The sequence below is a fragment of the Triturus cristatus genome, chromosome 6 (genome assembly GCF_964204655.1).
Source record: "Triturus cristatus chromosome 6, aTriCri1.1, whole genome shotgun sequence".
NCBI lineage: Eukaryota > Metazoa > Chordata > Amphibia > Caudata > Salamandridae > Triturus > Triturus cristatus.
Window position 1 is genome coordinate 809,503,614 of NC_140589.1, and position 72,089 is coordinate 809,575,702.

At 44.1% G+C, this 72,089-nt stretch overlaps 1 protein-coding gene and 1 pseudogene across 2 annotated transcripts; one reads left to right on the forward strand and one right to left on the reverse strand.

Annotated features, from left to right (window-relative positions):
- Positions 1–3,499: 3,499 nt before the first annotated feature.
- Positions 3,500–59,677, reverse strand: SPMIP3 (sperm microtubule inner protein 3). Of its 2 annotated transcripts, XM_085609267.1 has the most exons (5): positions 59,579–59,677; positions 50,578–50,647; positions 30,341–30,433; positions 28,495–28,661; positions 3,506–3,732 (listed from the first exon to the last, which is right to left on the reverse strand). In XM_085609267.1, the coding sequence occupies exons 2-5, from the start codon at positions 50,637–50,639 to the stop codon at positions 3,677–3,679; spliced, it is 378 nt and encodes a 125-aa protein (XP_085465393.1). In that variant the 5' UTR covers positions 50,640–50,647; positions 59,579–59,677; the 3' UTR covers positions 3,506–3,676. The 2 variants fall into 2 exon arrangements, with proteins under 2 accessions (XP_085465392.1, XP_085465393.1); XM_085609266.1 differs by lacking the exon at positions 59,579–59,677 and having other exon boundaries at positions 3,500–3,732.
- Positions 59,678–67,924: 8,247 nt separating this feature from the next.
- On the forward strand, positions 67,925–69,180 carry LOC146817909 (uncharacterized; annotated as a pseudogene).
- Positions 69,181–72,089: the final 2,909 nt, after the last annotated feature.

Genomic DNA, 72,089 nt, shown 5'->3' on the forward strand with positions numbered 1-72,089 from the left:
TGGCCAGGTTGATCCTTTGAACGTTTGGATTGCACTCCTTTAAAGTTTTTAACTTTCAAAATTTTTCTCTTGTTAGCTATATCTTCTGGGTGTAGGGTGGGGGAAACCGGTGCCTTATTGCCCCACTCTCCTTCTATTAGATTTTTTTCTGGTGAGGTACTACTTAGGCCCGATTTATTCTTTCTACCTAAGATTTTTTCTATGTTTCATGTGTCTCAGCTTTTGGTATACCTATTGTCTTTCTCGATCTTACTGTGGAAGTAGAGGTCCTCTGGCCGTCTCTAGATTTGCATACAGCTTTAGCTATTTATTTGGATATAACTTCTTTTAGGCAGGTGGATTTTCTTTTTTGTCACTTTTGGTTTAGCAAATAAGGGTCATTGTCGATCTACAGCTCCCCTGAGCCAGTGGGTCAAATGAATTATTGCTGACTTACCAGAAAGCAGAAGTGGATCTTCTTTTTCAGGTTCAGGTCATTCTACGATAAGCATTTCTACGTTTTGAGCAGCTTTCGAAACTGCCACTATTAAGGACATATGTGCAGCTACCACCTGGGCTTCACCTAATACCTTTATTTCTCATTACAGGCTATTTATGGGAAAACAATAAATAACTCTTTTGGTTTTGTTTTACAGTTTTGATGTGGTATATATTAAAAAAAAAATAGAAAGGGATTAGAAAACTCCTATTGTTGCTTGGGTACTTTCTCAAGAAGCGATGACTAGGAATGGATGGACGGGTGAGGAGGCAATGCATCAATTACTTACTGGTAATCTTGATCACTCAGAGCTCTAGTCCTCCTCGTCCCAGGTCAATTTTTCCTCTGTGCCTCCCTGAATAACCATTTTCTGATGTATACATTTTGACTTGGTATTCAGGAGGGTGTATGGGTTAGTCCATCGTTTATCTTAATCGGTGGAGGAGGGGCCAAACCGGTTCCCTGCTCGGTCTGTCTGGTTGATTGACTTTTAGGTATTTTTATAAATATTGGTGAATCCAGTACATGCAGGAGACAGAGCCTTAAGAGGTAAGGACTGGGATGATAAGGACTCAAACTCGTGAAGTTTACTAGTATGTTACTGAAGCAGGTGCCCAGCCTCAAGCAGCGCTCTAGTGACAAATGTACAGCCTGAGTGGTTTTCGGCACAGAACTGCACCTCACATGCATCACTACTGGTGAGCACCATCCCAGCAGCATTCAACACACAGGTGCCATTGCAGGGGCGAGATGGAGGAAACAGACACTGCAGTGGATGGGAGGTGGGGTCCATGGCATATGTAAGGCACACATTGACAAAAGGACTAATGGCAGAGGGGTGGAGGAAGGGTGTCCTTGGAGTGAAGGGGGAGCAGCAGGAGGGAGAAAACAGTCACTGCAGGAGAAGAGAGGAATGAGCTCCACCAGTGTGCAAATGCACCTGGCCCAGGGCAGACAGCGCGGAGGGGCCTTCTTTGTATAAACGAAAATAATAGCAACAGTTGCATTATACTATGAATTAACAGCAATGTGTGTATGAACTACTTCTTTAAGCAGTTCTCCTCCTCGAAATGCCATGGTCTGAAACCAATGCTGATGAACAAGTCTCAAAGCCAATGTGTAAGCCAAGCTGAACCACAGTAGCCAATGGCTAAAAGGGGCCATCCAAAAGCCCCTTTCTGTATGTATAGTATGCCTATGTGTGTGAGTTGTTTTGTTTTGTGTTGTATGGTATGTAATGGTGTATGAAGACATAAGCACTTGCCAGACAACTAACAATGTCTGCAGGCAAGACCTAAAAAAGAAAAGAAAATCAGTATATTTTGGTTTTCCAGGATGTTGAGGGACAACAAGAGGTTTGCCATACAGTAGGAAGAAAGCTTAGGAAGCCAACCCAGAGGATTGATTATAAAGTAACCTTAGTGCTATTTAGATAGCCAAAAGCTAATATTTTCACTCAGAATTTATAAATGGAAATAGGTCAGTGTGAATTTTGTTACAGGTGCCCTCAAGACAGTACACTTAAATATCACATAAATAAAACTAAAATGGCCTGTAGATTTACAATTTTTAGAACGGTGTCACAAAGGTGTTCCAGCTATACAAATACTCACACATGCTTCAAGCAGTAGTTTTGGCTTCGGGACTTTCATGGAGGGACTTTTGTTTCTCAACCCTCAGATTTGTAGCGTTTGAAAAGGTCAACCATCAAGAGCATTCTGCTGTCATGACATATGGAGAAAGGAATGGTGACAGGGTAGGACTGAGAGCACAAACCAGCCCTGGCAATGCAGGTGTTCAAGGGGGGGGGGGGTGCTAGTGATAAGCACTGCTGGTGCTTTTGGCACAGGGGGCAGATATTGAAGCAGTGCTGCATAACTGCCCGGCCACCAGTAACAAAAACGGCCCCCACCCTTCTGGTCCACCGGTAAAACACCCAGTGCCTGCTACGACCAGTCCCGCCCTGAATGGTGAACTCTGAGCTTTAGTTTATGTATTATGTTTTGCCTCAGAAGAATGTTGAGCTTGCAATGAAGCTGGCATGTCGAGATGATTGCAAACAATATGAAACACACTTTGCTTTTTAGCAGCGCCTCATTCAGAAGAATATTGATTACTAGATTTCTAAAGCCCCTATATACTATAGGGCTTATTTACAAGCCCATTGCGCCACCCGTTCGTCACTTTTCCCATGTTAAAAATGATACAAAAGTGGCACAAGGGGCTACTAAATAAGCCCCTATATGTCTGGCCTATAATGTAGCCTTAAAGCCCGCCTGCTGCCAAGGGCTATACTTGTTGTTAAATGCCCTAAACTCGAGTTATAGGTATAACGAGGGAGAGGGCCTTTAACAACCGGTATAGCCCGGTATAGCCCGAGGCAGAGGAGCTGTAAGGCTCTTTAAATATTCCACCCACTGAGGGTAGAATGTTCTAAATTAAACAGGGAGAAATAGAAAGACAAACATTGGAAGGTAGTAGCAGAAAGCTTATAGCAGCCATTATTAGCTGAACCACTTTATTGTCTTCTAAGAAATTCTCAACATTTCAATATTCGATAAGAGGTGTTAATTAATACCCCACTCAATATATCCCATTTGATTGACCTCAGGAGGATGAAAGTCTAAGTCTACTTGCTTAGAATAGAACCTGCAATCTTCAGATTGCATCATTGCAGGCATTTGCATAAACGTTTGCCTATGTTATATGGGGATTCAGTATCGAAAGTCCTCAAGGTAAGAGCAACTACTTTAAAAATAGTTTTACGATTTTGTCATGAATTGACTTGTATTGGAAAATGTAACATTCATCTATTTCAATCAATGACTAATACTATAAGTACTTCATTTAAATAATAGTTGAAACTAGGCGCAAGCAGGATGTTAGCATCTTATGTTTATTAGAGGATAAAGGATTTACGGGATGCTGAAAGGGTGACTTAAGATTGGATGGAGGCGGCGATTCACCCATCACAAATATTCCTGCTCGTGAAATTCTCAATACATTAGTACCAGGCGATCGTTGCATTTATGAAGGTGTCTGATTGCTTTGCGTCTAGTAGAATCAGGCTTTTGAAGAAAAGCACGGAGGCCTGTCTTTTTTGTAATTTTTATTTCGTGGGTGTTTCAAGAACATCATGGGAGACCCAGGGACCAACGAGATGTGCATCCCTGCTTGTTCTCATCTTGCCCTGGCTGGTTACTTCTTGAGAGGTCCTTTGTGTGTCAGAGACGTGTACTTAACATAATCGTTTTCTGGAAGAAAAAAAGATGCATGTGTCATTAAAATAAGTTTTTGTTATATCTTTTAATCCTAGTTTAAACCCAGTTTATAATACGCGTGACGTGTGGATTTATTTTCACAAATGCTCACTGTATTCTTCTCTAAGTAATCACTCCTACGGACCCACACCTGCATGTATAGGCTCCGTGACGTCACATGTGAGCCAAACCATAACAGCCTCAAACTGCGGGGAGCGAGGGGAAGTCAAAGTATATATCCTCCAGCCCAAACAATAGCCAACATTGAATCTTGATTCCACCTCATGCATCTCTCTCTTCACTCATATATTCTCCCTGCCCTTATCGTAGGTTCATTTTCATCCCTGCTTTCTCCCCAGTCTACAGTTTTTCCTTCTTTCTTTTCCTCCGTTTTTCCGCCTGTGCTGCATTTAACGCTCTCGATCTTGGTTAAAGTCTGATGATTAAAAAGAAGTCTTGGGGCCCAATAATAGATAGGGCGCACTTTCTCTTAAAACAGGTGCAAACAGAGAAAGTGCGCCCTCTTCTATTGAATGCGCTGCCCCTAGGGCAGCTGCGAACATGCGCTGCCCTGGGGGCTGCGCATTCAAGTGAAAAATGGAGCGTCTTTGAAGCAGCCTCTCCATGTCTCACTGTGCAGGCGGCAACCGGCCTCCACTTTTCAGGGGGATCAGAGAGCCCTTTGCAGTTGGGTGCAGTGAGTGACTGCACCCACCTGCAAAGGGGTGTCTGGGAGGTCCATAGGACTCCCTTTGCCCCCCTCCAGAGAGCTGCTATCAGGGTGTGCACTGACAGTTTCTTTACCTCTGCGCTCGCGTCTATAATGCGGCGCGGGCGCAGAGGCAAAGGGATTCCCTCATTTGCAATCGGGCCACGCCCCTACGGAAATGAGGGAACACCCTTGGGTGATTGCACTGGCGCTATATGTGCACCAGAACATCTGTATTACAGAAAGGTCCGCATAAGCATCTGCGGCCCTTTGTGTAATTCCAAAGTGCCCCGGGGCGCACATGCCTGTTGTGCCCCCAGTGCACTCCCCATAATATGGCTCCTGGTCCCAAAAAAAGAATGCCGAAGGACCCAAACTGCAACCACCCGCTCAGATTAGGCATTGGTTGTTGGATAAGTGGTCTTAGGGGACCTCGCTGGCAAAGGAAGGCAGGTGAGTGTGGACACTTTCGGATACACAAGCTGTGTTAGTAAAAGACGAGCAATATGTGAAAGTTACAGCAAGACATCCTACAAAAAGCTTCTGGTTGCCTGTGATAACAGAGCTTGTTCAGCCATTTTTCAGAGAGGGTAAAAGTGTTTTCCAGCAATCTGACTGTTCTGTCAGGAGACAAGTGCCACTACACTTTTATCAGAATACTATATGAATACTTAGTTTTAAATATTCTGTTATCAGAATTTAGTAGCCATAATATCCACTACTACAATACTGTGTCATAAGTATATATTTGCTATACTTAACTCCACATGTAAGTACCTTGAAGATATATACATTTTCAAGACATGTACATGTGGACTTAAGAATAGTACTTACGACTAGTCACTTACCTTCACTAATGATTGTAGTTGATATTCTGGCTACAGTAGATTGGCAGCACTATATTTTTGTGCTTGATATTCTCACATGAAGCCCTTTTATCATCATGTGAACCAGTGCTTAATATGTTAAAAAATAACTGCCTGGGCCCTCATAAGGAGACCACTGCAGTTTACACCATACATTGCCACTGTACTTACACAACTACTAACCATCATCCTGCTACTAGTGTGACCTTTCAGACACTTCGAGGCTGCCAAAGCTTTAAGAATGGCTTGGGCGGCAGGTATTAGTTGTTTTAATTTGTATTGAATTAACAAACAACTGTTTCTCTGCTCATCTTTAAATTACACAAAGAGCGCCACCATGTAGCTGCTGTCATAAGTGCAGGTTCTTGAAATTAAGTTCAGATGCTGGCAAGTAAGTGCCGGTTCCAGCACAGGAAACCACCGGCTCAAATGAAACACTGATGTGAATCTATAATTTGCCTCTTGGCACGAGAGCTTCAGAAATTTCCTACTGAAAAAGGGTACATCTCTTAAGATGATTTGGACCTACTTTGATCTTTCTTTACTTTTATACAATTTTATTGAGAATGATCTATATTGATTTGTTTCTGAATTTATAATTAAACCTACTAAACTCTGATCAGAGAGTTGAGTGGATTAATGTGTAGCCACATTGGTTGCACTGTATTGAAATGATAACAAGTGATTTGATTCCTTTCACCGCTCACTCTACTAGAAAGACCTATCCCCTCTGGAGGAAAAATTGTGTAAATGGGCCTAGACTTAAACAATTGGTAGCATTATCGGATGGTTAGTTAGTGAAGTGAAGGGAATTAGAACTTGACCTAAAGAATCTGGATCCCAACATTAGTGCCCTTAGTCCAGAATCCAAGATCGAAGAATGGAGAACAGACGGAGTTCCAGTGACGTGCGTTGAAACAGCGGCAAAGGAGGAGTGAGTATTAGTAGGGATGTGTGTGTGAAATGAATGCTTAGCTTGCGGTATAGCATTGATTGTGTGATGCCTGACAGGGTAAACAACCTTTACAATGCAGTCATTACATCGCACTACCTTTACATAGCAGTCATTACATCGCAACACCTTTACATCGCATGTCATTACAATGCAGCCATTACATCGCATGTCACTACAATGCATGTCATTACGTCGCATGTCACTACAACGCAGGCATTACATTGCAAGTCATTACAATGCATACCATTATAATGCATAGTACCCTTACACTATCCAACACTTACCCTACTGTTGCACTCACTGGAGTTAGAATAGTAATTTTTTACCCCTACACTATCCAACACTTACCTTACTGTTGCACTCACTGGAGTCAGAATAGTAATTATTACCCCTATACTATCCAACACTTACCTTAAATTCAATGTAATGGTATGCATTGTAATGGTATGCAATGTAAAGGTTTTATGCGATGTACTGGAATGCGTTGTAAAGGTAGTTTCTGAAAATGCGATGTATTGGCATGCGATGTAAAAGAATGAATTGTAAAGGATGTTGCGATGTAAAAACTGTGTTGTAAAGGCATGCTTTGTAAATGTATGCGTTATAATGTCTTACATTCGCCTGACAGAGATGTTGTGAGAGTCGTGTGAATGCATTTGTTGATATTGAAGTTGTTATCGGTTCCGAGATGACATAAGATACCGGGAACATAATAAAGGTGCAGAAGACACTGTGTTTTAATTGTCTGCTAAGGTTTTGTGTTTTTTTTTGTGAGAGCTCGTTGATGGCCCAATTGAGACAGTGAACTTTCGTATTCAAGATAGAGTTGTAATTAGTGTAGTAGACCTTTTTGCGCAGAAGGGAAATTATACTGATGTGGGTGATTTCCTGCTGGTTGAGGTTTCAATTGAGGATGTGTGTTCTTTGGCTGAGTAATTCTATACATTCTTTTGGTAAAGAAGACAATTGTTAGTTGTTTTAGTATGAGCAGAAGTGAACAAGAGAGAGTGTGGGAAAAATTGAGAAGGATGAACCATTGAAAGGACTGAGAGTGACATCAAGGTATGCCACGCTGGTATAGGTCGGTTGGTGTGACACCATGCTAAGATTGGTTGAAATAGTTCCTTGGACACTGTACAGTAATTGGTGATTGTTTTGTTGCATAACCTAACTATTGTTTAATTTGTATTTGAATTAAAATTGTTTAAATATGAGATTGAAAAGATGAGATGTTTTAAAGCAATGATATATGGTACGAGGAGTTGTGGGGGTGCCTGCAGAATTGGCGAGGAAGCACTACCGGAGGACACGCCAGCACATTATATGGCGACAAAAGTAGTGCTACATACTATTATTTGGTACAAGATCACAGAGAAAGAAGGCGTGCTGATGTTTCCCCACCATGGTACTTTCAATTTGAGAATTATTGATCATTTGAGGGGGATATTGTTGCAATTAAACCATTACCTAGAGCCACACAATTTGAAGCGCTTAATGCATGGGAATATGCAGCGCATGTAGAACAGAGAGACAAATACCAAGGGAGGATGACAAAAGCAATGCGTACATATGCGGATGCAAGATGGGATGACCAACAAAAGAGATGGAGACTGGATGTGAGTGAGGGAACAAGACTATATCCTGCTATTCTAAGCGAGGGAAAATAAGCTGAGAGAAAGAGAAGGGAAAATATAGGGGGAAATGCAGACAGTGATAGCAATAAAAGTCATAGCTTATTGAATGGATGGTTACAATCGGACACAAATGGAAAGTGGGGAAAATGCGAATATTACTGATAGTTCTGGAAATGCTTCAGCACCAGCTACTCCTAGTCCTGGTGTTGTAGGGGTCATATTGCCTGGGGGGACACAGACTATAACCTCGGGAAACGGTAACATTAATTTGGCTTGGCAGCTAACTATTGGCCTAATTGTTCCTATATACGATCCTAGCTCACTTGGAAATGGAGGTCAGGGAATGCCTGCTTCTACGGAAGTAAAAGTAGTAGAGAGTCAGAGAATGCAATTTGTACCATTAGTTCCGATAAATGAGAGTACACCTTGCGCAGCAAGTGCTGATCCGTTGGCTTTGCAGAATGGATGTGAACCCATAAGGTCTTTTCGGCACCTGTATGGGAAACACTCCCAAATGCATGCCTCTGTAGAATACTTCTCCAGAGAAGGAAGCTTCTGGGGGTCAACATGTATTCGATGTCTAAGACTTAGAGAAGTGGTTGAAAGAGCATAATGAAAAATCAATAGGAAGCCAAGGTACTGAAACTAGTCATGGAACTATTAAGTCAGCTGTAAAAGTGGATTTGGTGGATGTGCTCAAATTGAAGATTGAATTGGATGCAGTGAAAAGTGGAAGCTTAGAACTCTATCGAATAGACTCTTATCAACCAGGTGAATTGTTGTTAATGAGTAAAGATGTTACTAGAAGAGCGAGACAAGCACATGAGAAATTATCTGAATTGGCTAATAGATATGATGTTGATATGGAAGGAACTAAGGCAATGCAGAAAATCCACAGACTTGCATTTAGTGATCAGGATATAGAGGATCTCAGAATACCAGGACTGAAAACACAAATTCGAGACCTCATACTTTGCATTCGAATTTGGATTACATTGGATATATGGGAAGAGAGATGGGGTAAGAGGAAAGCGTCGAAGAGAATACTGGGAGAATCTCCTCCTGCAAGAGAAAAGAGAGTGGGTGTCCAAGCTTTCACTTTATGAGATGTGCCAAGTGGAAGGTATGTACTTGTACCTTGGAGTAGAGGTGATCTTGCGGTATTTACAAATGATTTCCAAAGATTGAAGGAGAAACCTGAAGAGTGGCACAAACAGGTTAATCAACTTGGTAAAATTTCAAAGGTGCTGTGGGTTGATTTGAACATATTGTTTGAAATCGTGGCCTCTAGTGATTTATGGTCAGCATGCAAGATAGCTATAGATTGGCCTGAAGCTGAGCCTGAAAGAGATCCAGTGACACATGGTCCGGCACCTATAGTAATGAAGAAATACGAGCAGGTGATTTCTTGGTTGAAGGCAAAAGTACCATAACAGGATATCGATTGAGTAAAAATTGACAGGACGACCCAGGAAACTAAAGAGATGATTCATCCTTTCTATGAAAGATTTCTGCAGGCTTTTAAGCTCTATAGTGGAAGGGATACTTTAGAGCCCAAGATCATAGGGCAATTTGTGTCTAGATTTGTGACTGGATTGAGATCTGAGATTGGCATGATGATTCAGCAGCATCTCATCTCTTGGCAGAACAGGTCTGTCGACAACATTCTGCGATATGCAAAGTACTTCTGTGATGAAATTGAATGAAGCACAGAAGGTTGAAAGAGAAGTTGATGGTAGCACAGATGAAGGCAGCTCAGTGGAGTCAAGTACAGCCTTAAGTAGGGAGTACTAACTCTATACAGGGAGTTCTGCTCTCTGGAACTCCGTTACAACAACGTGGAGGCTTTCAGGGACAAGGAAAGGGAAGAGGTGTTCCTATTGATCCTAAGACTGAAATGTATTTATTTATTTAAGGGTTTTATATAGCGCTAACCAGACCCAAAGGTATCAGAGCGCTTTACAGCATGATCACTCGTAAGATACATTAACATATTAGTATGGACAATGACTCATGACACATCGCATAGTATCGTTGTAGAGAGAACAATGTCACTCAAGAGGTATGTTATCACAGTAATATGTACAAAGGCTTATGGCGCTTCGCATGCTGTCGTCATAGAAAGCACAATGACTCGTGGCGAGATTAGACCGGGGAAGGGGGGATATAGGAGATAGTCACGGGGAGAGGGAGGTAGAGGTCTTGATGTTAAAGTGTCAGTGTGCTGCTGTTGGAAGGTTTCGGCGTTTCAGTTGTAGCTATCCATTCAGGAGAGATCGGTTGAGGAGGAGGTCTTTGAGCTGCCTTTTGAATTTTAAGTAGGAGGGGTTCGTCCTGATATGGACTGGTATGGAGTTCCAGATTTTGGGCGCATATCCTGTGAAGGATCGAGATGCGGTTTTTGTTTGTGTGTTTTAGGAGGGATAAGGAGTAGTTGGTACTCCTAAGGCTTCTTGTCTGATCGGCCTTCTGGAGTTTGGCGTCCAGGTAGGCGGGTTTCCCTGTGTGCAGCGCTTTGTGCATGAGGCAGGCAGTTCTGAAGTTGGTGCGCATTTTGATTGGGAGCCATTTTAGTTCTTTGAGTGCAGGCGAGATGTGTTCACATTTCTTTACTTCGGTGACCATTCTTGCTGCTGCGGTCAGAGTTGATCTGAGGGGAGCTAGGTGAGATTTTGCTGATCCTGTGAGGGTTGCAATCCTGTAGTCCAGTCTGGAAAGCACCAGGGATTGAGTGGCTTGTTTGAGGTCGGTCGGAGGGATGAAGGGTTTTATTTTGTTGAGTATTTCAAGGTTGAGGAAGGCGCTCTTTGCGGTGTTCTAAATGTGTTTGATCATGTCTAATTTGGGGTCCAAAAGGGGGTGGTGATGGACGGAGCATCAGAACCAATCAAACACTCATACCCAGTCAACAGATCTGGGTTTGATCCATCACCGTTCTTTAGCCCACTCTGCCACCCCAGTTCAGACATGGCCATATGCAAATCAGTCTGACCCTGTGCCTCATGGGAACAGTCCAGCCCGAACTGCCAAGCCATGCCTTCCCTGGACCGGAAACAAGCTTCCTAGGACCGGTTTCTGGCATTTCAGCCGTGTTCAGCCAGGCTTGCTTGAATCCAGTGGCAAAGTGAGCAAGGGACTCACGTCTGAGCATACCCTGCCAACTTATGGCGAACAAAGCGGTACAAAAGGGGGTGGTGATGGACAGAGCATCAGAACCAATCAAACACTCACACCCAGTCAACAGATCTGGGTTTGATCCATCACCGTTCTTTAGCCCACTCTGCCACCCCAGTTCAGACATGGCCATATGCAAATCAGTCTGACCCTGTGCCTCATGGGAACAGTCCAGCCCGAACTGCCAAGCCATGCCTTCCCTGGACCGGAAACAAGCTTCCTAGGACCGGTTTCTGGCATTTCAGCCGTCTTCAGCCAGGCTTGCTTGAATCCAGTGGCAAAGTGAGCAAGGGACTCACGTCTGAGCATACCCTGCCAATTTATGGCGAACAAAGCGGTACAAAAGGGGGTGGTGATGGACGGAGCATCGGAACCAATCAAACACTCACACCCAGTCAACAGATCTGGGTTTGATCCATCACCGTTCTTTAGCCCACTCTGCCACCCCAGTTCAGACATGGCCATATGCAAATCAGTCTGACCCTGTGCCTCTTGGGAACAGTCCAGCCCGAACTGCCAAGCCATGCCTTCCCTGGACCGGAAACAAGCTTCCTAGGACTGGTTTCTGGCATTTCAGCCGTGTTCAGCCAGGCTTGCTTGAATCCAGTGGCAAAGTGAGCAAGGGACTCACGTCTGAGCATACCCTGCCAACTTATGGCGAACAAAGCGGTACAAAAGGGGTGGTGATGGACGGAGCATCAGAACCAATCAAACACTCACACCCAGTCAACAGATCTGGGTTTGATCCATCACTGTTCTTTAGCCCACTTTGCCACCCCAGTTCAGACATGGCCATATGCAAATCAGTCTGACCCTGTGCCTCATGGGAACAGTCCAGCCCGAACTCCGAAGCCATGCCTTCCCTGGACCGGAAACAAGCTAATTTGGGGTCCAGCGTGATTCCCAGCAATTTTGCAGAATCGTCTAGGGTGAGGTTGTGGTTGAGAGCATCAATAGCTTTAAGCCAATCTGTGATTTGGGGGTTCTTCTCTTTGTTGGAGATGAGGAGAATTTCCGTCTTGTTTTGATTTAGTTTTAAGTGGTTGCATAATAGCAAGTGTTGGACTTCTATAAGAGTGCTGTTCAGTCTCCAAAAGTCTTCAATGGAAGAGGTTTCCAGATAGATCTGGGTATCGTCTGCATAGAGGTGGAAGGGAATGTTTTTTTTTTTTAGTATGGTGGTAAGGGGTTCCATATAGATGTTGGAAAGTTGCCGGGAGAGTACTGATCCTTGGGGGGCACCCCTGCTAACGGGGAGTAAGTCCAACGAGAAGTTTTTGATTTTTATACTTTGGGTGCGGTTCTGTAGCTAAGAGGTGAACCATTGTAAGACCGCCTCTTCTGCTCCAGCCCTTTCTTGAAGTGCCTTAATGAGTAGTTTGTGGTCAACCGTGTCGAAGGCTGCCGATAGGTCCAGGAGTATGAGTAGGCAGCATTGTCCTGTGTCAAGAGATTTGTGCATATCTTCTATTACATTTAGGATCGCTGTCTCTGTACTGCAACCTTTTCTGAAACCCGATTGATGAGGATCTAGAAGGTTGGTGCTGTTCAGGTGTTGAGTAAGTTGGTGGAGAACACACCTCTCCAGGATTTTCGCTAGGAGAGGGAGGTTGGAGACAGGTCTGAAGTTGTTCCGATCGTTAGTGTCAGAGCCCGGTTTTTTCAGTAGAGGAGTAACTTGGCCGATTTTGAGACAATCAGGCATGACACCAGTGCTCAAGGAGCTGTTTATAATCCTGGTCCAGTGCGGGCCTAGGGAGAGTTTGAGCTTTTTGGCCAGTTGGGCAGGTATGGGATCCAAGGTGTGTGCTGACGGTTTAGTGGTGGAAATCATTTTGATGACCTCTGCTTCAGAGATGGGATTGAAAGATTTCCAGAAGTTTGGGGGGTGCTTGGGTGTGATCTCTTCTGTCCCTGGGGGCGATTTACTGTCGGGGACTGCTTTGTACATCCATGGAGAGTTATATCTTGGTGATTTTGTCATTGAAGAAATTGGCAAAGTTATCACACAGGTCTTTGGAGGCCACAACTTGTGTCGAAGGGGGCTTGGAAGTTTGTTGCCTAATGAGATTGAAGATTTCTTTAGGTCTGTTTTTAGCGTTGCCCAGGGCATTGCAGAAGAAGGAAGTTTTCTCATTCTTTATGTGTTTTTGTATTTCTCTTGTGCTGATTTGAGTCTAGCTCTTAGGAATGTGGATGGGTTGTCTCGCCAGAGTCTTTCTGCTGCTCTTAGTTCTCTTATTTCGGAGTTTAAGTCTGTGTTGAACCATGATCTAGATGGTATGTTCCTGACCCTTTTTAGTTTCAGGGGGGCTATTTGGTCCATAATGGAAGTCATAGTGGTGTTGTAGTGGGAGGTGGGTTTTGTTGTTTGAGAGCTCACCAGAGTGGATGGGGAGGAGGGAGCTTACCCTTTCCTCCAGGTCTGCCAGGGGAATCTGACTTAGGTTTCTCGCCCAGCGGGGGGGGGGGGGGGAGGGGGGGTGTTCTGCGTTCGGGGCTGGCATTGTATCGTTTGGTTCAAGTGGAACAGAATGATATGGTGATCAGACCAGTCAACAGGCAAGGTGTGGACGATGGAGACTATATCTGCTTGAGCAATAATGGCATCGAGGATTGAACCTCTGTTGTGGGTTTTCTCTGTGCAGTGTTGGGTGAGGTTATTGTTGCTTAGGAGATCATTTAAGGTTTTGATTAGCGTGTTATTTTCCTCATTCCAGCGTAGATTGAGGTCGCCTAGAATTATGTTGTTGGAGTCGCGGAGTGAGCATTAAGTTATCAGGTCGGAGAGGTGTTCTCCGAAAGAGGAAGTGTTTCCTGGCAGATGGTAGAGGAGATGGCAGAGTAATGTTCTGTTGTCACTCAAGTTAATGGTGGCAGTAAGACATTTGAAAGAGTTATATTTGGGGGCATCAGTTTCCGTCACAGAGATGTTGCTCTTATGTATGATAGCTATACCCCCTCCTCGCTGGTTTTTGATATTGCAACTTTGAAAAACACTAACCCATATCACAATTGTCATAGGGTGGCGCATTAGAAGCGAGAATGACATTAAAATCCCACTAATCAGGAACAGAATGGGGGCATGGTTCAGTTTCAGGGAAATTTTGTACAGCCTCACAATCTGCCCATACCAAGATCTAAAATATTTCTTGTTCCCAAGGTCCTGTGATACAGGTACCGCAACCTCCGATGCCACAGCAAGCTGGAGGTAACCGTAGGTTTCATCCGCATAAGGACATGAATACAAATCAGAATAAGTCTCAGAATTTCCCAATGTTGGAGACTTCCAATGATTACAATACAGATCCATCCCTATTGCAATGCCTGAGGGGGGAGGAAGCCTGTACGCTTGGCGCAGTCTTAGAGGTAGACCAGAGTGGATCATATGTTGATGATAATGTAGATGGTCACAATGACACTTTCTTGATTGACACTGCAACTACCCGCTCTACCGTGGGAACAGAATAGGTTTCATTCCTACCCGACTTGGGAAAAACAATCCAAGCCGTAGGAGTTGCAAACAAACAAGCTTAAGTAACTGACATCCCCAAATGGAAGCAATAACTAGATCTTATGAAAAAACATGCTAGACTTCTTTTCTGACATGTTCAGATTTATTTTGTTGTACCATGTCCAATCAGACGATGTGAAGCCTTCGTACTTCTGCAAAACGAGTGCTATAAGTGTAACAAATTAATTTGAAGATTAATTACTCATGGAATTTTGTTCTCCAAATCCGTAGAGGGGGTACATTGAGTTTTGATCACAATTACATCTGCTTGCATTCCTCAGGAGCCCGAATGTATGTTCAAATATACAGTGAGGAGGCACTGAAGCAGTATAAGACAATGCTTAATTTGAGCTTGTGGTTGCCAGTGGGGGCACCCGCACGTATTTTTGGGGACTGGCGCTTATTTTTTCTCCAAACAGATGTTTACTAAGTGCATAGAGTTAAAACACACAGAACGGAAAGACGGAGGAAGAAAAAAGGCGGCAAAACTGTCACAAACGGAAAGCAGGAACCTTGAAGTGCAAGGGAAAAGGGCAGGGAGTGTTTGAAAATGGATTAAAGACTACCAGGGGAAACATCCTAAACAACGATCGTTTAAATTACGACTTACCTGAACAACAAAGTCCCAACAACGACAAATCCTGATCAACGAAGTCCTGAACAACGAAGTCCTAAACCAGGACTTGGCCGCCCCACACCTCCCCCGGACATTAATCTCCGCCCTCTCCCCCCACTGCTCACGTCACCCTTACATTCGAGCTTTGGACGACATCACGGGTCTTAAGTGAAACACATGTTTTTCAACCACGTCATTTCCAAGGATATGGGGATATTATGACACACTTCAAAATAAACTATAATTTAACCGGAGTGCCATAAGGACACGAGAGAGAAAGGACAAATAAGAAAATAAATGGACAATGTGTACATAAAGATTATGTATTTTTTATCTCGGCGATGTGACTTTAAGGGACATTCCATGACCCCGGAACGCCGTGATGGCGCACGTTAATGGGATACAATTGGTGATGGCGTGAAACCCTACACGGATAGACGCCGGCCATGTCAGCTGCAACAGGCGACTAACACGGTAAGTGCAGAGCCTATTACCCATTTTTTTCGCTATATTCTTCTCAACACTCCCTCTCCACTTTTCAAGGAAAATAGACGGTTATTGATTATGACCGTATGGACTATTCAAACATAATGTATTCCATCATAGTTTTATGGGGAATCTATATGAGGCACTATTCGGGTTCCGGGCTCCATAGGGGCAGGTGCGTTTTCGCAACACACTAGTGATGCTTTAATGCATCTTGCGAGAGCACTTGAGGAAATTTGGAACACTGGTTCCACCTTGTGGACATTTCTATAAAAGAAAATATACTATTGTTTATAAACACCTAACATTTAACCCCTTCAGCGCGGCGCGGATTACCGCGCTGTGCTGAAGGTTCCATGCGCGGGCGGGGCCATGACAGAGCGGTTCCGTCATACGCACAGCGCAACCGATGCGCATGACGGAACTGCTCCGTCATGCGCATCGAAGGGGTTAAGTACAATATTATTACAATACATAATGGGGAATTCCTTGTTTGCACGGATATCTCAAACGCCATGCATTTTACTATGGTTATATGGGGAATCCATGTGAGACACCATTCGGGTTCCAGACTCCGGACGGGTAGGAACTCTTTTACATCACAAAAGTGTGTTTAATTGTACATTTCAAGTAAACTTTATCAGACTAGGCACTGTGGTTCCGCTTAAATTGACACCTCTATCTAATAATTTATTATAGCATTCAAACATAGTATAAAAAATAAACGTCATGTTTACAGTGCAAACTGGGAATACCGTAAATGCACTATCGTGGTTTAGGAAGTCATTGTTAAAAAAGTAGTGGTTTAGCATTGCTAGTTGTTTAGCTTTCGTGGTTGAGGAAGTCGTGGTTTAGAAAGTAGTTGTTTAGTCATACATCCGACTACCAGTCTTGGTATATGGCGGGCCAGCGTTTATTTGCACCGGTTGCCAACATCTGAGCAGACCTTCGAACACCGGCACTCTTTGTTTCACAAATTAAGCACTGGATAAGATAAATATCCTGTGGCAGTATGGTCTGATTAGATCGCCTGATTGTCACAAGCGACAAGTTTGATTCGCCTTCTGTGAGCGTTATTGCTATAGATGTTTGAACTAACCCTTTTAGTTTCCTTATATTTCTAGTGCCTCCCAGAAGTAGCTATATCTCAACGCTTCTCATCAAAATCGGTGGGGGGCCTAGAAATACCCCAAATATTCCATAATGGGATGATTTAATTGTCTTGCTCCAGTCTACTAATGTTTGGAGAAAGCGTGTATTTTCCGGTGTTTTTGCCATAGCTTCTGCAAGCAGAGAGAATATCCAGGCGTGTTTATGTGTTTGTGTGCAATGTGTCCACATGCTCATTGGGTGTGCTGGGGCATTAAAAGATAGGTCGCTTCAAATTATGTCACACTGGCAGAGTGCGCTGCGATTGTAGAATACAGAACATAGGCTCAGATGAACAACACCGTTTTTCGTCCATGAGCCATGCAATTCACAAAATCACGGGGTTTGCAACCACAAAATGGTGTTTTGCCATGTATTAGGTAGGCACTTTTTGTGACTCTTACAGGCTTTCCAAATTAAAAATGGGTTTATTGACTCATTTTGAATTACAAGTGGAAGGGGGCATGAAAGGGGTACCCCCCAACCCTATTTGCGATTTGCAGTGAGATGTATCAATGGTTTGCAACACTATTTTCAATCACAAAGTATTGAAATGCTATTGGCTCTACAAAAGAGGTGGTAACGGGGACAGCTTCCATTTTGGGAACTGTGTTGACTGGCCTTGGTGAGGGTGCAGGCAGAGATTGAGGAGACATTTGGGAACCTTTAGGAAGCACAAGGGGATTAAAAAGAACTTTTTCTTTTTTGAAATGTGAACACAGAGATGGTGGTTTGCTGTTTGTTGCAGGCCACCATCCTAAATTAAAGACGGGTTGTAGAAATTCAGCCCGCACTTTGCAACCACGTCTTGGGACTTGTCGGTTTCTACATCTGCTCCTATACCTTAAAGCTCTCATCTAAACGCATAACGTTTTACATAGCAGAGGACCAGGATAAATATACAAGGGAAAGTACCGTGAACATCCCAGAAAAATCAAGAATACTTTTGACAAACAGACTATTTTGAGAAAAACCCGCCACTTACCCTGGGACAACTCCCGATGCTCAAAAAAAATAAAATTATACGCGTTTTTTGTGTTTTTAAATGTATTCTTCTTTTCGCGCAGTTAATTACTTCAGATTTGGAATTCATCCATTCCAGTGAAACGTTCTAGTCATCATCCCTTCTGTGATCATTCATGCGCTGCGCTAAGTGTCACAACACATTTCAGTCATTTCATCACGGTGTTGTTACAAACAATAACCTCATGTAACTGATTTATGGAGTCTTTTCCGGGCACCGCTATTCCTCAAAGGCACAATTCCCCATCTAAAACAAAATAACAAAATAACTGGAATAAAAGGTCACCTTTATGCAGGGTTGGATTGGGATTAAAAATCCGTCCGGGCACGCTAAATAAAAAGTGGCTCACATTTGCATATTGCTTTTTCCGCAAAACACTGCTTTGGCAAAGTTTTATAAAAAGAAGGGGGTGGGGGGGGGGGGACTATGACAGAGGCATGTTTTCTTAACCTTACTTAAATAAAAAAAATGCACAGATTAGTTCATACTGGTGAAACGGATGTATGACGTTACAACGCAAACAATTACAATGCATGCTTTTACAACAAGATTTTTAAATCGCAACTACCATTACATTTTACAACGTATGGCATTACAACGCATTTTTAGAAACTACCATTACAACGCATTCCATTACAACGCATACCATTATAACACATAACATTACAAGGCATAATACTTTTAGGGTAACAGTAGGGTAAGTGTTGGATAGTGTAGGGGTCAAATTTACTATTCTCACTCCATTACTTACCTTATAATGCTTTGTAATGGCATGCGTTGTAATGGCATGCGTTGTAATGGTATGTGTTGTGATGGCATGCGTTGTAGTGACATGCGTTGTAAGGTCTGCGTTGTAATGGCATGCGATGTAAATGCAGTCACGTTGTAACAACTGCGTTGTAAAGGCAGTGCATTGTAATGACCGTGTTGTAATGGATGTTTCTCGCTGAAACACACCTGAAAACAAGTGAGGCCACTTCTGCTCAGGCCCCCTGCCCCAGCTCACTCTACATACATTAATGGGCGGGCCCAGTGAGAGAAAGGGTAGGCGACACCTCTGCCCGTTAATAAAAGGGAGGTAATGGACGTCCTTCTGCCTCCAGAAAGGCCACTCAGGCACCCACTGGGCCTCTGGCGGCCCCCGAACAACACGGAGACCGCCCAGCTCGCTCCCCCAGGCTGCCCAAAAAAGCAGCCCACAGCTGGAACTCTGATGCTGGCCCCTCGGCCATTGCCCAAGTGCCCGCCTTACCAATGCGACCCTGCCATTATGGGGTCAGAACCATGAAGATACGTTCTCATCACTCAAGAGACCCCTAAACTCAATGCTGCCCGGCCAGTGGCGTAAGGCAAAATAACGACCACCACTTTTTTATTTATCTATATCTTTACCAAGATGTACAGTATAGCCAAAGTACCGTTTGAATAAATATGTTGAATGTTGAGTTTATATATTGAGTTTCTGCTCCTCCAAGCATCCTGAAGTTTTATGGAAAGAGGGCAGCCATGCCACAAACAGGCAGCTCGCTCTGGCATGCACATGCGGCTGCTCGAAAATAAGATCCCACGCAATATCCAAGTGCAGGGTCACCTGGACAAAGGCGGTAATGTATCTAACAACCATTGGCAAAGGCACTAGGTTTTTCCTTTGATATCAGGAGTTGATGAATTGGTTTTGCCAATGTTTATATTTTTGGGGGTGAGGGGAAAGTTTTATATAGCGTGAACTAGACCCTAACGTATCAGAGCACTTAAAATGAGTACCAGTTGTGTTACAGACTGACACATTCATTTTTTGTTAAGCACTGGGAGATTAAGTGATTTGCCCAGAATCACAGGGTGTGATGGTCTCCAGCTTCAAGGTCGATCGTCCAAGTAGTTAGGCCACGTCCTCTCCACAATTGATGGCTGCCACGGATACGCACTCACTGTAACATTTTTTTCCTATACCATATGAAAATCCTTACAAGATGGCTACTGGGAATGATTGTGCATTTTAATGAGGGACTATCAACTTCTTGAAGGGAGGTTTGTGGCATTTCCGCTTGGATCATTTATGCTTGGCTCATTAATGATTCTTAGGAGACTTCTGCCCACCATATCTGATGCAATTGGAAAGTGCTGTGACCACCTTAGTTCTATTGGCTGTGTTGCTGAGACGTTTGCAGCAGGTGACTCAGGTATAGGGAACAGTGTCATTGAGTTGGATAATGAGGTCTCATCTCAATCACCGGCACATTTGCTCATGGGGGGGGGGGGTACTTCCTTGCTCACAGTAGGTTCTATGACAATAACTGAGAGGAGTTTTTTTAACAAGAAGAAGAACGTTTGAAAGGTGTAGGACCCTTGACACATTTCTAACAGTATTAATGTAAGAATGATGGCTGTGTGTAGTACTCAATTTGTTATAGTAAATATAAGTATAGTAGCACATGGTTTTTCTTAGAAGCCTATCACTGGGGTTGCTAAATACAGAGCTTTCTGAATACCAAGGCTGGGTAGTCCTGATTCCACCTGATTTCTTTTTCTTCCACCACCTACACTGCCAGTAGCTTTGTTTCTCGGCTGCAGGTTCTTTTTCATCCCTGCTTCTTTCCCTCTTTCTCAGCTATCCTATATTTCACTTCCTCGTTTCTCAATTTTCTGCCTTTCTTTCTCTTGCTCTGGGTCGAAGTCTGATGATGAAGATGTCTCTGTCCCTAAAAATGCATGCTGAGGTCTGCCACCTGCAACCATTTCCAGAAATTTGGCACTGGTAAGTTCCTGAGGTATGTCACAGTTCTAGGCTGCATGGCACGGTAGTGTGTTTATAGGGAACAGTGGCTAATCCACTAGTAATGTTCAAATGAAAATATGAGGGATGGAAAGGCCCATTCCTTTTGCTTCCAGCCATTTTGTTTCTCAAGCTGCTTGAGTGGTGGTGAAGGGGCACCTCTTATGTGTGGCTGGTAAATGGAATTGACGGGGCGTCTGCTAACTGAATGTGTCACCTTAGATCATAAAATAGTTCTCCAGATCCTAAGTTTAAACTGTTGGCACTGGTAGGATGCTGCCGAACCATTTGTCCTCATTTCTGGCCAACCACTCCCACCAAACAAAATAATCCTTCTTGTCTGAAATTACATATATCCTTCTGTCAGCGAACCTCTTCAATCTACTCGCTACAATACTGGTCAGCATCATCAATGCTGAACAGCATTCTAGTAATACGGCAGGGATCTGCCTGAATATATAGGTGTGGTCGGGGTCCCATCAGAAAGTACAGACTGCCTTATACACATTTAGAAGTGTATGCATTGAACTGTCTGGGGACAATGGCTTCCTCACTAATACACTTTGAAGCCCCTCAGGCAGGTGGCACTCCTACTGTAGCTCTGGTCGTGGCTAAATTATACATGAGGGGGCTTATGCCCTAGTCCACATCTTTAACATATTTTATTGTCAAGGAGTCGATGCAGAGAAAATCTCTCTTGTTTCCTTCATAATAGCCCAAAGAAAGGGTGACTCCTCCTGTTATGTGCCCGGGCTAGGCCCATGTAGCTGCTCATTTCGTACATTGTCCTATTTTTCACATTAAATATTTATGCCGTGACCTTTTTCACTTATTTGTGTGCACAACAATATTGGATTAGTTTCCTGGAAACTACTTTGTTTACACATCTAGTTTCGCACAACATTATCACAATGCCTCGAACAACAAGGCCCTTCTACGCACTATGTACAAATGTTGTTTCTATCTTCGTCTACAGGGCAACAAGGCTATCTACATATTTATAACATTGCTAATCTATACGCACATCACAAGGCTGCTTTCTATTATAAATAAAGAGCATCCCATATGATCAGCAGAGGAGGCACTTCAGCTGACACCAAGGGTCCCTGCATGCTGAGACTTCACCACACAGTGGTCTGACATCTCGTGAGGGGTGTCCGGTTCGTGACCAAGACGGGGTCCTTCATTCTCTCCCGCCAGGTAATGGGGTTGGATCGTCCCTTGGGGGGATTCTTGACTTCACACCTACACACACTCTAGGTACACTCAGAGTAGGGTTTGCATAGTAGGAGCACACCTGATTACTGGCTTGTCTATATGCTTGCATATACACACACTGTTTTAGCACCATGGTAGAACTGAATCTACTATTTACACTTTTGGTGCTTGTAATCACTTTCATCTTCTTCTGTTTACTAATTATCGCAGCACATATATTTTACCCAAGAATAACATTGGTTCATTAAATATATTGAAAAGGTACCACTGTGTATTCTCTGTATATTTCTCTGAGCACAAGTAAGCATGAGTGACTGAGCAAAAGGTTCTGATCTGCTTTCATGATCCCTGAGGGGACAGGGATGTCATGTTCAGTGGTTGCCAGAAACCATTCGCTCCCTGGTAGAGTTCGGGGAACTTGTGGTGGCACTGTGAGCTAGCTGGTCTCTAGGCCAACATATCCTGCGGGGGTCCTCAGAATCTGTCTAGTCACCTCACCCAAAGTTTATGTTGTCCAACAAACGTGCAGGTCTTATGGATTAGTGGGAACTGCACAACACTCTCATCATGGTCACCGTGTACTTCACGTACATGTTAAAGGTGTCAGATGTCTCTTTAAGAGGGTCCTATTTAAAATAAAAGAGCCGCAAAGGCACAACAACCCTCCTTGACAATTTGGATAGTGTTTGATTGAAGTTGAAGAGAGGTCACCGTTTTTGAGTTCCAAGGGATGGTTTGGACTTTTGAGGTGCCAATTCTGTAATTGGGCCAATGTGCAGGATTCAAACAAAGGTAATTGCATTTGTCAGTTCTACAATAGAGCAAAAATGTAGTATAAGTAATGATCAAGATGATGTTTGCCATGGCATGGTCAAGGTGTGGAAGATGGTGGTGTGACTTAAGAAGCTTTGCCGGGCTGCCACTCTTCTCCTGCACCTACTGTTAAAACCAGGTCCTAGCCGGCATTGATTGTGATTCTGGTGGGCATGTGGGGGAAGGCTGCTCCCTGGCCTGGACCAAGGCAGTGAGAGCCTGTGGCAGCAGGAGATGCAGCAGCCAATTGGTGAGGCCTGCTGCAGCGCCTATGAGGCTGAGAGGAGCAGTGGGGACCGCACGGTGTTCCTGGGTGGGACCGGGCTGCCACAGCAGGCACCTGAGGCCTTCTACCTCCCCGAAGAAGAGGTGGAAGTCGCAGATGAAAAACTGCAGGTAGGGCACTGCCCTGTCCCATGTGCCAGCAGGGAGACTTCCTTCCCTTGGCCAGTCCTCACCCCACGAGGAGCCTAGACGCCAAGGACCTTACCCACATGGAGAACTTCACTGCTGCAGTCCGGACTTCTCGAGGCCGGGTGGCTTCTTGTGCTGCTTCGGTGAGACCAGCAGGCAAGAGCGCTGCCCGCCTGGGGTCAGCACTACAGTGGGGGTCCTACCCTCAAACTGTACCATGCAGGACACCGCGGTGGAGGAATAGCGACAGACAAGAGGTGAGGTGAGACATTGTGCTGCCGACCATGCAATTGGAAAGCTCTGATCGATTAGGCTGACGCTGCTTGCTGCGCCCTGCCTGAATGTGAAGGAGTGGATGATGGAGGGGGCCAGGCAGAAAGTAGGGGACAAATCGGTTAACCTAATGGTGGCCACTGCACTCAGCGCAGACCAAGTCACACAGATCCTGGCAGCAGTGAACTCCTCCAGCAAGTCTCTGGACACCAAGATAGACGAGGTTGCATTGGAGTTGGAAATGCATTGGGAGGCTCAAAAGAAGCTGTGAAAACGATCTTCAAAAACAAGTGTACAAACTATCAGACCATATCAGAATCCTTAATGGCAGGGCTGAGGACACTGTAGACAAGGTCCGCTGCAGCAATATCTGCGTGGTGGGCTCGCCTTATCGCGTGTTGCATCAGGATATGCTCACTTACTTGGAAGGGAGTTTGAAGAAGACAGTGACGTTCCACGGTCAGCCCACCTTCTTCTCGTTGGAGAGGGTGCACTGGATAGCGACGAGGGCACCGCTGCTGGGGGCTACGCCTCGTCCAGGGATGACCAAGCTGCTACACTTTCAGGACAGAGACATTATCCTGCGTGTGGCTTGGCAGGCTGGACACTATGAGGTAGACAACAGCAAGGCCTTATTTTCCCGGAGTGCACTTTGGCTGTGCAGAGTCACAAGGCTTTGTTTATGAGCATGAAGGGAAGACTCCATGAAATGGGCCTGAATTACACCCTGATGTTCCCGGTCAGTGTTTGAGTCACACACGAGGGGAGGTTCCTTCTTTTCATGGACCTAACAGAAGCATGGAACTGGGAGAAGACGCCCATGTCTTCTTCGCAGCCGGGAACCTCCCAAGAATGGCCATAGTGCTCCAGGGGCTTGTGCAGATGGTGAATGTTAGAAATTGGATTACTATTTGACTGGGGTATGCGCCCTGGTCAAGTAGCAAACTCAATCCTAGTCACTGTAAGGGAGAGGCAAACCCTAAATGAACCTGTGCTCACCCTCTGGTAGCTTGGCACAGAGCAGTCAGGCTTAATTTAGAGGCAATGTGTAAAGTATTTGTGCAACACTTCAAACAGTAAAACAGTGAAAATACCACATAAAAAGACCCCACACCAGGGTAGGAAAATAGAGCACAATGTAATATATAAAACAAGATGAAAATGACAAAAATCCAATCAGTAGAACCGGAGTTATGAATTTTTAAAGAATAAACTACAAAATAGCACCTAGAAATAGAAAGTGCCAACCGTGGCTATCTGGTGACACTAGACCGGGTCAAAGTCAAAAGTTCAGGCTGACTGCGATGGAGCGCAGGTCAGATACAGATACAGATTAGTCCCGGTGAAGTTTTACCTCTTCAAATTTTGTGCCTAGAGTTCCGTTCGTGGGGAAGAAATTTGCCGGGCGCAAGGAGAACATTGCTGGCGATGGTTGGCAGGGCATGAAGAGAAGGCCAGGCATTGTGGACGGTCGGGCTGGAGCCTCCCGTTGATGATTCATGTGGGCGGACGATGCTTGCTGTGCAAAGAGAGGAACTTGTGGTGACTTGCACTTATTTCCGGTGCGAGCAGCACAGTTCTGGTGTGAACGGGCCAGTTTGCTGTCACAAAGAGCCCAAAGCCAAGGTCCATAGTGACGCCCTTGGGGTTAGGAACTCGCTGAAGACATGTCTAGGAACTGTGGGGATCCTGTTGTGTCCCTGAGGCTCGGAGCAGGAGGCCAGCAGACTAGCCATTTGAGTTACTCTGGGCTCCTGGGTTCAAGATGTGTTCCAGGTCCAGTTCTCCCTCTCCAGGCATGAGAGCAGAAGGCATCAGGTCAGCATAGCAAGGCAGCTGCTCCTTCATAGTGTCAGTCCAGTGGAGTGGCAGTCCTTTCAGCAGCACAGCAGCCCTTCTTCCGGGCAGAGTATCCACAGGTCCAGAAGTGTACTAAAGTGGTGGTGTCTGAGTTCCAGTACTTATACCCAGCGATGCTTTTGAAGTGGGAGAGACTTTAAAGACATGCCTTTGAAGTCCCCAGGTGCCCTCCTTTCCTGCTCTGGCTCCAGACTAACTACAGGGGGGTATGCAGTCCTTTGTGTATGGACAGGACACAACCGATTCAGGTGCAATTGAAGCTATGCCTAGCTCCTTCCTCCCATTCTGCCAGAGATGGACCCTTGAGACTCCCTAGTTCCCATTGTGTGTGGCTGTCTAGGAGGGTGTCTCCTTGAATTCCAATGTGGTGCAGTCTGTTAATAAGGGTGTGGTGGGATACAGTGTCGAATGCTACTGAGAGGTCGAGGAAGATCAGGGTCACCGTTTCTCCTCAGTCAAGGAGGGCTTTGATTTCATCGGTAATGGCGATCAGAGCAGTTTGAGTGCTGTGGTTGGTGCGGAATCCTGACTGGGAGATGTCCAGTAGATTGTTGTTCTCCAGGTGTTATGTGAGTTGGTGGTTGATGACTTTTTCAAGGACTTTGGTGGAAAGGGGAGCCGAGAGATGGGACAGTAGTTCTTGAGTTTCCAGGGGTTAGCAGACGGTTTCTTGAGAAAGGGTTTGACTTCTGCTTGTTTCCATTCTTTGGGAAAAGTGGCCGTGTTGATGGACGCATTGAAGATGGTGGTGAGTTGGTTGCTGGTCGACTTGCTCCCTAGCTTGAAAATGTGGTGGGGACAGGGTGGTCCTGAATTGCCAAGTTCATGATTTCAGTGGTGTTTTTTGTGGTTAGCATGTTCCAGGTGTTCAGTATGTAGTCGAGGTACACATCTGTGGGAGCAATGAGGCTGAGGATGTTGGTGGCGGTGGGTTGGGTTCTGAAATTTTTGTAGATGGTGGAGATCTTGTCGTGGAAGAAATCCGCCAGGGTGTCGCAGAGTTCCTGAGAAGGGGTGATGATGTTTTCGGTGGTTGAGGGGTTTGAGAACGCTCTGACGATGTTGAATAGTTCTTTACTATGGGTCGAACTGGCTTCAATGTGGTTGGTGAGGGCACTCCTTTTCATCTTTTTCAAGAGTTGGTTGTATTGGTTGGGGGACGATTTGAAAGAGGCTAGTTTTGTGGTCTCCTTGCTGGTTGGCCACTTCCTTTTCAAGACGCTTGCACTTGCTTTCAGTAGTTTTCAGTTTTGAGGTATACCAGCTGGCCAGTTTGGGGATCTCTTGGGCTTTGTGATCTTGCTGTGGGCGACACTGTCAGCGTAATCAATGATCCAGGTGGAGAGGTTCTTGACAGCCTGTACTAGATTGGTTGAGGTGCCTGGGGGATCGGTTTGAGTGATGGACGCCACAAGATATACATCAACTTGGTCAACTCTTGGCTGCCGACAAATGTTGAAATTTGAGGGGCTTACATAGAGAATATAGAGCACCAATGTAAAGATTTTTTCAATATCTCAGGTTACGGCTTTGGATACTCTTCAAAAGGGAGTCTTTCATTAGCATATTTCCGGGGAAAAATAGTTCCTATGACCTGAACCGCAAACAGCGGGTGGTGAATAGATATTGCACATTAGAGCCATCAGAAGAGTAGACTATTGATGATGATGATGGTACAGAACTAGAAACAGGCAGGCATAATTCTTACTTGAGAAGAACTTCACTTACAATGTATAAAACTGTATACTTTACTGAGTGGGCGAATGTAAGATGGTCTCTTAATTAGTCAACATTTCATCTGTATTATACCCCAGTGAATACGATGCCTGAAGGCCAACCCCTCCTGTAACAAGATGCCAAATGTCAATAGACAGGTGAAAACACAGGATGTTGATTATCCTAGTCTGACTGATTCTTTGGGCAAAATAACAGATATTTTGCAATGGGCAAGGGGAGAAAGGGTCGTTATTAAAGCTAAAACTGTGCTACTTAGATTCCTTCTAATTCCACGCTAGTCTGGAAATGGCAGGACTATCTCTTATTCTTTAGCGTGTTTGCTCTAATAAGTAAAAGATAGAAGCAGAGTTATTCACCTCTTTTTTTAAAAAAAAATATACAACAATCGTGGAACACAGTTGAATTGGAGAGAAGCTAATATAGAAGAATGAGCTTAGGGGCAAGGATGGAACAAATATGGTGCGAATACCTAGCTCACATTTTGAGTTGACGAATCAGAATGGACAGAGGAGGGATAGAATTAGAAAATTAGCGATTGTCGGAAACAGAATTGTTCAAAAACTAGTCAGATCATGTGACAATAGCAGAATCCTACTAGATACAGTTCATAAAACAGAGGTCGACACTGAACATTAATTAACAAGCATTTTATTTTTATGTCTTTGTATTTGATTTTTTTTCTCTTTAAAAGTTGACATTTTCTCTTTCTTTTTTTTTGGCAAGCTGTAATCAATATAAATGTACTTGTATGAATCAGAACTTTAGGCCCGATTACGATATCGTATGGATCAACACTGACAGGCCGTTGGTGGCAGTCTGCCCGACATCCAGGGCCGTGGCCCGACTGCCGGATATCGAGGCCGGCGGTCAGATGGCTGTGGGTGGTGTAAAGACCGCCACTTCCGACAGGATCATAGATCCTGTTGGGGTGGCGGTCGGACAGGTAATCCCTGAATGGCAGCAGTGCCTGTGCAGGCACCAACATCAGGAATACAATGTACCTTTCCTTCTGTCTTTTCATGGGGATCCGACTGCCTTGAAAAGGCAGACGTAAAGCAACTTTGGGGTCACCTAGCAGGGCCCCCACACCCCAGGCCTCCGCTACATCCATGGTGTCTGGGGATCCGACTGCCTTGAAAAGGCAGACGTAAAGCAACTTTGGGGTCACCTAGCAGGGCCCCCATACCCCAGGCCTCCGCTACATCCATGGTGTCTGGCACACGGTGCAGGGATGTTTCTAAACATGCCTTCTTGAATTAAGTCTTATGCTGCAGCCCTTTTTCGGGCCACAGCGCAAGCCTCGATGCAAAAAGGCATGTTTCTGAACTGTCCATATTGCAGTCGGATCATAATTCGGTGGTTGGGACCGCTGTCTACTTGTCGGGCGGTCCCAATCCCAAAACGATGGCGGTCGGACACTCATCCGACCTCCATCGTAATCATCACCTTAGTACTGGAATTGTTACTTAATTAACCATTTATTTGTTATTACATTATGCAATGCTTATAAAAGTGAGCACCAAAATCAACAGTACACCTACCAAAATCATAACATGGAAGAGAAAATGCTTCTTTGTAGGTGGTCTGCATGTATGGATTTGCCCTTTTGTTGTATGCTGGACTATTGACGGACCTCTGAAGTGTCAAAAGATCAAAGTCATGCCGGTAATTGATTTTTGGCTGTTGATATTCAAGTGATGGTTGAAACCTGAAACCGAATATAAGGCACAAGTGATGATGTAAGTAGGTACTGAAAACCATTCACTATAATAGTACATTTTTACCAAACTAAAACTGAAAATCTGAATTCGCCAAGAAATCACATGAGATGTTCTTCCCCAGATACATGGACAAATACCCTATTGTGATTTGAAAGAAGTCAGATTTCACGTTTCTGCTATTTTTAAACATAACATTCCAGAATGAGTATTCTAGGCACTGAGCTGATCCACAAAGCTAAAGATTTACTTATTAAACTATGAAAACTCAGTCTGTTCCAGGTGAACAGTGAAAATATATGGTTCAATTTTAACTTGGTCTTTTGATCACTTGTTATCCTACACTTTCAGCAGAGGCATCCAACAGGAGATCGTTCCACCAATTGTATTTCTACTAGCAAAAATAATTCTTTGCCTTGCTTGCACTGGTTGGATGGGCCGTGATCCTGTTTTTCAAAAAAGTTGTATTTTGGAAGAGTATGAAGTGTAGCTTCATCAGTGTCTGATGTTCTAGAGATAGGGAGAACCTCTCATAGCCTCCAGGTGCCTCTGAGAAGTCTCAATGAGATTGATACCCTGGAGAGAATTAAAACAATGAAGAGAGATTTTAGGCACACAGAAACTGGGAAGTCTACGGGAAAGAGGTGGTTAGGAATCAACTGTAATGTATAAATGTGTGGAGCAGAATGTCGGAGATGTTATTAGCACTAAACAAAGAGGGGTCTAAAGAGGATCATAGGCACAGTAACCATTCATCGTATCAGGGCGCATGAGTATTACCTTGAAATTCTTGGTTATAGGCAGAGAGGGGTACACAACCACTGTGTACATGAGAGGCGAGATGTCAACTGGAGGATTTTGTCCTCCTCAGCTTTCATGGCCAGAACGATATTGACAGATGGAAATGGTTGGCTGCAGATAAATTATAGTGCAGTAAAGGATTACCATGAAATGCAGGATTCTATATGTATGTATTGGTAGGGCAGAAGGTGCTGTATGAATGATAGCTCTAGAGGTGCACCAGCTATATTGTACTCGGCTTGATCATGTGCTGTCATGGATGGTACATGCATACATGAAAGGGAAATTTAGACTTTCAACCTTTGGAAGGTGCGTGTGACTCATGACTGGCTCATTTACTGTCACACAATTAAATTGAAGTCAGTAGAGACTCCTGCAATGAAACATGTGCATGTGTCACCTGGTGTGGGTCAGAATATCAAGTATAAAAATTAAGGAGCGGTCCATGCAGGTAAGAGCGGTGAGGCTGGGTTGGGGGGGGGGGGGGAATTCAACAGATGACCTCGAGGGAAAACAAAATAAATAATTACATTTCCCTTGTTGTCGTCTGTCGAAATCCTCCCCACCCGAGCCCCACCACCACGACTGTAAAAATGTTGTGCCCAAAAAATAATTTACCCAGAATATCACTTTTAAAAACATATATGAAATTAAGAATATAAAGGTAAGTATGGACTTACTATAAAACAATATATCATCAAGGGACAAATCTGTGGAATTAAGAATAGTAAATCTATACTAATCTATACATATTTACCTTTACAATAAGGGACCTATATTTTTGTAGCTCTTTAAAACTCTATTTTCTGACCTGTAACCTCAGCTTAAAGCCTGACAGTAAAAACAAAAACAAAGCACCACAGTTTACCGAATCTCTCCTTCCAATTGTTGGGCCACATGTACACGCCCAAGCTCCCCGGGATAGGTTCCCCGGGCATCTGTCCCTTGACGATGAGCCGCGCTGAAAAACACATCACAACATATATGTTTAAGCAACCATTTTTACAATGTATTTATATGACGGTATACTTGCTCTCAACTCGTCATATTATTGTTTAATCCTCACATGCTGCTGATTAACCACCACTAAGCACTTTGATAGATAGCTACACAGAACAAGCATTGGCATAGCCAATAGGTCTCGCTTTTGGGACCTTATAATTGTTTAGTTATGCAACTATTACATGGTTAAACACTTATAAGGTCCCAAACGCGAGACCTATTGGCTATGCCAATGCTTGTCATCACTTGGAATAGGGTAGTCAACTATTTCTCGTAGAAGGCTGGGTCCAAGCTAGATAGGTAGGAGAGCCACAAAACACTTTTTACCTAAAGTCAAACACAATAGAACTTGTTTACACAATCAGTAATCTACCTGGAAAGAAGGCATGGGCCCGGACTTCCGGGACTTACATTTGACCAGTTGAGCTGGATTGTCAATACGTTTTTCGGATGTTCGTTAAATGTACAAAATGTTGACATAATTCGGGCATAATGGTTATTGTTGATCTGATGTCTCCTTGGTTATACGGTTTTGTCGGTTTGGTGACTCGTTATCCTATTTTCTATCTGGCAAGAGTTATTTCATGATACATAATTACAGGAGTATGTGCCACAATCCGAGGGGCTACTGGTGGCGCCAGAATAGTGTGGGTTTTGTGCTGGGGTCTCCTGCATATCTTGGAAGAGTGAGGCGCAGCAGTCAAACCCCGAGAGGACCAGGGCTTGTCTCTCCGGATGGAGACAGTCTGGTCTTGAGCTCACTCAACTACTTTTCAGAGTTACACGAGTTCCTGTCACTTCCATCTCGTGATCTACAGATCAGGAGTGAGAGTCAAAGATGGCAAGAGGTGATGATCATTGTAGGTTAGCAGATAATCACGATCCCGAAAATGTATCTGAATAAATAACATGTAATGTAAGAGTCAGAGGCTATAAGGTGTTATGCTGTTTAGAATCTGCCTTTGTCCTAGCAACAAGGACATTTGCGGAAATATGGCTCCCCCGTGTGGCCATGTGTTTTATTGGCACACGAAAGCTGCCTACAATTTCATTTACATAAATGATGCAAATTTCCCACAGGCCTAGAAGAAAGTTGATGTAAAATGTCACTGTGCCTCTAACCTCTGAGTACTGACACGTGACGGCAGTGCTCGGTTCAGATCACAGACCCAAAGTAGGATGCAGCTGGGGCCCTTTGGCCCCATGACGCATGCGTACAATGGTGTCGCATGTTCTGAACAGTACATCCAGCCTTTCTGCTTCCACGGAATGCGCACGTGCAAGGGCCAAACATCTGCATTCCGAATTTGCACGTCTAATAAGGCTGACTTCATCGGCATGGAGACTGTTTTCTTAGTCACCATTCCATTCTTTGGTTCCTGTTCAGCTCTGAGGCTTTGCACCCAGAGCGCGGCCAGTGGCTTTCCAAAATGTCAACCTCTCCATGAGATGCTTTGCATATCCATCACTATGAAAGAATCTAGCAGCGCTACCTGCTTCTGATGTGATGAAGGGAATGCTAATATTATAAACTGCTTTTCTATAAAGTTTTCACTAGCACATATTTATTGTCTTATACTGTCGTAAATAGCAGGAGTTATTGTTACTAAGATCAACGGGACAGATTTTATTGACCTCAAATGGATGAAAGGCTGGGCCAGCAATGCTGGGATTGCAATGCTGTGATTTAAATCGCTGCTACTTACCTACTTCAGGAGGATTATCTAATCTGATTATTTTCGTAATTTACATTGCAGGAGCCTTCAGCTTAATGCCAAATGCAGCCCCAGAGATCGCAGTCTTCAGGCCAAAAGCATCTATGAAAGTACTGCAATCACATAACAAGCAGGAAGTGGGATAAGGGAGGGGGTAGGGGAAAGAGGCCCTCAGGCTGGCATATGGTGAGCACTTTCGCAGCCGCTTTGATGTTCTCAGTGGCCGCGCGGCTCACTGGGAACATCAAAGCGGCCGCGAAATGATCACGCAGGCTGCCAAATGGTGCGCGCGCCCGGCGCACAGGCACTGTATTTGGAGGCCTGAAAAGCACTAGTTTGCACTTTCAAATCCCCCATTTACAAAAGCTCTCGCGAGAGCAGCGCTAAAGCGCTGGCTCAGGCGAGACCTAAAAATGGGACCATGGAGAGAGTAAATCAGAAACAGCAAAAAAGATGTATCACCAAGCAGCATGTAGGTAAACCCAGATAGAGTTAGCAAACAGCTTGCTGAAAAAAATGCTAATTTTCAGTGTCTTTCTAAAGTGACTATCATTTTCCTCTATGTGGAATACATCTAATAACAGATCAAGTCAAAGCAGGGTGGCAGACGAGTTAACATTGCCAGGTTTAACCACATTTGTACAGAAGCATATACAAAAATCCCAGGATCATTTAGGGAGCCATTCATGTGTGAGAAACATTCCTTCTCAGGTGCTGCACGAGTGAAGAATCGCAAGCGATAATTATTCCTCATTAAGTTAAATTGGCCTTAGGTAAAAAGGGGATTTCATGGTCGCAAAGCATGGCTTTTGCAAAATCACAGGCTTTGTGATTGCAAAATCCTAAGTCAGAATGTGCGAGAATTACTCTGGGAATCAGAAATTTCTTTCCGACTCACAAAGTGTACATTGGGATTTGGAAGGAAGACGTGCCGCCATGAAAGGGGTGCCTCCCTCTTCCTTTCGATTCGAAATGCCAGGAACCAGTTGCGTGAATTCTGCACCATACATTGGGCCTGGGCTAAATTTCCGTTCCGCTCGCGGAAATTGCGATAATTTGACATTTTCGCGTTCCGCGGAGAGCGCGAAAATGTCAAAATTTCCGCATTCCGCAGCTTAGCGATAATTTGTTTCTTGCTCGCGCTGTAAAATAATACATTCTCGCGCGCGCGCGATCGCCTTTCCTGAATCTCCGCGTTCGCCGACAAGTTTTCCCGATCCGGTCGCGTTCTCCACGAGATGTTGGATTGTTGGTAGCCATTTGCGCTGTCTCGCGACAGTTCGTGCCCGCAGTAATGTCATTGGTAGCGCGATCACGTCTTTCTTCTCGCGATCATAAATCACGAGAAGAGTGAAAACAAGATGGCCGCGCCCGCGAGCAACCGCATGGGTAAGTTGGCGAGCCGTGACCACGCAGAAAATACCGCGAACGGGCGGGAAAAAAACGTCCGCATCTTCGTGATATTTCCGCGTGTTTGCTGGAGATTTTTAACATTTTCGCAATAATTTGCGAAAGTCACTTTCGCAAATTCCGCCCACCCCTACCATACATGCAGGACAGGTCAACTACTATATAGGGGAGGCCGCGAACAGTTCACAGCTCGTTTATTATCCCATTGGTCTGTACTCGGCCTCTGGGGGCGTACGATGTGGCTGCAAGCCACATACAGGCCGGATGTCACTTTATAGCCCTCCTCAAGTTAGTTTACGAATCATGAATAATCATGGTTGTCAGGGCTTGCACTTCCTAGCCTCCACACATATTCTTTGAGGACTAGACTACGAGCCGGGTTGGGTCTCAGGTTGTATGGCTGTATTCGCCCCTGGCTAGCTCCTTGCGTGCAGCCCCTGCCATCGTCCAATCACCCCTTGGAGTATCACACTCCCTCTGGTCAGATTGCCCTGTCAGGCTGTCCTCTGTCTAAGGGATGCGTCCTATGGGAACGCCTTCATGCTGCTGGTCTGGGTTGTACGAGACCCCCTCCTAGCGTCCTTCAGGCTGTTTCGTCGGGTCTCCCGGTTCAGCACTCTCAGCGACCTGCACCTCTTAAACCAGGACATGTTTCGGATCATGCTTTCTCCCTGTCGGGCAGTGGTGACGATGGTACCCTGGATCTTGGCGACTTGCCAGGGCTTGTTGTTAAATGGGATCTTTGATGCAGACCACATTCCTGATATGGAGGGTCAGGTCTACGGCTCCACAGTCCCTGCTGGCCTGATCACTGGTGGCCCTTCCCATTCCTTTGTATCAGCTTGGTGCCCATGATGGGCGGTCACCATTGAAAACTAGAGGGGATGCTATCTCGTGGGGCAGCCTTATTATTACAAGATTCAATGGGACACATCCTGTGGTGCAGTGTGGCGTTTGCCTGTAGGCCTTCAGAAACTGATGGGGGCATTCTTTAAGGTCATCTCATTGGTCAATCCCTATCCTTAGTGCTTTCTTTAGGGTGCACATAAACCTTTCCGCTTATCCGTTCGCTTGCGGCATAGCTGCTGAGGCCGAACACCATACATGCAAGAACTCACACGGACAGGTCAACTACTATCTGGGATTGGCCACATCCCGTTTATTTGTTCTCTTGGGCAGTCTCCGGCCGCCAGGGTGTGTGCGATATGGCTGTAAGCCTTTTAGAGGCCAGATAGCACTCTAAAAATTTGTGGACCATTCATCAGGCACTGACCTGTAATAGCAGGCAGTACCGATTTGCAAAGTGGAGGCTCCCTGTGCCAAGCCCGGGCTTCGGAGGTTGGGAGGGAGAGAGCAGAGATGTCCTCTTGCAACATAACATTTATTTTTTCTGAATGTAGCCTTTTCCTTAAGGGAGAGTGACTGCACTCAGATGGCATTTTTCCAATCCCGAGGCCTTCTGCCCCCTGCAGGCCTCCATTCCTCCATTCACACAGACTCTAGGAATGACTGAAGAAGTCTCTGTGAGTACTACCAAAAAGGGCGTTTTGTGCTGCAGTTTGTTTTGTACATCAGTTGCAGCTCAAAATGCATTTGGGCCGCGGAGGTGTTGGTGTGCAAAAAACATAGATTGAGTTGCAGTCCCAACTTCGCACACTGGCCTGAAGTAACGGAAAAATGCTAAACCACAGGATGAATTAAAACCTAGACACCTTATGGGCACAGTATCGTCTCCTATGAGTCAAGGAACACCAACCTTCTTTAACACTAGGCAAAGCAGCTTTAGGCAAGGCCAGAATGGAAGCCAAAAACAGCCTTGGGAAAAATGTTCAAACCAGCCCTGCTCCTTCCCTCCTCGGTCTCTTATCTATCTCTCCTTTCTCTTTTCTTTCCCTCTTTCCTGAAGCCTCCTGTTCATGCTGTACTTACCTGGGGAAGTTCGAGAAGGGGGCAGTGGCCCTCTACCCTAAAATATAGCCTCCAAAGACTCCAGTCCACCAGGGAAATGGCCACTAGAGAGAAACAAGCAGTCCGGACCTGGCTTCAAGGTCAGCATACCCGTACCTTGCTGTTTCTCTGACTTCCATGTACATAATGACAACAATGAGGAGTACAAGGGTGTCAGGTCATCCACAAAAGACCTCTTCTGTGTCTGAGCAGTATCTTGCTCCACATTCACTCTGTGGTTTAGCACTTTGTGTCCATTTTTGGTGCATTATACATTTGTAAACTGCACTTAGGTGAACCTCTTACACATACCTACTTGTAGTAGTGTAGAAAACGTTTGTTTGGCCAAAGTACCGAAAGGATAGCTACTTATACTACGTTAACAAAGAGCAGAACTGTAGGACCTCAATTATAGCACACAGAAACTTTTCTTCTATCTTTCACCTTTAACAGGTCAGTGATTACCCTACAGTTTTTTTTATAGAAACACGAAATAAATACGAAATAAATACTACTTGAATTGCAGTATGGCTGAACCCCAGACGTTGAATCATTGACATAATACAGGGATAAAGTGAGATAATGTATGTTATCTATATAAGCTTTGCACACACCTTACCAAAGTCAGTGCTCCTAAAGCAGTTATGGTGTTGTTGTACAAGCTCATAACACATTAGTAGCTATAAAGTGTATTCCTACCCAATAACATGGATTTTTCAGTTGAGATGTTTTCCACCTAAAAGATGTTTTTCTCATTTCCCCACTTAGAAATGAAACTAGTTTTGCTGCATATTGCCACTTGATTTAATTTACTTCTCTGGTTCATTAGCTGGCTATATGCAGCACTCTAGCAATTAGAAGAGTTTTAAACCTGCAAGAACTTGTGTCTTTGTAAAGTACAGTATTTAACAAAGTTTGACAAAGCAGTGAGGTTTGGGCTGTATTTTTAGCTATAAGCCAGACCTATTAAATGCCCTGAATTTGTATTTTCAGGACCAGGGCAGTTACTATGCGGACTGAATCTGATCAGCGACTGAGCTGCTGAATGTGGGTGGTAGGGTTACCAATCAATCAATCAATCAATCAGGACATTTGTAAAACGCACTAGTTACCCGCGAGGGTCTCAAGGCGCTGGGGGGGGGATGCTGCTACTTATCGAATAGCCAGGTCTTGAGGAGTCTTCTGAAGGTTAGCAGGTCCTTGATCTGCCGTAGGAGGATGGGGAGGGTGATCCAGGTATTGGCGACGAGGTGGGAGAATGATCTGCCGCCGGAGGTCGCTCTTCAGATGCGGGGGACTGTGGCGAGGGCGAGGTCGGCGGAGCGGAGCTGGCAGTTGGGGGTGTAGAAGCTGAGTCGTATGTTGAGGTATACTGGTCTGGTATCGTGGAGTGCCTTGTGTGCGTGGGTGAGGAGCTTGAAGGTGATCCTCTTGTTGACGGGGAGCCAGTGCAGGTTCTGGTGGGGTGTGATGTGGCTGCGGTGAGGGGTGTCGAGAATCAGGCGAGCAGAGACGTTTTGAATGCGTTGGAGTCGTTTCAGGAGTTTGGCCGAGGCTCCTGCGTAGAGGGCATTTCCGCAGTCCAACCTACTGCTGACGAGGGCCTGGGTGACCGTTCTTCTTGTTCCGGTGGGGATCCACCTGTAGATCTTGCAGAGCATGTGTAGGGTGTTGAAGCAGGAGGACGAGACGGCGTTGACCTGCTTTGTCATTGAGAGAGTAGAGTTGAGGATGAACCCTAGGTTGCGTGCGTGGTCGGTGGGTGTTGGAGCTGTTCCCAGTGCGGTCGGCCACCAGGAGTCATCCTAGGCCGAGGGGGTGGAGCTGAGGATGAGGACTTCTGTCTTGTCCGAGTTTAGCTTCAGTCGGCTGTTCTTCATCCACTCCGCGACGGCGTTCATTTCTTTGTGGAGGTTGGTTTTGGCGGTGAGGGGGTCCTTGGTGAGAGAGAGGATCAGCTGGGTGTCGTCGGCGTAGGCGATGATGTTGAGGTCATGCAGTCGGGCGACGTGGGTGAGCGGTGCCATGCACATGTTGAACAATGTTGGCTGAGGGATGAGCCCTGGGGTACGCCGCAGATGATCTCGGTGGCTTCGGAGCGGAAAGGGGGGAGGCGGATGCTCTGGGTTCCGCCGGAGAGGAAGGAGGTGGTCCAGTCAAGAGCCTTGTCTTGGATCCCAGCGTTGTGGAGGCGTGTGCATAGGGTGCGGGGGTAGACAGTGTCGAAGGCGGCTGACAGGTCCAGGAGGACGAGGGCCGCGGTTTCTCCGTTGTCCAGCAGGGCCCTGATGTCATCGGTGGCGGCGATGAGTGCAGTTTCGGTGCTGTGGTTGCTGCGGAACCTGGATTGGGATGGGTCCAGGATGCTGTTCTCCCCAAGGTAGCGGGTCAGTTGTCTGTTGACGGTCTTCTCGATGACCTTCGCCGGAAACGGGAGCAGGGAGATGGGCCGGAAGTTCTTGAGGTCCTTGGGGTCAGCCTTGGGTTTCTTGAGTAAGGCGTTGATCTCGCTGTGCTTCCAGCTCTCCTGGAAGTTCACTGTCTCGAAGGAGATGTTGATGGCTTTCCGGAGATGTGGTGCAATGGTGGTGCTGGCTTTGTTGAAGATGTGGTATGGGCATGGGTCTGACGGAGATCCGAAGTGGATGGTGTTCATGATTTTGATGGTGTCGTCGTCGTTTATGTCGGTCCAGGTGAGCAGGGGCCGGTGCGGATGGTGGCCGTGGGGATGGAGGACCAAGGGTCTTCCACTGATAGACACAATTAAAGAAATTGCCCTTTGGCATCTTTAGTGATTCATTTGTTTTGTTGTGAAGTGACCCAACATTTTTGCAGTCCAAAAAAATATCAGCTAAGGTTGCTTTTTTACAAAATAGATGTATGAGATAAAGAATAAATTAATGTGACTAAAATGTTATGTCTGTACTTTTAAGGTGTACAATAGTCCTTCACGGAGGTTCAATTGGGTTTTGGACAAAGTATAAAATAAAAAATATTGTGATACATAAATATTTGGTAAAGACTATCATGATGTCAAAAATATCTTGGACAGGAATATCGAAGATCAGAATATCGTTTTAAGTTTTGTTTTTAATATTGTTGTAAAAACTATTGTTTTAAAACATATTGTTGAAAGTTATGTTATTTTTATGGGTTAATTTATCAGTGTTTTTTTTGTGTTTTCCTTTAGTTGTATGTTAATTTTTGTGTTAGTATGTTTTGTAAATTTTTAGTAATTTAAAAAGTTTAAATTTTATTTAATATATTCAAAAATATTTATTTTGATCAAGGGATGAATCAATTTTTAAAATGGTAATTTTTAATCTGTTTATTAATATTACAATTTTAGTTTTCATGTAATTTATCTTTAACATTTTTATAAGAAATGTACAATTGTGTGTATGTAATCTTGGAGATTTAAAAAAAAAATAATTGTCATTTTTGGAATAAGAATTTAATGTTGAAAATTGTCTATGCTTTTTATGTTAAAAAAATTGTAGTTTTGATATACATATTTACTAATTTTAAAATGTATATTTAACATTTATATCTATTTTTTACAACTATAATCACAAGAAATACATAATTGTATACATAATATAAATATATTTATGTGTGTAATCGAAAATGATTACATGTTATATATGTACAATAAATAATACATGGTATTTTCAATACAGAATTTTAAAATAATGTCTGTAACTTTGTCATTTGTTTGCCTACTGTTAATGTGTGACGTTATGTTGTACTTATAAAAGTTTTAAATTGTTTATTAATAATATTGACTAATATGTATAATTATTTAATATGAACCATTACAAGTAATAATTTCTTCTGATAATTTGTACTGTTAATTATATTACAAATATTTATTAGGTAAGAGTGGGTTATAAGTTATTTCAGTTTTTACTGTTGGGATAGTTAAATATAGCCCTTTTAGTGTTCAACACCTTCCTTAAAATGGTTTTAATTGAAGTGAGAATATTACATGTAAACCTTTGCACATCCAACACCTTCCCAGAAATAGTTAATAGTGGAGTGAGAATAGTAAATATAAATCCTTTATTGTTCAATGTCATCCCAAAATGGTTGAGACTGGAGTGATAATAGTAAATGTAAGGGGTAGGGCTGCACGGAAAAAGAAGCGAGGAGGCTGAATGTGCTTCTTAATGGAGGAATCTTTAAAATAATGTCTGTAACTTTGTCATTTGTTTGCCTACTGTTAATGTGTGACGTTATGTTGTACTTATAAAAGTTTTACATTGTTTATTAATAATATTGACTAATATGTATAATTATCTAATGTGAACCATTACAAGTAATAATTTCTTCTTATAATTTGTACTGTTAATTATATTACAAATATTTATTAGGTAAGAGTGGGTTATAAGTTATTTCAGTTTTTACTGTTGGGATAGTTAAATATAGCCCTTTTAGTGTTCAACACCTTCCTTAAAATGGTTTTAATTGAAGTGAGAATATTACATGTAAACCTTTGCACATCCAACACCTTCCCAGAAATAGTTAATAGTGGAGTGAGAATAGTAAATATAAACCCTTTATTGTTCAATGTCATCCCAAAATGGTTGAGACTGGAGTGATAATAGTAAATGTAATGGGTAGGGCTGCACGGAAAAAGAAGCGAGGAGGCTGAATGTGCTTCTTAATGGTGGAATCTTTTATTATCTTTATAACATGAGATTTATAACAATGCTTCTCTTTCATTAATTGGTTGCTCTTGTGTGGCTTTCTGTACCTTCTTCTTTGCTATCTTCTTTTTCAGCGCATCCACTTCTGCCAAGAGGGTGCCACTCAGAGGCTCAAAATGAAAAAACAGTGGTACGAGCAGTGGCGGCTCCCCCATTGGGGCGTGGCGGCGTTGCCCAACTGCTTTCTCGCAGTGCGAGAAGCAGAAATATAAAATGGTGAAACTACCATTTTATGTTTCTACTTCTCGCACTGCGAGAATGCAGAAGTGCCTGGTTGTGGGAGGGAGGGTGGGCGGTCCCGCTTGAGGGCAGCGTGGGAGTGGCTTCCCCACTGTTGTGGAACCTGACTGCTTTGGTCGGCCTGGGGCTGACCAAAGCAGTCATGCGCATCAAGGGCCTCTGATTAGGCTCCAGGGTGGGGCGCTGAGCGCCTGCACGGCACCAATCACTACGCTGCCATTGCAGCGTTGTGATTGGCGGAGGGGAGGGAGCTCTGCCTGTGGGTGCCTTTCCTCCTGATGAGAGCTGCTGCAGGAAAATGCGTGGGACGGCGGGAGTCGGGACCCGGCCGTGGAACGGTGAGTTACTTTTATATTTCATTTAATGTATTTAGTTTGCATTTGTGCTGACTTCACAGCTATGCACAAAGGAACTTTTCGTACCCCACGTCGTTGCTGGTTATCATGCGAGTGAGGCAGTTAGAGGTGCGTACCTCAGGCACCCATAAAACGCCATTAAAAACAAATGCACTACTTTTGAATGGGCATTGGGTAGGCCAGGGGGCTCCACTGCCCCCTTGTAGAACCTGCCTTGCGGGATAAAGCTGACATAGGACAAACTTCCAGTCTCGGGGGGTCGCGAGCAGCATGTGTCATTAGTTATACCCACGCAGCAAATCAATTGTTTCAGTGCCCTTATGAACCTCTCACGCGCGCCTGGGTTTGTGTCGAATTCAGACTGCGCACCTGGAATTGTTTCACCTCAGCTCTCCTTCTGATAGTAGGGGGTCGAATTGTTTTTTCTCATGCCCAATTTTCACAGAATGTCGTTATCCTTGGGCTGCTACACAAACGATCCTCCCGACCTCCTTCAGCAGTCCATGTTACAGCTTCCTCACAGCTCAAAACCTCAGAGAATTCTCCTTTCAAATGTCGTCTCCGTTTTATAGGAAATCTTTTTGTTCAAATGATGCATATGCTTTTCTTCAGCGGTGACATTGTTACCTCGATCAAGAAAGATGTCAATGTAGGTGTTCTGCTTCTGAGGGGTTGTTTGTAAATGCTGAATGGGAGTTGGTTAATCAGGAAGCAGTTTTTCAAATTCTAGACTTTATTTAGTTTGTTGACTTGATAAGACATTTATTTCACCTAAGCCGCAAATCGAGGGTGTTTAAATGATAAGGCCTTCCTCAACCTGTTAACTGTAGTTCACTCGGAAACCTCAGTGCAAATGACAGTGCCATGGGCAGAGCTGTTATACATCTGTGGGGAGGAGTGGGTGCCTAATCTTTATACATCTATGGGGTTGGAGAGGGAGGAGTGGGTGACTAATCTTTATACATCTGTGGGGTTGGAGAGGGAGAAGTGGGTGCCTAATCTTTGTACATCTGTGGGGTTGGAGAGGGAGGAGTGGGTGCCTAATCTTTGTACACCTGTGGGGTTGGAGAGGGAGGAGTGGGTGCCTAATATTTCTACATCTGTGGGGTTGGTTAGGGAGGAGTGGGTGCCTAATCTTTGTACATCTGCGGGGTTGGAGAGTGAGGAGTGAGTGCCTAATATTTGTATATCTGCGGGGTTGGAGAGGGAGGAGTGGGTGCCTAATATTTGTACATCTGTGGGGTTGGAGAGGGAGGAGTGGGTGCCTAATCTTTGTACATCTGCGGGGTTGTAGAGGGAGGAGTGGGTGCCTAATCTTTGTACATCTGCGGGATTGGAGAGGGAGGAGTGGGTGCATAAACTTTACACATCTGCGGGGTTGGAGAGGGAGGAGTGGGTGCCTAATCTTTATACATCTGCGGGGTTGGAGAGGGAGGAGTGGGTGCCTAATCTTTATACCTCTGTAGGGAATTCCTAGCAGTAGAGCTTTTGATAGTCCAGTCTCATCCGTACAGTAGATTGAATTAATATCTTAACATCTGCACCGGGGAAAGTTTTGATAATTCTATTTGTAATTTCTACTCCTAATGTCTTTATTCCAACTTGACTTTATGTGTAAATTCATTTAAATGTCTTATTATTTGAATTTCTCAAATGTGCTTTAAAATGCACCATTTTTGTCCACTTTCTTCAAAATTTTCTCAGGGTAATGAACCCCCCCCCCCCCGAACCTCCCGGTAGGTTGTTCTGGCTCGCTCGCTATGCTTGCTCGCCACAGTGCAATACGACAATTATTTTACGCCTCACCACTTTCAAATGTCACCAGTCGCCACTGGGTACGAGTACTTTCTTCAATACTTACAAAATTAGAAGTTGCCACAACACCCGATAGTTGGTGATTTTGTGGTCAGAATAACTCACTCTTAGTGAATAGGTGTGCATGCAATTTTGTCTGCCCTTAGTGTTTTTCTTCCCCTGGATCGCTGGCTAGGTTCACCTTTATCCACCTAGAGGAGGGTGAACACTTACACCTATTGGCTACTTTCCTCTCCCACCCTTCCCTCTTACTAGGGATCTCGAAGAAGTAAAGGAATCTGCAACCTAGGATATGTTCTGCTTCCCTAGAGTGGGGACTCCTTCAACTCGAAGAGTCCTTTAATAAAAAAAATAATGACAACAGAGAGGGCGAGGTAAGAGAACACAATACCAGCACCCAGCTGTGTGTACCTGCCCGTGTACCCATACCACCCTGACTGCCCTTAAAGCTGTCCCGCCCTTTCCCGCGTTCATGTGAAAGCATCTGTCGCAACTCTCCCGAGTTGCGGCTGCTCGTCAGCTACCTCCATGGGGGTCCACCACTCTTTACTCCACAAGTCTGGAGCCTCGTCAGAGTCAGCGTTGTCCTGCACCCATTTGGTGAGATCTGCTGGCGTTCCACTCACAGGTCCTTAGTTTCTCCCTGCACGCTCTTCTTCTTTCTGATGGTTCCGTCCCCTTCCTGCTGTGACTCACTTTTCTCAGTCCTTCCAGTTCAGGGATTGGTTGGTAGGGATTTGCTATCCTCCCCTCTGCTGGAGACAATGGTAGTCCCTTTTTAGGTCTCGCCTGACCCAGCGCATGCGCTGGTCTGGCGAGACTTATTGAGAGGGCTCCAAAAAGTGCTACCAGGCCAGCCTAGAGCTACAGTGCATGTGCGCGGGCGCGCGCGCCGCGCTTTACCGCGATTACTTTCACTTTCGCGCCCACACGGCCGCTTTGATGTTTGATCGTGATCGCGATCACTTTCACTTTCACGGCCGCACGGCCGCTTTGCATAGCCAATAGGTCTCGCTTTTGGGACCTTATAAGTATTTAGTTATGCAACTGTTGCATGGCTCAACACTTATATTGTCACAAAGGCGAGGCCTATTGGCTATGCCAATGCTTGTTAGTTTTGGGTTATTTTATTTATCCTAGTTCTTTTCACAGATCAGGTGAGGGAGATGGGAAGAGGACGAGGAAGGCATCAGAGGAACGTAGGGTAGGTAGTGGGGATCAGGTGAGTCGGGAAGCATCTCCTCACGGTAACCCCTCTAGTGTCTAACATATTTCTCAAAATGGTTTAAAGTGTTGTGGTAATATTGTAAATGTAACCATTTACAGTCCAACACCTTCCAGAAAATGGTTTAGGGCCTTGTTATGACTTTGTTATGACTTTGGCGGTGTGGGAACTGCGCCGCCATGTTGCCGCCTCACTCCCTTACCACCAAAGCCAAAACAGACCGCCTGCCAGATTATGACTTTTTATGTCGCTGGCGGGCAGTTCTTTGGCGTTTCCATAGTGGTGCCTTTAATTTAGGCACCTCAATGGGAACATCAAAGCATGTTCCTGCAGGGACCGAAATTACAATGTTGTGCATTTCATTCTATGCAGGAACATGAGGATGCATTTAGACGGGGCACACCATGTGCCCCCCTGCATGCCTGCCATGGCGCAGATGCCTTTGTTTCCCCTCTGCCACACTTTTCAAATGCTTAGCGGGGCTGCAGTATTTGTACACATAAGAAAACAGTTTATTTGTTTTATTTAAATACTATTTTAGTAACTTTTTTACTATTATCTAAAACATGTATATCATTTTTTAGCAGAGTTGTAGATTCCTAATTTTTTTAAAACATTTTTAAGTGTGGTGCATTTATTTTTTTATACATATATACACTCGTTTCACATTCATTTTTGCTAACAATTTTGAAATATGTTTTAAGTATATCTTAAATAATACTACATTGTTTTTATAGTATTAATTATTTTATATGTTACATAAATATATCATAGTTTCATAAAAATTGTTTTTTTGATAATCAACTTTATTGCATTTATGATACAACAATACATCGATAGCAAATCATACATATGATCGGAGTGAATTACAATCAAAGCACGCTGTCTGCGACTCAAAGAGCACCGGTGAAGTAAATATAACTCGGACCTCTCAAGCCGGCAGCAAGTTAAACCATTTGCCCCAAATTTTGCCAAAATTTTAGGACACCCTCGGGTCTTGAAGAGGGGTTCTTTCTGGGCTCCACACCAGTCCACCCCACGCCTCCACTGTCTCACAGTCGGAGGTTTTTTCTTATAACTTTTATTGACATGTTTTTACATTTTCTAAACATTTGTACATTATTTTAAAACATTTAAAACATATTTTATATTTAAATCCACATGTTTTCTATGGTGAGATAGTGTCTTTTGTAGTCTATTTGTGTAATTTTTCATAATCTTTTCTAGAAGTGACTTGTGGAAAGGTGCTTCTGGTCGTCAGATCAGGTAAGACCTTTTTAAAGGTTTTCTATAGGATTTTGGAGGTAAGAGGGATTTAGGGACTACTAGTAAATAGTAGTTATAGTCTTTCTTTCTAGTTTTTGAAAAGTTTATTTGTAGTTGTTATTATTTTGTTTACTAATGTTCTGTGTTAGGCCTAGTTAAAGTCATCATTATTTTATATACTGCTATGTTATGTGTTTTGTAAATCTTTATTGTAATGTTTATGTTACATTTGAAGACAGGTTTTTTTGGGTGGGTGTTGTATGATTTTTTACATGGTTTTACGGATTGGAAGTTATCATATGGATGTGTGAAGTTGTGCTTTTTTAAAATAATGAAATCATTTTGGTTTCTAGTAAACAAATATTTTTAATTTTTACATCCTTTGATTTTTCAGGTTTCCAGAAGTGTTTCTTTTTTTAACACTTTTTCAGGTTTTCCAAGGTACCTCAGGACTTTAGATTGCTTTGTTGAATTTAAAATGGACCAGTTATATTTTTGCAACTTTTTGAGGGATATTTTTGAGTTATTTTTCCCATTTTCGGGGGATAATATTTTTGATCACATGGATATAAATGAAGTTCTTCAAGTTATTTGTTTGGGTGGGAAATGCTATATTGTATTATGTATGTTTATTTGATGTGATTCGTACTTGTTCAATTACATTTTATTTATTGTATTTAATCGATTCAATTTGATTGTATTTGTAATTCTGAGCTTTTTGGTTGGTGACTTTTTCGTTTTTTAACTAATTAAGGCACATCTTAATTTTATCCATCAGTCTTATTTGCTATTTTAGTTGTATATTTTTTGACTGGTGTATGAAAATATTTTGTTTGATATTTAATTAAAAATCTTAGTTATGTTGGTTTGAATTTTGGCTTAGGTTTATTGGTTACTGTATAGATAGTTGTTTATAGTAGGGTTTTAGCTATTGATTCTAAGTAGTGTTCTCCCTTGTTGTTAATAAAGAATTTAACTTTACATTGTAGCATGTTGTACATTATATTGATTTGTTTGCAAATTTTAGGTTTAACTGTTTGCCCCATTCATAGTTGTTGGTAGATTTGAGGAGGTTTGCTTCCAGGTTGGGTTCTGCCTAATGTAGATTTGAAGGCATTGTGCCATCCTTCTAGTGCGTTGTTGCTTTTGGCTTCTTGAGCCATGGTGCTTTCGTAGACATTCCACCATGGTCTATATAATTTTGGGTTGGCGTCTGTGCCCAAGAGAGGTGAAGTCGGTCAACCCAAGTGTCTTCAAATAGTCCAATAGTGGACTTAGTTTGTGTTTGTTTTGTTGGAAAAATGGACTTTCTGTAGATAACTTGTAGTGGTTAGCTACCTCAGTTACAAGTAAATAGGCTAGTGCAATAATTTCTTATAAATTTCAAATGCAAATTGGCTGGGTTACATATTTTACGCTTGGGGCCTGATTACGATGTCGGTTGGAAAGCCTCCGACCGACAGTCGATTCTCCTAGACCGTGTCGGAACCCATCCACCCGACTCGGTTGGAAACATTTCCGACCGACCGATTACGACGCTCGTGGTCGGAAGAGGAACCGTTTGGTTACGAATCGGTTCCGACCGGCATTCAGAGAATACGAGTCGCACGGAGCCGATTCATACAGCTCGATGGACAGTATTTCTGACCGACCGATTACGATGTCGGATTCCGACAGCCTTTCCAACTCGGTCTGTCCAACATGAAAAGGCTGTTGGAAACTGACTTTGGGGGCCCCTAGCAGGCCCCCCTTCATCCTGAGTCTTCCAGTTTGGGGCCGAGGGGGGACCTAAGGGACCCCCCTAAAAAACCATGCACAGTGTGGCAGGCACCATGGGGTATCCACGACCGGGTGCAAGATTTTCTGCAGACATCCATTTTCCCCATAGATGCCTGTCAGTCAAAACACAGGCTCCTTCCGAATGGTGTTCGTAAGCATCATAATTGGTCGGGAGGAACTGCCGACCGCAAGTCGGTCGGATCCGATTCTGACAAGAAGTCGGGCGGTTTAGTTTCTGACCGACATTGTAATCAGGCCCTTAGTGCAGATTGTTGGCAGTGTATCAAAATGCTTTGGCTAAGCAGGGTGCAGGGATGAACTGCACTTCCCATTTCACTATGGGAGCATGCATTACGGCCAGTTTACGGCTGTAATGCATGCTCCCATAGTAAGATATAGGAATGCAACCAAACAGTGTTCAGTCGCATCATAACGGGGTGGTTGGGACCGACGACCGGGTGTCGGTTGGTCCCATGACCGAGTCGGTTTCGGGCGGAAGGGATTCTGTCCGACATCGTAATGAGTCCCTACGTGTTTTAAGGTGGGTATAGCTGGTAGCTGTCCTGTGATGTGATCAGGGTATTTAGGGAGTATATCTTTTAATATTTCAGTTGTGGACTCTTGGAAACTAGTTCTTGCCTCCCTTAAATCTTGTAGTACATGCTTTACTTCAATGTGGGTGACATTTGGAGGGTGGTTGTGCTCTTTTACATTAATAATAACATCATCTTTTGTTGTCGCCCTCCGATAGCAAGCATTAGAGTAATATTTAGTACATTTCCAATTGATAATTTCCTTGCTTGTACTTTCTTGGCAGTAGGTGTAGCTGAAGTGAGAGAGTAATTGGCTTCCTTATTGTGATGTGATGTATCTTGCTCTTTATGTCAAGATGTCTGAAAATAGAGTAATAATACAAATAATTAAATGTTAAAAAGTTTATATCACTTGTATTATTGACATATAAAGTTGTGGAACATGTTTCTTATTTTATATTTATATATGTTTTCTTGCTGATAATTGCAGTATTTTTTTCTGGTTTTCTATTTGGGGTGTTGTAATGTGATTGGGTGGCTTCTTATCTGTAGGGGGGAAAGTTGCTTTAGTTTTATTATATATGAATGCTGGTTGGTAGCTGTTGGGGGCTGAGGAAGTTTAATGTTATTTTTACCGTTTTAGGGTGAGTTGGCATTTAGAAATATTATTCATATACTTTCTTTTTGTGTACCTTTTTCAAAGTATGTGATTGCTATAGTTTTCAGTTGATTAATAGTTTGTCATTGTTGTAGTAATGTATCGGTAGTGTCTACAGTTTAAGCAATAAAAGAAGTAGAGTGTTTTGTTAATTATTTATTATTTTATGTTTTTAATTGATTAATTTATACGTTAGTTTGCATAAATATTTTGTTTACTTTAGAAGGTAGTTGTATGTATTCTTATACCTCAGTTTTCAGATTGTCTAAGGCAAATCTGGCAGAGTATTGTCGTCTTGCAACTTTCGTAGTTTTGGATGTAGTAAGTAAGCACATTTTGTTTGCCTTTTATATTGTTAGATTTATTGTTAATGTAATTATATCCATTAATTTTCTATACGGTTTGTTTTTATTGGTTAGTGTTCTTTCAGTCTGAATTTTTGGTCAGTTATTGCCTTTTATGGTGAACGCTAATGAATGTTTATTTTATAATGTTGAATACATTTTCTTTTTTTGTGTTATTTTGGATGTATTTATGTATATATTTACAGTTATTTTTATTTAATGTTTATATGTTAGCATGTGTAAATATATATTTAAGAAAATATTTTGATGTATTGAAATCTATCATTTTATGGGGGATGTTTTAAGTTTATTTTAGCGATATGGAATTGTCATAACATTGTGAGAATATTGATATCTATATTTTTTGTTAAAACATAAAATGTCTGTTATATTAATGTTTAGTATGGAAATGTCCTTATTTGATGTATGTAGGGCCTTATTACAAATTTCGTGGTCCATGGACAACCGTACCCGCGGTCATGGTCCGATCGGCGGTCCAAATACCGTATTACGAGATGGGAGTATTGCCTTTTCAAAGACCGTGGCTGAACCTCCGACACTGCCAGCACACCGCTGACTGCCAGGGTCGAGGTCTGGGGAAAACAACTGCCATAGGGCGGTACAGAGAGCTACACCGCGTCTATATTACGAGTTGGCTTTCTGAAGAGCTGACTGCAGTGGTCCAACCGTCAGCTTCAGGTCGGCAGAAAAGAAGGTTTTCTGTTATTTCCAACAGCAGTCGATGTGGATCCCTTTCTCCAGGTCCCCCCTTCACAGCAGCATCTTAACCCCGTGGGATATAAACCTGTCGGTGGGGATCTGCAGGTAAGTCCTTTTTGTACCATATACTCATCGCCAGGACTGGCCACATATGGGTCAGACTCCGGCAATGGTTAGGTGGTATTTATCCACATGTATCATGCATATGTGTGAAATCGACGCATATGCAGTCGAAATACTCACACATGCATCGATACATGTGGAAAAGTACTCACCACTGCCGCAAGACCTCCACAGCCACACTGCAGACACAGTTGTCAACTTATAATACGGTGGTTGGAAGACCGCCTGCACTGCGGTCTTCAAGAGGACGTGGCCACGGTCTTTGGGCGGTCAGACCGCAAAACTCGTAATAAGGCCCTTAATGTAGTTGATATTGGGTATTGCTGTAGTTTTGACAATTTATATGTTGACTTTAAGGCAACAATATTTGTGATATTTTGGTTACCGATATTTGCTTTTTCTCAGTTAAGTATAGGACGGTGATATTTTTGTAACCAATATTTATTATTCGATATTGTGAATTGATTTAGTTGCTATTGATCTAATGTCATTGATCTCTTCTAATGGAAGAACTTCCTATTATGTGAAAGTGTTCACCAAACAGGCAACAGCAACAGAAAGAAAATACAACTTTGGCCTGATCCAAGATGCAATTTAAAACATCTCAAGCCAGTGGCAGAAGGGGGCTCACCCAAGCAAGCCAATGATTTGAAATAAGTTGCCCCAAAAACCATTCTCAGTATATTGAACACAAGAGGATGGCTTTGACAGACCTAAAAAGTAAATTAGTTCCAAACCTCAGCGCTTCATTGGTAAAATAATAAATACCGGTGCCTAAAGATTTTCAAGAAGTCCGGGGTTATCGAATACCATAGGTTGGTGGTCTCAACCGGCTCTACGTGATTTGAAATCTACTTGAGATATAAAACACAGCTGAAGAAGGAACAATTGACATCCATGTTGGTTCATGCATGGACAGGCCATAAAGGACAGGAGCGGAATGAGTAAGCAGGTAGGCTCATGGTGGCAGCCTGCCACTCTTCACACCATTCTGCAGTGCATAGGATTTACTGCCATGTGTCCTGGTTGGCTTTCGGAGCCCAACCTCTTATGGTGGGGCAATCAGCCCTTAAACTGAAGGTCTTTGTGACACACAGCATTTCCCAGCATTATTATTGTACTTTGTGTCAAATATATCACTGTTGTATCACTAGTGCCTTAATGTAAAAGCCTGACAAACTCTTAGAAGCATTTTGCCTCATACTGTCTCTCATACTGACTCTTTCACATTGCCACAATAGCTCCAACACATAAACCTCTTACCCAAAATTAGGAGTCCTGTCTTTAAATTCCCTTAGTTTTATTGCTGTAGCCGATCCTGCCATTGCTGCTCCTGAAACGAACACATGGATCACTATTTTAAATGAGAATAAACTAATTGCACATTATTTTTGGAGTGGGTAAGGATTATGCCTTACACTTTATTTTTAAATACAATGTTTAGCATTATTGTCTGTACCCTGCACAAAGCCATTTGACATTGTGTTATTTGCAGGTATTTGCATTGTGCTACATTTGAGTATTGTATTTATATATAATTTGCAATTACAGTTGTATAACTTCTTAATGCTGGGAAATAAAAGCTGTTACTACTATCCTAGTAATTTTTTGCAACTTCAGAATGATTAAAGACTGAATTGATCTCATCTAACTACACACCATGTGGTCACATATAAATCTCTGCAGTACGTTCATTAAACTACTGAGCTATTTTTCCATATTTAAAAACTGCACCCCCACACATAAGTTACATATGAAAACATCACAGTTCATTGTGGTGCGGTCATCTTCACAACTCCTCAAAATGTCTTCATATTTAGCACACACATACAGCTTCTATAGCAACGCTACAATTTAAAACTGCAACAAGTATAGGGAATATATATCACAAATGTTATTTAATGCCCACCACCTAAAGAACCACACTTTCCAACCATTGAGCCACCAAATTCAGATTCACCAAAATGCCAGGAATACCGAAAGTATATATGTATCCGAAAGAGGTTCTCCCATAAGACATTACTCCTGATTTATTAAATATATTATGAAAAATCAAACTCACTCGCCTCTCCTGTGCTGGACTTTCACAATCTATGTCTAAAAAATGTATGGAAGGGACACTGAGTATTTTACAACTGGGAATCCACTCCACTCCACTCTATGCTATTCCACTCTATGCCAATTGACTCTAAGCCACTCCAATCCACTCCATACCACTTCACTCTCTGCTATTCAACTCTACGCCGCTTTACTCAATGCCTCTCGACTGTAACACACTTTACAATGTGCCACTCCACTCTACTCGACTCCACTCTCCTCTGCGACACACCACTCCCCTCTATGACACGCCCCTCTACCTCCCTTCATTGTACGCCACAACACTGTACACGCCACTCAACTCTAAGCCAATCCACTCTACTCCACTCCACTTTATACTCTATCCCACAACATTGTACACCACTGCCCTCTACGTTACTCCACTCTGCGCCATGACACTGTATGCTGCGATAATGTACACTACAACACTCTGCGACACTCCACTCTGCATCATTCCATTTCACTTCATGCCACTCCACTCTATCGTATGCGATTTTACCTAACACTACTCCACGCCCTTGCACTCAACTCTACGCCACTCCACTCTGCACCACTTTGCCACTGCACTTCTAACCACTTCACTCTACATTAATCCCCTCTACGCCACTCAACGCACTTCACTCTATGCCCCTCCACTATAACACACTGTATGAAATGTCACTGTATGACATGACACTCCACTCTAGTGTATGCCATGCCACTCCACTCTAGTCTGCGACATGCCACTCCACTCTACCCCACTCCACTCTACTCTACTATACCACACTCTACGGCACACTACTGTACGACACTCCACTCTACACAGAATTCAACTATTTACATTTGACGTAACTCACCCCCCACAGGCTCAACGTGATAATGCAAATACAATCCCAACACTGCCCCAGATGTGCCTTAGAGGACGCTGATCTTTCCTTTTTGTGGGAGAGAGTGGCGGCACACTTAGAGAGAACCCTTGGTAGACGAGATATCTGCATGGCGTGCCTACTGGATTTGTTCACATGTCGATAGAAGCGGAAAATAAGGGATAGGTTTGCGTATCTTGCACTAGGCGTTGTCTGGAAAGACATTTCACACCCCGAGGTCCCATTGCATAGTAGATGACAGGCAGAGGTGAACACTTGGGCATCTGTGGAGGGAGCGGCCCTTCAACTAGAGGAGGCCAGAGACACCCCTTTCGGACAGGTGGACAGAGATGCTGACAACCTTTGAGATGCCGTAAAAACGAGGTGCCATGTCACCCCCTTGGAACCTTAATGGGCACATGTGTCCGGGTTAGCTAGACAACGTGCTCACAGACACCCAGGAAGGAGCTGGAGACACTCTGACCCACCCCCAATACTGTGACCCAGATAACACATGCCACACGAGAAAAGAAAAAAGGAGGCCCTCAACGTGAAATGCTCCATCTACACAGGATAGGACCATTGTGTTGTTTTCCACAAGTTTACACATGTAATAGACTTCAACATCATGCGCTCACCGATGAACATTGGAAGACAGTGAATTCACTTGCTAACTCATTGCTTATCTGTGACTGATTTGCTTTTGCTTTAAACTGAAAATGTACGAATGGGTGACAGATAAGCATGAACTGTGTAATCAACATGTGAATGGAGCTGTGTTTGTTTGTACTTGTTATTGGAGAAATTAATAAAAACACTTGGTAATAAGAAAGTAGTGTTTGCTACTATTGATTCCCTAAGAATTCCTTCGGGGAACCCCCTACAAATCAGGCTGTAAATAGGCATTAAGTTCTACCAAGATTTGACTAATGGTTCTGGCCCCCCATACTTGCCTTAATCTAATGCACACAACCACCACTAACATTTATGAACTTCAAACTTGTGTGTGTTCTTTTCATATAATTATTGAAACTTCTATTTGTGTATTTTCTTTATGGTGGCTGTTTACACTAATTGTGTAACAGGCTTTTGAATCTTAAGTGTAAGCAACTTTGCATGGAGTTACTTTGCTTGCGATGGAGCTCAATGTAAATGAGTTCTGCTGCCTAGGAGCCACCAGTGCTTTCCCTATTACTGAATGAGAGCTGTGACCCCAGCCATGGTTAAAGAGTGCAGTTTTCAAAGTCTATTAAAAATAGTCGAAGAACTGCAGTCTCCACCGGGCGACAGTGGTGGAGGGCAATGGGTTCCACAGACCCTGCTGGTGCTCCAAAGTGATTGAGTATATTTAGTGACTGTACCTCTACCTTTAGGAGCCCTCTGGCCCCCAAAGGTAACAGGGATATGTCAGATCAGTATAAACTCTTAGGGGCCCATTCAAGTTGACCAAAGCGGGTGTAGGAGAGTAGGATCTGCTTCTTATGGTTACTCTCACTTTTTGCTGATGTTTCACTGTTTTTTGACTTTAGTCTGGCTGGGGCCCTGCTAAACAGGACCCCAGCCTATCTGCTTCCTCTCTAAATTGATTCCCTGTACCTTAGGTACACTCCAAATTGGATTCTGGGGTGCCCTTATAAGTCCCTAGTATATGGTATACTATGTCCCCAGGGCATAGGTACCCCAGAGGCCTACCAGGGGCTGCAGTATGTATTATGCCACCCCTGGGAAGCCCTCCAAAATGACACCACAGGTCTGATACTGCAGCTTGGGTAAGGTGGTGCATGCACCCCTTACTGAGATATAGGTTCACTATATCACTGCACACATAAACCTATCAGTCACCCCTATGGCAGGCCTTATCAATCCTGAAGTCAGGGTGCATGGTTTTATGTGAGAGGGTGCCCATGCATGAGCAGAGCCCCTCTGCAGCCTTCGGAATATATTTTCCTGGGATGTCTGTGATGCAGCCTGACCATATACTCTTAAGTGCATTATAACCTCGCGGTAAATGCTAACTTTGGGATGGCTGCACAGAAACATGTTGTGTTTGGTGTCAAACACCTTGGAATCATACCCCCACACCAGTAACTGGTGTGGGAGTATGATCCCACCCTTCTAGAGGGAGAGATATGACAGCACCGGTATACCCGGTACCAGCTAACAGAGCCCTGGCATCACAAAATGGATGCTGCCAGCCCCAGACACAAGTCTGGCCTCCTGCTGCTGACTGAAACTCCGGCAGGGGAGGCCTGGACAATAAGTTTCCTGTCACAGGGAGGTGTTATCACCTCCCAGGCAGGTTTTAGTGGATTAGGGCTGGATGGGTGCACTCCAAGAGTGCTTTGAAGTTCAGCACTGGGGGCCCATTTGGTGTCCCTGTGCATAGTCCAGTTCAAACCAGTTGCAGGGGCTACCAGCCCCTGCTCTGGTGTGAAACTGGACAAAGGAAATGGGTGTAGCCACCCCTCTTTCCTGACCCTCCCATAGGTGGGTCCCCAGAGGATGTCCAACCCCTTCCTTGGGGATAAGAAAGGAAGCCCTGGCTTCAGGACTTTAGATTACACCTGGACGAAACTCTGATACAGAAATCCTGGAACTTCGACTATCTACACAACTAGATGACTGAAGAATCTCCCTTGGAGTAAAGGAGTTACTCCCCTGCAAGGCTGGAACCAAAGACACATCTGACCAGTTTGCATCTCCGAAGCTCCCGCCAGACTCCGAAGTATTTGCAACACAAGAGGTGGGTTTCCAGACTTCCCAGAGGCTGACCCGAGTCACCAGCAAAGCTGAGACCCGTAGCCCTTGTGGGTACCGTGGAACTGGAACCACTGGACACGTGCACATTTGCAAGTGCATTAGCTTCTCAACATCCCTTGAGGCTTTGCATTGGGTTACTTGTAGCCCAGACCCCAAGCACCTTTTCCACCAAAGATTGCTGGCTTGCACTCCATGAGTGTTCCGTGAGCCAGCACTTTGTGTTTTTGCTCGAGGTACGTTTGCGATCCCTGGTCCATTGACTAGTGGGTCCCTGTGAAGGAAACTTTAACATTAATTGGGCTTACCTGGTTGCTCCAGACGTGCCCTGACTCTCCTTCGGTTGGGGAGTCCCCAGGACCTTGCTGGTCCGCACCGAAGCATCTTTCCTCTTCCTGCGTCAGTTGCTGTTGCCAAGGCTTGTTGTATCCAATCTGGGCACTGATGCTGCAGCACTCGACATCCTTTATGGGACAGCTCGAATCCAGCTCCTGGTTGTCATCAACGCCTCCTGGTTATCGTGGCTGAAGAGTCAAGCTTCTCCTCCTCGCACGTGAAGCACCCGACATCGGTGGGCATTTGACTATCGTGCCCCTGGTCACTGGCTAGTGACCCAGACTCTGTCCCCTCTGCTTTCAGGTTCTTCACATCTTCGAACCAGGCTTGGATCTCGTCGGACACTTCTCCTCTTCCCAGCAGCAGCACTTTGCAGAATCTCGCCATTGGAAACGACGACGCGACCCAACACCATTTGACACCTATGCAACCGGCTCCCCTGGGTGAAGTAACACGAGTACTCCAGTGCTCCCATAGGTGTTGGCCCTAGAATCATCTAAGTCCAAAAGGGTTTGTTCCCAGTCCACCTCTAAGTGTTCTTAAACTTTAAAATTCCAACCGCGGCTTTCCCCATAGAAGCTAACAGAGCTCGCGGCTGTGTTCTCACATTGCACACGTCGCCCATGGGTCCCCTGTGTCACTACCTTGGGTGGTTCCTTGGGGTCCCAGTGATTCTACCGGATCTAGGTATTGTGTCTAGTCAAGTCGTGGTTCTTACACCACTTTCTTAATATATGGTTTAGTTCGCCCTGGGGCCTATCGTATATTGTGCTAATTTACTGTGATATATTAAGTGTAACATATGTGCTTTGACCTCTAGCCTCACAAAGAGATTAGTAGGGTGTGTTTAGTAATAAATACATATATTTTATATATATACCTGGTGTGGTTCTCCTTTCATTTGGTCATTCAAGAAATTATAGACTGGTAAAACAATCTGCTTTACATTCCTCCAAGACTTAGCCTGAAGGCTGCTCTCCATAGCTACCACTAGTATAGCTTTCAAATAAGGTTGTCTTTAACCTATCACCTGTAAGGGGTTGTTTGAACTGGTGCAAGGTGCCCACTATAACTAGTGGACAGCATATACCAGGCCAACTTCTCACAGCGGGGGACTACCGCTCAGCACACATGCAAGTGGCCCAGTGTTCCTACATCTAGGATTAGCATGTGCAGTAAAGCCGGTCCCAGTTTTGCCAGGTGTATATCGGCCCACAGTAAAACAACTGGCAAAATGAAGTAGTGGTTCCAGGCATTGGCACAAACCAACCCCCCTCCCGACCCCCGGCGACACCATGAGAGAAACAGGCAACACAAGGACCTGCTCCCAGACATCCTCATGACCGCTGCCCACCTTTGTTCCACATCTCTCCGCAGCTCCTGCTCAGAGTTACCCCTGCCCATAGCAGGGGCTAAATCTGATTCGGTTAGTCCTAGAAATTAGGGCTAACCACCCAAAAAATGACCTTGTATCCCTGGGTCTGCATAATTATTTCTCATCCCAGGGGGCAAAAACTTGAGATGGACAGAGTGAGCTCCAGTGATACCAGACATAATCTGTAATTCCAGTTTTCACAGTGGGACTTTTTCAACAATAAGCTGACCTGACTGGGCAGAGTTGACCCCTCTGAATCTGACAGAATATGTAGGGTGTGGCTGTGAGCATCCCTTTTGACATTAGAATATCAAACCCTATTTGACATGTCAGCTGGGGTTTTTCATATACATTTGCAGCGCACTTCAAAGAGTCCTCCTCTGTCACAGGCAAACTTTAGCTGACCCTTGGATAAGGCCCTCTTTTATCCCCCAACCAGGCATTCTACAATCACACCGGGTCTCTTTTTGACATTAGTGTCAAATCCTGCTGCAGTGTCAAACCTGCTTGACAGGTCGGCTGCAGTTTCACATATGACATGTGGGTGCACTTCGAAGGGCAAGGAAAGAATACTGCAACAATTCTTGTGGATCCAATGTCTAGTTGCTGGAAACTTAGCTTTGTTCAGCCAGATGTCTGTCTCTGAGCTCTTGGGGGTACAAGGACAGCCTCAAGCTGGATTATGGTGTTGGAGGTGGGAAGACTCTAGGATTACTATAGTGCACTTCCCACACTCACTCTCCAAACCCCAGAGCCCAACTTTAGTGTGGCCTAAGACTTTGAACATTTTGAAAAAGCCCAAAGTGGGTAGGGTTAGTTTGGGGAACCTTTACCCCATTATTTTTGATGTACCCATGGGTCATTCCCACCAGCTAGCCTGTGCCAGGCCTAAATATTGAACCCCCAGGCACCCACTTCAAAACACTCCTGGACCTGTAGCAGATCAGGTGGAGGACTGAATCAGCTGTCTGAGACCTGAGAACAGCCTAGAAGACTGGACCTGCTCTGCCTCTGGTACCCAGGACAAAGAAGTGGATTCCAAGTGTCACAAGGCTGACCTCCTCTTAAAGCTATGGGGGACACAACCAACTACAAGAGGCCTTTTCCTGCAACAGCCCAACTGGACCTAGACTGGACCCTCCTCTTGACCTATGCTCACCACCCTGTGAGTCTCTAAGTGCCTTCCCTGAGGTCCTAGCAGTCTTTACAGTTGTACTTCCTTGGTGGATAGAGCTTAATAAACTAAAGTCAGAAGGTAAAAAGTTTGAAAAGGAGGAATCTGGTTAGCGTATGCGAACCGTGCTCCATTTCAGTCATTGTGAAAGTGCACCTAGATTCTGTTGTACTCTGACCATTGACTATCAGTGGCACTTTGTGCTTCTTGGAATTATTTGTACTTAACATTTTTAAAAATCATATCTCCGGTTTCCTTTTTGGAATTTTTTTGTCAGTTCAGTGTCGTTTTGTTTATTAAATGTTATTCTATTTTTCTAATTAATTTATTGTTTTGTATTTTGACATTATTACTAATTTAGTACTGAATTAATATTTTACACATGGCCTCTAAGTTAAGCCTCTCTACTCTGTGCCACCGCTGCTAAGGGGTTGAGCTCAGGTTAATTTAGTGACCGTAAGAGTTCACTCTGACAAAGATTGTGATTATTGCTTGAGGTGGGCACTTACCCTCCTTAACTAATAACCCTATTTTTTATAGCCAGTCCATCCAAGTGATGGAAAATCATGGAAAATGCATCGAGGCAGTGACTGAAGATGGCTACCCAAAGCTCATTATCTCTCTCAAGGCTGCTTATTGTACTTTTGTGATGAATTGACGGTGCAAGGTGCTTCACAGGGCTGAAGCTGTCTGGAGCCAGGAATACAAACGGTTATCTCCCTCATTTGACTCAGAGATGAACCACCTGCCGATGCACAGTATTACACAGCTTCAATAGTGCACTCTCTGTGGCGGTAACACGCCCTATCACCCGTCGGGTGTTTGCCATAGATTTTGTCAGGGTGAGTGGTAAACACGGCAGGGCCTCTCCTTCCAAAAATCCTTTATTTTCTGCACAACGTCTCAAGTCAAAGTGAGGGCTGTCGTTGCTCTTCTGAGTTTAGAAAACCATAAAACCAATCGTCTCTTTTGTATTGTGTCTGCAAAAATGGAAATCAATGAGCAGTTGTAAAGAAAATAGTTGCAAAGGGGTAATACAAAACTCTACTCCGGCCCCTTTAAGTTGGAGTGTGGAGACCATGAGGGTGCCTCCACCTGCAGAGTAACTGCCAACACTTGGCAGTCAATGCAGGTATTCCACAATAAACAAAAACATGGATTTAAACCGGCCCCACGTCCAGAGGAGGGCCTGTAGCCAGTCCAGGCCTTGCAGACAACCGTATTATGCATGACCCAGAACATCTTAGGGGGCAGATTTACAAGCCCCTTGCGCCACTTTTGCGTCACTTTAACACGGGAAACGTGACGCAAAAGTGGCGCAAGGGGCTTGTAAATCTGCCCCCTAGTGTCTTTGGCTGAAATACGATGACCTTTGACATACAGCCAGCTGACAGCCCCACAGTGAGCTGTAGGCCGAGCGCCTCAGTGGTGAATACATCCAACTGCTACAAAGATCGGCTGCCCACTCAGAGAATTACAATCCATATCACTGCCCAATCCGCTTCCTCCCCCAGGAGCCAGTCACTGTGTCTCCTTTAACAGGTCGGGACATTCGTGCAAGCAGAAACCCTGTCTTTCAGTAGCGCTTTTCTGTTTGCACGCGATTTACAAGCGATAGGTCAGTTATGGTCTATAAAAGACACCTATTTACACAAACCATAACAAAACTCAAAAACTTACCCGAGCACCTCTTTGTTAGCTGAGGCGAAATACGTCTGCCTCAGTTCGTTTCAGCGTGTAACTGGATAGGTGGCCTTTGTTGGAGGAGCCGCAGTGACGCAGCATTCACTATGGGGACAGGGAATACAGGCTTTGTTCTTCAAGCTCCATTCAGGTTTGACAGTGAGTATTAACTCTAAACTCGGGGTTGACAGCTGGAGGGCAAACCATCTCTACGCCCTTGAGGAGATAATATATCTATTGAACTCATCCATTGTTAGTTAAAGCAGTTGCTGTGAACGAAGACACTGTAAGTGCGATAAGGGGGTGGTTATCAATTCCATTTTATATTATAATTGCCACAGGCAGAGATCTATTTTGTCTTGAAAGCTAACAGCCTAGTCTTTATACTTGTCCTAATAAAAATAGCATCTCTACAAGACCATATGTTGTTTTTCTGCTCTTTTGAAAATAACAAAATACTTTTTTTGTTGCTGCTCATACAACATCCCCATATCTTTCCTATTTCTATCGTGTTTCTGATATGAACTATTTGTTTTATCTATTATTGTACCCAAATAAAAAGAAACACGTTGTCTAGATAAAAATGTCAACAGTGCTAAACACGAATTCCTTATATATTAAATTGTATGCATATTTCTATGCTTCTTGACATAGACATGGACACTCCCTACAGCACATGCTTTTATAACTAAGGCAACGCTGAAAAACATTTAGAGGCAATCTGACTTTTTCTTGCCCGAGGCCTTTTAAACTCAGCATCTTTCACACTTGGTTGAGATAAACATTTTACTTAGAATACAATAGTGGGTTTTAACCAGAGGCGAAGACAGTCCATTTTGAAAACTCCTGTAAAATTCACACATGCTGCCATCTGTTATCTATATTTGTCTAGCGTGGGAAGCTTCCCACAATTTTCTATTAACGCCCATACAGCTCTTTGCAATCTTAAAAGAGTGAATTCTGCTCCGGCAAGATTATGTTAATTAATCTCTTCTTTGATGGTTCCCAAACTTGGGGCATGGTGTACAAACCTGTTTGCACCATAAACACTGCGATGCACAAAATTGGTGTTTTTGCGACCTCAAAATAGGTTTTCTATGTACTAATCCCATTTTAGGAGTCTAAACTTTTTTTTTTTTTTTAAATAAAACTTTTTTATAGAGGTTTTCCCAGACAAACAAGAAAATAACACACCTAAATCGTGATAGAATCACCTCATCTCATAAGAGTATCGAATATCAAAAACAGTTCAGCAACATATGCATATGGACAGTTTGAGCCCCACAATTCACAGCTAAAATGGCAGAGGTGAGCATCCTTCCTTCTACCCACGTGACAACGCATCCCTGACGATTCTCCCTCCCAACGCATTCCATCTTGTTGGGTCTCGCGAGAGGAGAGGGATGCCCCTCTCTCTAGTCGTTCCAGGCAATCCAGGGGCCATATTAGCAAGAAACTGCGAAAAATATCGCAGAGCGCGCTTAGCGCGAAAATTTCCATCGCCACCTATCGCTGGACTATATCGCCACGCTAACGCTGTATTAGCAACAATTAGCGCTATGGTAATATATATTCCAGCGATAGCGGGAGGGTAGGGCCAACATCGCGACAAAACCAGCGATGTTGCATGGGGAAGGAGGAAAACCTTGCCGATACGACCCTGTGGCCGTATCAGCATAATCCACCCCCCCCCCCATGTTAGGTATTGCTAAGTCATGAAATTAGCAGGTGTTAAAAAACCGGAGATGACCCGGTTATTGCGACTTTTTACGTCGCTAACCGGGACCAGGGCCTCCTTGCTAATAGGCGATAGGCCTGTTAGCGCTGTTTATCAGGTCTGTTGGTCGGGAACGCCTACTTTGCATGTCATTAGCGATAAATATCGCTGACATGCAAAGCGGCACCCAAACCGGCCGCTTTCGTCAGAAAGCTGTCGCTAACCGCTGTTAGCGACAGCTTGCTGATAGGGCGATAAAAAAATCGCAGCTTTAGCGGCAAAAAGTGCCGCTAAGGCGGTGATAGGGCCCTTGGTAATATGCCCCCAGATTTTATAATATTTCTGAGGGCATCCCCTCGCATTGTAGCTCGGTATCTCCATGCACATGCTTCTGGCTGGACCCCTTAATTTCTCAGACTTTAAGGGGGGGGGGGTTGGAAGTGGTTTGAGTCTTTACAGTTGCGAGAAATGTCTCTCTTTGCTAAAGAAAGCTCTAGCCATAGGAGAGCCTTTTTGACCTGTTAGTGTCTAATTCCCCAGTGATATTTAATAGGGCTGATTTGGGGTCATGTGGCATTGACCAGCCCAGAACCATTCCAGAAAGGGGACAGTGCATCACAGCTACAAACCTTGTGCACAAAATCCCCATCACAGCCGTGGCATCCTAATCACTTTCGGGAAGGGATCATACATCTCCTCCAAAGCCATTCTCTGGTAAGGTATACTGCATGCAATTATTTTAGCTAGATAAGGTGGCAACAAGCAGCAATCGCCGATTCATTATGGGATGCTAAAGCCTCTGTAAGCTCGTCATCTGAGATAGGGCCGAAATCCTCCTGCCATGCCTGGCGGGGCTCAGCGAAGGAGTCTGGGTGGGAACAACCAGGGATCGATAAATGTAAGTCATTTTGTGATCCTGCATTTCACCTAATAATAACTTTGCCTGAAGTGGGGTGAAGTCAGGGAGTAAGTATCTCCATTGTTCCAATTCCCAGACAGGTAGTCGATTGGACAGTTTTGATAAGAAATATTATTTATTTCGGAACTATGAATGGATGAAACAGGGGTTCTTTGCTTTGGATCTGCCAAAATGTGGTCCCCAAATACTTTTCTCACCAATATTGTCTTTTCCAATACTCCTTTCCCTGGATAAACAGATTTTAACTAAACTCAGTGATGTAAATTAGTTTGTTAGAGGTAATTAGATTTTGTTGAAACTGTTGTGGATTCTGTCAAAAAATAGAAAGCCAAAGGATGTGATATGTCCTTACTTTGGAAGTAGGGGAATTTCTTTAAGAAGTTAGGGCGACTATCGGGAGGCTGTGCCTCACAATGTTCTTATTGTGTGCAATTGTAAATCTCTCTAGGATAGCTAGTCCTATGTGTGTAATAATGTGCATAATGGTGATCGCAATATATTACTGGGTAATTAGCTGAACTCAAATAAGGATCTTCATCATTCAAAGTAGAATATGCCTGCCAGGCAGGCCTCATTCGTTTAACAGTCTCTTTATCTCAGTCATCTAAAACTGAACCAGGAATCACAATGTCCTTTATTGAGTCCTTAATTACATATGATAAGTGCAATGTCTCAGTGGGCCCCATAATCTGATATGGGACTTTCTCCCAAACTATGCCTTCGGGCACAGGATAAGCTATGATGTTGGCAGCATAGAGATCTCTGCGAGATATGTGGGAGGAAGAATGTGGATGGAGTTCACGAACCGCAGGGGATACAATTGTTCTTCCGGGATGAAATGTCCATTTAGTAGCAGTAAAATGATGATCATGGTTGTTAGACATAGGATGAAAAGAAAAGTTCCCAAGGTGATCTAAGCATAGGATGGAATCAGTAACTTGTCACAAAGCCACTGGTAAGAGCGATGTAGACGATGGCGGTGAGTGACTGTAGATTGCGTTGAGAAATCCTATGAAGCATATCCAGAATCATTCTCAAAGTCAATGGGCTCTTGAGTTTTTTAAAAGGGCACGATGGGTCAGGTGGGAGTGCATAGAAGACCATGGAGTTGAATTAAATAGTAGCAACAGTCGTGTTGGCAGTATCAGGTTCAGTTGAGGAACTCAATGTTCTGTGTGTATTGCTGTGCTCAGCAATCCCCGGCTGGAAACTTGAGCTAGTGGTGCTGCTTTGGTCAAAGGGTGTTGTAGTCAGAGTAGGGAGAAGGTGAGATGTGTTACTCTGAATCTTTCTTGTCAGCTGGGCTGGTGTAGAAAACTGGCCATATTGGACATCTGTCTGTTTCTCCTTGAGCCAGGCATTTACGCCAAGAACTGTCACTGTTGGTATGTAGGAGAGTTCAAAAGCTTGTTTGTCGTGGATATTCTCCCAGACTAGGTCACAAGCTTTTCAGACTGTTGTGGGTCACTAGTTAGCAGAGGTATGCATCCTGTCCAATAAGGGGCACCAACCCTATTCAGGGTAAGTGAGATACACACTAAAAGTTAACCTGTACTTACCCTCTGGTAGCTTGGCACTGAGCAGCCAGGCTTAACTTAAGGGGAAATGTATAAAGTATTTGTGCAACACAATACACAGTAACACAATGAAAACACTACAAAAGGCTCCACACCTGGTTAGAAAAATAGATAATAATATTATAAACACATCAAGACCAAAACGACAAAAATCCAATCCTAGAAGTCAAGATATGAATTTTTAAAGAGTAAAAGTGTTCTTAGGCTTTTAAGCAATAAGCGCCTACGGGGCGTATCTGGTCAAGCGGAACAGGGGCAAAGTCAGAAGCTCAGGCCAACTACAAGAGAGCCCAGGCTGGATACAAGAGCCATGGAGGCCCACTGAATAAAGTACCTTGAGCCCGGTTGCAACAGCAAGATGTGGGGCTGTTGATCCCAAAGTCGAGGCGATGTGTCGATTTTCTTCTCGCAGTGGTGGCGATGTGTTAGTTCTGAAGATGGTGCACCGAACCAAGGGCAATGTACCATTTTTCTCCACGCCGTTGAGGGGATGTGTTGATCTTCCCACATAGCAGCGGCGGCGACGAGTTTGTTCCGATGCGTCAGTTCTTTAGGCGATATGTTGGTTCCGACTGAGATGGGCTGAACAGGGTTGATGCGCCAGTTCTGCTACATACAGGCTGGAGATGCGTTGGTTGCTCTGAAACAAGTATCTGGGTCCACTTCAAATGGACCAGGCACAGGAGCAGGCATAGAGCCCTGCGTCTCAAGCAACAGGAGGCAAGCAAACACGCCCTCGGAGATCACTCTGGGTTCAAAGCAGAGTTCAGCTTTCCCTCAGCAGGGTCAGATAGCAGCAGGCAGAAGGGCAGCACAGCAGAAAATCAGTTCTTCGAAAGTAGCCGTACAGCAGAGTGACACTCCTTGTATCAGTGATGCAGTTCTTCTGACAGACGTTCTTTACAGGTCCAGATGTGTCTGATTTAGTGGGGTCAGAGACCTAGTACTTATACCCATTGTGCCTTGGAATGGTGGACTTCAAAGAAGGGTCTTTGAAGTGCGCAGATATCCTTTCTTCCCAGCCCTGGCTCCAGACTATCTGTAGGGGGTACAGGTCAACCCTGTATGTGGGGGCAGGAAACTGCCTATTTAAGTCTAAGTGTCAGCTCCTCCCTCCCACCCTGCCCAGGATGAGCCATCAGGATGCAGATGGGCACTCAGACACACCTACCCTTCCTTTGTCCATGGCTGTCTAGAGGGAATTCACAAAGCCAACTGTCACCCACCCCAGACATGCGTTGGAGACAGGCTGAAGGCACACAGAGCTTTAGGAGCAGAAAAATGGCAACTTTCTAAAAGTAAACACAAGGAAATGATGGACGGAGTGCTGAAACTTTTCGGACACTCACACCCCAAAACAGCAGTTAACATAATGATTTCACCAAGTAACAGCAAACAATAATTTCGATTGAGTCCGATGTTAAGTTCAAGGGCGAATTATGGTCTTCTTACAGGTCCATTTCTTGTGATTCCATTCCATAAAATCTGAAATGTTTGGTCCAGACCTGACAACCCAGAAAATGATTTCGCCATGTGAGAGTAGGGAGATCGGCCTTAGAAGGGGGGAGCTTGGGTGGGATCGTAGGGCTTTCACTTTGTCACTGCCTTAATAGCCCTGGAAGGGGCACTGGAAGAAGAAAGCCCATGAGCAGGCAGCGCATCAAGGGGCACTTTTGCACCACGTAAAGTGATACTCCATGACGCAGGGTTTTCATTTCGATTTATGAAGCCATGCAAAGCCACCCTGCATGGCTCTGAGTGGCCTCATAAATCATGAGTAAGGCAACACAACTTAAATCGCTGTGTCACCTTACTTAAATCTGTACACCTCCAGAGGTGAGGCGTAACAAGGAGAAATATTTTTATTTCTCCTCATTTATTCCTCTTTCCACGTGGTCTGCAGAAAACACCTATAGGATTGTTGTTGCCCCTTCCGGCACAAAAACAATCCTGCATGCAATGGAGGTACTATAGTATAGTATAGTAATGTAGGCACCCTAGCACTATAGTGCTAGGGTGCCTACATTGGCACTAGGCTGCTGAAACATCGCCAGTGCAGGGAGAAAGGACAGGAATGCACCGGATCGCTTAAATATGGTGTATTCCTATCCTATCACTGTGGAGTATGGGCTGCCCTGTGCCCAAATCTCCTTAGTGTGTAACTATGGTTTAAGCTTCCTCCTCAAAATCCCCAAAACAGACTTCTAAAGATGCCTCCCATGCCAAGGCAAACCCTGTTGAGCACTTCAATAGTGCGGAGCATCCAGAAACACGACCTGTAAACCTACTTGTTTAGGGTTTTCCAGCTCCTCTTGTGTTCACTGTGTGATCTTGTCTCTTCACTGGGGGACCATGTTAAAAGTGCTGCTATCCAAGGGCATAGCTATCAATAATAGAGCAGAGACCGTGGAACCAGGGCCTAGTGGGCCTGAGGTCACTACTGCATCTAGTTATATCTGTTTTTTAAAATAAATAATACCAGTGGATTGGGAGCCTATTTCCCTTGCTGGCATGAGGGTGGTCATGCCACTGCTGATATCTTGTGACACACAGTGGCATGTGAGAGTTGGCATGCTTGTATGGTCTCATCACAATCAATTCATACTGTAACTATAAAGGGGAATGTCCACTCTCTTGCCCTCTTTCTCTCCCCCTCAAGCCCAACTCATAACATATAGGCCTTGAAAAATGTGCTCGCCCACTCGCTATGGCCTGTCAGTTATTTCAGAGCAGCTATTTTTAGGGCCTATGGACCAGCTCGACTTGGCAAAAAACAGGTTTTCTGAGCAATAAAGAGATCTTTACATCTTATTTTCACCTTGCCACATTTGCTGTGTGTTCAAAGACAGGTCAAATCTCAGCTAATGTCTTCTTATAAATTGCTGCTTATTTAAGCTTCATAAAATGTAATGTGCTTACTGTGCACAACTAATATTGCTTAATGTATAACTTTCCTTCGACTGAGCCCCCATACAAGTAATAATCCACAAATATAACTGTGTCAATTTTTTGTAAGCCGTCAACAGACTCTGTAGTCTCAAGGCGCCATAGCACTGACAAGCGAGAGCAGACACGCTTACAATACATAAAGAACAAACACACCACTAAACATACGCATGCTTTCTTGTCAGCACAGTTTGTCCTTAGTAGAACAACAAAAATGGATCTCCATCATTAGACAGAAACATGCTAGATCCTGGATTCGTTAACTTTCTAGGATGCAAAAAGATGGTGATGCATCAATGATCCTTCTTAGCTGAATGTACAGTTTCGATCAGATTTGCTTTACTGAAAAAAACAGAAGAAATATTAGCATAGCCGACCCAAGGTGTGCTCTCAGTAAACCACTCTGCCTTCAAGCACATCTTTTATCTCCCATTGGCAGAGAGCACGTTCGTAGGAGATAAATGGCTGCTTTTCCCCTCTGTCTGCTCAAAACTGAGCAGGGCTAGTTTGTTTCACATCCAGCATCCCGTCCACTAGCAGGCAGCACTGTGCTTGCTTCGTCAGTCCACCAGCCAAACCAAGGCCCACATACATTCCCATCACTAACAGAGTTTTACATTTTGTTGGTGAAAACACAATTCTATTAAAAGAATGCTATGTAAATGTACTTTTATGGCAAACAATATCAAAAGTACCATTTCTCATTGGTAGAATAAAAGGATACCTAAAATCAACCCAAAAATCGACAATTAACACCCTCCCCCCCGGATGTGATGTCACTTCCGTTTCTGGGACTTCCAGGCCCCTGGGAGCCCTACCTGGAAATGACATAATTTCCAGGGGGTCATATGACCATGTTGGGTCACGCGTGATGTGACATCACCCTAGTGCCATATGCTCCTGGGCCTCACCACGTGGTTAGGGCTAGATGACAGCCCCCATCGAACCAGGGCCCCTGATAGTCATGAGACCATGATGTGATGTAAAGAAGTAAGCCCCCTTTTTGGATGCGTAGAATACATGAAAGGAGCCCCCTAAGCTGCCTTTGCCAAACCCAGGAGTCCCCTCCAGAAAGAGATCGCTCAGGCGTTATGAAGAGATAAAGTCAACTCATTAAAAAGACACCCTCTGGTGATGGTTTGAGCACTATCGATGGATATTATTGCAGCCTGACATAAGCGATGATGGCTCAGACCTCGCTGCAGAGTGGTCTTAAGGAGGGTGATCACAAAGTCACCAGATTTAACGAGGAGCTCTGCCGCCAGTTTGAAACGCTCACCCTCAAGGAATTGCCGCAATGGATATCCCATATTAAGGGTTCCAGCAGTGGCAGCAAACCCTCGAGTAATGAAACAACGGCTGAAAACAATTTCATCGAAATGGAAGATGTTGACGAATCTATAACAGCTTCTAACTCGCCGGTCTATGAGGATATGAGGTTTCTGGAGGAACCAGCTCCGGAGGCTGTCATAGTGCATCAGCAGTGCGCAAACTCTGACGTCGGTAATCCCTCAGTGGATCTCAGTGACTCTCAACATTTCAGAGCTGCCCTTTAAATGATGGGGTTAGTAAAGATCATTATAGACACTTACTTATACTGTATATATGGTTATATTTTAATTTTAACTGATTGTTTGCCTTTCTTTCCTTTTTCGAACCATAGAAAGCATCAGCAAAAAGAGCCAGGGTAGTGGGGACACTGCTGAAGATTAATGCTGTAAATTTCTACTGCTTATGCTGTTCAAAACAGACTGAAAGTTCCACAATCCAAACAAAGAGCCACGTAAGAAATGTGTTGTGTATTCATTATATCACAGACTTTGAAAAGGAAGCCCCAGACGTACCCTACGACGACATATGGCCTGTTTAAGGTTTTGCTGGAATTGTTGTGAACGCGTGTCTCAAACATGACTTCAATAAACTCTGTTACAACTATAAAATTAATGATCTCCAGCAGGAGGCTCACAAGTGCCTACATGCCTAATACACGTCAAGAACAATCTGTTATAGATGTAGCTTGCTAGACCCACACAAAGTATATAACCTGTTAAGACTGGCGTATGGTTTCTCTGAAGAAAAGCAAAATGTTTACCCTGATGTGATTAAAGTCTTGTCGACCATGCTCATAGAGATCCGATGATCATGCGAGCCAAGCTCAAAACTCAGCCATATGCAAAGATTGTGTACATATTTTGTTAGAAGGATAGCAGAAAGGGCTATAGAAAGGCGTATGTGCAATATTTATTTTAAAAATAGACAACGAGTTGGCTCTTTAGCCCCACGAAAACAGTATTTTGGCATTAGTGTATTATTTGACGTTGCAAACTTACTTACTTTTAGGACACGCATCAGAATGTCAGTGTTGAAGCTAAATCTGAGTTACACCTGGGATACATGTGTATTGCCAGATTCATGTATGTGTTGCCTAAAGAAAGAATAGCCAAAATATAATCTGCATCTCTATGCTATCTGGAGCCCATGGCAATGCAGTGTGACAGTCCTACGTACATAGCCAACTGCTGTGTCAATGCTTGGCTACCTACAACAGATGAATACTGGAGCTCGTACAAATACCATATGCAAGAGTTAATACTACCACCGACGACCAGCTTACAAATCACTTTGGAGCTCATGACTGAAGATTATTTCAGAAATAAAGGTTACGTATTGTATGACAGAGAATTGCACGATCTTATGAATGTCGTTAGTATCCTAAGTGTGCAAAGTTATAGAAGGGGTGACTTTGAAGTCCTATCTAGAGCCGTTGAATTTACAGCTGAAAAGATGTCAAAACTTGTGACGCTGCGATAAATTATCTGCCGCCCCCCTAGTAATGTCTGTAGCTTGTGTCATAATATGTATATGTAGTGAAAAGTCTGCAGTCTCCCCAATAACAGCAACAAGACATGTACAGTGAAACTGTAAAGTATGCCCAATTTATATGTTGCTAACATTGCTTTTTTTTGTCATAGAATGACCTTACACGAAACCATTGACTTTCATTTTATTTCATGGGCTGATGACATGTCAGGGGACCGGTTAAGGAAGATTAATTTTGGTACAAGAGGGGTAGGAAGCTTTGGAAGTGCGGAAGCTCTGTTTAGAAGGGCTCTAGTTGATAATGAGCATGTAAACAGAGCGCAGGTAAAGACGTGGTTATCGGGGGAAGAGGGGTATTCACTCCATAAGCCAGTCAGGAAGCGTTTGAAGAGGAGACTGACCATCACTAATGTGCAGCTAGAATATCAATGGCAGGCGAACGTAATCAGTCTTCAAGACTTAGCCAAGTATCATAACAGAGCTCGATATATATATTTACGGTATTAGATATATTGTCCAAGAACTTCTTTGCAGAAGCGGTAAAAGTGGTACTAGCGTCACCATGACCTTTGAAGCCATCTTCTGGAAAAGGTGAACCCCTAAATGTACTGGAGTTGTGCCGTTGTGGCCTAGGTCGGCCTGGTGGCTGCAGTCGTGTTTGCGGTGTCTCAAGCGTTGTTGGTTGCTTCGGTGTTGCAGGTGAAGTGTCAGTGCTGCCAGGAGAAGGGTCCGCTGGTGGTGCATGGAGATGTGCATCAGCAGTGGTTGTCGAGGTGTCTGGGATCCAGGGTTTGGAGGTCTGCGGCTGTGTACCTGCGTGGGGGTAGAAGAACCAGTGGTCCAGGCATGGACGGGTGAAGATGGGCTTGCCTTTGGCATGCCTTTGGCACGCTAGTGGCACAGCCTCCATTAAGTAGGTCCTGGGAGGGGTGCTGGGGGGCGGTGGGTGGGACTTGCGGCGGGGAGTGGTGGCAAAAACCTGCGGGAAGCAACGGGCAGAGAGAGACACCAGAGGGGACTCAGAAATTAAAGCACAGATGGCAGAATAAGAGGCACAGTGATTGGCTAATAAAGATAATAAAGACAATAAATATACAGATTTAGAGGCACAACGAGAGGGCAGAAAAGGCAATAGTGACAATAAAGATGCAGATTCAGACCAAGAGGCACAACTAGAGGGCAGAAGAGGCAATAAAGACAATAAAGAGACAGATGCAGACCAGGAGGCTGAAAAGGCAATAAAGACAATAAAGATACAGATGCAGACCAGGAGGCAGAAAAGGCAATAAAGACAATAATGATACAGCTGCCGGACAAGACAAAAGTAAAGCTCATAGATTCTTAGTAACCCCTGTTACCTGCCCTATCAGAATTAACAGCCTCTTGTGATGAAGGTCTATGTGTGAGTACCTCCCAAGATAGGCACATGATTAGCCACCTATAACGAAACAAAAGTAGTGATTAAGGTCTATGTGTGAGCACCTCCCAAGATAGGCACATGATTAGCCACCTATAACTAAACAAAAGTAGTGACTATGGGACTGGTAGTGTCAAAGCTTCAATGGGAGTTTGCCAATACAGTCCCTGCCCATTGTCAAAGCGGAGCAAGCAGGAAGAAGTTTCACCTGCTGTGCAGAGGTAAATATTCAAGCTCATCACATTGTACCTGGGAACAGTGTCTAGAACTGAGGAACCACAACCAGCATGTACCCCAGAAGCATACTAATATCTCAGAGCTGTGGGAAAATGTTTATCTGACCTGACACTGAAGATCTGCATCCTCATCCCATCTCAATGATAACCAGAAACAAAAAGTCATTTTTCCTAATAAAATGTATCCATGCAAACACAAGTAACCGCGTTACTTTGAACAATCCACATTGGTAAACTCAAGAGTCGGCACAAGTGAGAATTGCTGACAAAGTACTCTCCTATATTCCTACATCTCTGCACGGATGTATGACGTTACAACGCATGCTTTTACACCGCATGCCGTTACAACGCATTTTTTACACCGCAAGATCTGTTACAACGCCAGCCTTTACAACGCATGCTTTTACAACGACATACACTAGATGGAGTGCTGACATTAGAAATGTATAATTTACTATTCTAACTCCAGTCCACGTTGCAGTAGGGAAGGTGTTTGGATAGTAAAACTACACTATTTCTAATGTTAGCACGCCATCTAGTGCATTTCGTTGTAATAGCATGCGTTGTAATGGCATGCGTTGTAACAGATTTCGCGTTGTAATAGTTTCGTTGTAATGGTAGTGCGGTGTAAAAGTTGCGTTGTAAAGGTTGTTCACCTCTCTGCACCAGCTAGAAATAGTAACTGTGGATTCTATGTGGATTTGTAGGGGAATAGTTTTAAACATATTGTTCCCTGAACAAAATACTCTTTGATTAACTTGATTATGTGGTGCTAAAAGGTAGGGGACTGCAGGAATCCAGTTAGTGGGTACTTCAGTGACATTTCTGGAAAACAATGAGGGACATCTATACGGATTTAGCAATAGCATACAAGGT

Excerpts from the sequence above, each read along its gene's own strand:
- SPMIP3 (XM_085609266.1), bottom strand. The coding sequence starts at position 50,639 with ATGGCAGGATCGGCTACAGCAATAAAACTAAGGGAATTTAAAGACAGG. Across the intron at positions 30,434-50,577 it reads GACAGGACTCCTAATTTTGG|CGCGGCTCATCGTCAAGGGA; the intron begins GTAAGAGGTTTA and ends TGTGTTTTTCAG. Across the intron at positions 3,733-28,494 it reads TCTTCCATGTTATGATTTTG|AAAACGATTATGTTAAGTAC; the intron begins GTAGGTGTACTG and ends TTTTTCTTCCAG.